Here is a 72,089-nt window from a genome sequence, read left to right as displayed (position 1 = left end):
CTGACTAGGTATACCACCAACTTCTGCTGAAAGAGAATTGCAGGTACATGACTACTTTTTTGACTCATGTTGGTTTGATCAGATATTAAAGTTTGAGTTTTGGAGTGTTGTCAGCTGCAGATTCAGGATGTTATTCATTGAATAATTCAACCTGTCAGGCATGCTTTTAACTGCAGTGATGACACCCTGGTGCTTGGAGCAACACAAGAGGAGCATGACGCAGTGTGCCAATTGCTCACTGATGCCTGCAAAGTATGAGTTTCACATATTCTCTGATGCAGGAATGACTCCAGACCCAGATAAAGTTAAAGCATTGTCAGCCACGTAGCCCTCAGAAGATGTCACCATGCTGCGATCCTTCTTGGGCAAGACCATTTATTGCTCAAGGTATATTTGAACTTGTTGCAGTGAGTGCCCCACTGAAGGAGTTGATGAAAAGCAATTTTCCTTTTCAGTGATCTTCTGAATGTGATCAAATTATAAAAGAATAAAACATGAGATTGAAAATGTGACTGAGAAAGCCTCTTTTGACCCCAAATTACATACTGAGATTACCTTGGATGTGAGCCAGGTGGGGCTGGAGGCAATCCATGCTCAACATAATGAACATCCAAATGCTCCGAGACGTGTCATGACCTATGCTAGTTGAAGCCTGTCTGAAACAGAACATGCCTATTCTCAACCAGGGAAGGAGAGTCTGGCTGTAGTGTGGGCCTGCAAACATTTTCATGTGTTTCTTTATGGAAAATGGTTCACTGTCATCACTCACCACCAACTGATACCCACTAGTTTTGGGAACCCGAAAGCCAAGATGCCCCCTTGTATTGAGAGGTGAGGGTTGTGACTATATGATTGAGTAAAGGTCAGAACCTCTACACAAACAGTTAGACAATCAAAGCAGCTTAAGAGTACATTAATTTCATAGTGAGGTTTGGCACGTCAGCAGCCTTATCCATCAAACAAATGTTGCTGCCTCAAATGCCTATAGAGCATTTTTGAAGACATCATTTCAAATCAATTGTGAAAGAGGACTGTTCGACCTCTTACTGATGACATTGAGTTTCAGAAATTCAGAAATTGAAAAACATACCAGACAAACTATCTGTGACCAAGGACAGTATTGTATTAAGCGGTTCAAGAGCCATGGTACCTGATAGACTAAGACAGCAAGTCATTGAATTAGCCCATGAAGGACATCGTGCTATTGTAGCTACCAAGACAGCCCTTAGAGACCGAGTGTGCTTCCCGCGCCCAGACGAGCGAGTTGAGAAGGAACTATTTGAAACTGCCTTTCCCCTAAGGCAATGCAAAACCCAGTGACGATGTCTGACCTTCTTCCACAGGCCTGAGAAAGGGTTGCAGTTGATTCCTTTGGGCAATTAGGAAATGGACAGCATCTCATGGTAGCCATTGATGAGTATTCACATTTTCCTTTAGAGAAGGAATTGCCATCACCTACCTATGCCATGGTCATTGAGCAGCTGGATGACATCTTTGCAGTGGGGATATCCCCACCATTCTCAAATCTGACAATAGCCTGCTGTTTAATAGCAGAGAATGTAAGGAGTTGTTAGTCAAACTGAAAGGCAAGCATCAAAAGAGTACACCTCTGTGATCTCAGCAAATGGTGCTGTTGAATGATTCATGGGCACTTTCAAGACGGTAATTCAATGAACATCTATAGAAGGAATCAAGCTGAGTCAAGTCCTGTGTCAAGCCCTCCAAGCTTATCTCTTAACTCCTCAGCCCACAACCAGCGAGAGCCCTGCCACCTTGCTGTATGAGAGAGCCATCAGAATAAAATTGCCACAATGGTGCACTGATTCTTAAATGCAGTGAAGGTCTGTGTCCTGGACACTTCTTGAAAGTGAAAAATAAAAACATATGCCAATCAGCATCAACACATTCAGGAAATAGCTTACATGAAGGAGTCAGGCAGAAACAAAAGCAGAAAACATACACTCCATCAATCTTCTGAGGGTAGTGGCAGGCAAAGGACACAAGGAGACCACACATCATCCCAGAAGTCCACCACACGGGATGCATCACATTTGATCACCGTTAGACTTGGCATCCTTGGCGTGGTCTCCCCTAACCTTTTGCCTCTGCTTCCCAGGTTGTTGATGTGTGTTGGACTCTGTCTTTGCTGTTTTTGATACTCTGGGCACTTTACCACTGTTAACCAGTTCTAAAGTGGAAGTGCTCCTGTGTAAAATATATGTGTACATTGGCTTATCCATGATTGGAATATTTGATTTACTAGTAAGTCCATAGTAAAGTACACAAGAGGTGCCCAGGGTCTGTAAATAAAATGTTACTAGTGGGTCTGTATCACTGGTTGTGCCACCCACATGATTAGCCCTCTACACATGGCTCAGACCTGCCACTGAAGTGTCTGTGTGTACAGTTTTAAACTACCAATTCAACTTGGCAAGTGTACCCACTTCTCAGGCCTAAACCTTCCCTTTTTATACATCTAAGGCACCCCTAACGTAGGTCCTAGGTGGCCCCATGGGCAGGGTGTAGTGTATGTTAAAAGTGGAACATGTACTGATGTGTGTTATATGTCCTAACAGTGAAATACTGCTAAATTCAGTCTTCACTGTTGCAAGGCCTATCTCTCTCATAGTTTAACATGGGGGCTTCCTATAAATAACTTTAAAGTTCAGATTCCCTTTGAGACCATTTACAAATATTGAGTTTAGGGTCTCTGAACTCACAATTTAAAAATACTTTTTTAGTGAAGTTGGTTTGTAGATTGTTAGGCCCTGATTTATACTTTTTTGCGCTGCATTAGAGTCATTTTTTGACAATTGTATTCTGTAATAAATGACTAATGTGGCCCAGAAAAAGTATAAATCAGGGCCTTAGTTTGAAAATGCCACTTTTAGAAAGTAGGCATTTTGTTGCTTAAGCCATTCTGTGACTCTGCCTGTTTGTGGATTGTCTGTCTGGGTCATTTTGACAGTTGGGCTGTTTGTGAATCCTCTCTAGACAGTGAGACAAAGGGAGCAGGATCCTGCATATCTTGATGAGCTATCTGTGCTCGAGTAGAAGGAGGAGTGGTCACTTACACCTGAATGGGCTGTGCCTGTCCTCTCACAATGCAGTCTCCTACCCCTTGGTGTGTGTCTGGGGCCTGGCCTGGGCAAGGCAGGATCTTGTGACAAACAGAGACTTTCCTTTGAAGTAGGTCTACTTCAAAGGCAGAAAGGGTTATAAGTATTGGACCCAAAACCCCAGAAAATTAGATCACTTCTGGAACCAAGACCAACCTCTGCCAGGGGGAAGAACTGAAGAGCTGAGGAGTAGTGCTGCCCCTGCCTGTGACTGTTCTGTGTTGGGCCATCCTGCAGTTGCTGCTTCTGTCTGTAAAAGGGGACAAAGACTGGACTTTGTGGTATATTTCTGCTTGTGAAGAATCTCCAAGGGCTTGAACTGAGCTTGACTCTTCTTTTGAAGTCCCAGGGCCATCAAAGACTTTATTTCCTAACATCTGGACTCTCTGCTGAGACTCCTGCCCTGCCAAGTGCCCTATGCAGTCCCTGGCCCCTTGAAAGGTGAGGTTGGCAGACAAGAGCTGAAAATCCATGCACAGAACACCATGCGGGGAAATTTTCTATGCACCCTCTGCAGCGTGGCTGATAAATGACGTGCTGCTGACTTCACGGCTAAAATTGATGTTTCACCTGCCATGCGGCTGGGAGTTCGACGCATTGCAGCTGGAGAAACAACGCGCAACACCCACTTGTGGCTGCTGATAATGAGGCAAACTGCACACAGTGTGGTTTTCTAACACTGTGCCGCAGGATTTTCCACGCATCGTCCTCTATGCGGATCCAAGGTGCCCTGTTCAGAAATCAACACATCGCTCTCTTGTGAGGGAGAAAAACAACGCATCGCTGAATTGACCCAAGAAGAAATGAAGCACGGCCTCCCTTGCAAGTAAGAAATCGATGCATCGCTGCCATTTCCGATGCACGCTAGCCCGTGAGGCTTTAATTTTGATGCTAACCAGGTACTTCATGCAAAATCATTGTTTCCATTTTTTTCTATGGAGTAAGGCTCTTAGGCCCTCATTCTGACCTTGGCGGGCGGCGGAGGCCGCCCGCCAAAGTCCCGCCGTCAGATTACCGTTCCGCGGTCGAAAGACCGCGGCGGTAATTCTGACTTTCCCGCTGGGCTGGCGGGCGGTCGCCTTCAGACCGCCCGCCAGCCCAGCGGGAAAGAGGCTTCCACGATGAAGCCGGCTCGGAATCGAGCCGGCGGAGTGGAAGCTGTGCGACGGGTGCAGTTGCACCCGTCGCGTATTTCACTGTCTGCGCAGCAGACAGTGAAATACATGTAGGGGCCCTCTTATGGGGGCCCCTGCAATGCCCATGCCAGTGGCATGGGCACTGCAGGGGCCCCCAGGGGCCCCGCGACCCCCCCTACCGCCATACGGATCCCGGCGGTCGGACCGCCGGGATCTGGATGGCGGTAGGGGGGGTCGGAATCCCCGCGGCGGTGCAGCAAGCTGCGCCGCCGTGGAGGATTCAATGGGGCGGCGGTACACTGGCGGGAGCCCGCCAGTGGTGCCGGTCCGACCGCGGCTTTACCGCCGCGGTCGGAATCCCCATTGGAGCACCGCCGGCCTGTCGCCGGTGCTCCCGCGGTCCTCCGCCCTGGCGGTCAAAGACCGCCAGGGTCAGAATGACCGCCTTATTCTTTTGAAAATTCATAGTCTAACTTGTGTATGTTGAATTTTTGTCATTCTGGTCTTGTTTGATTTAGATAAATATTACCTATTTTTCAAAACTGGTGTGGTGTTCATTTTGCAGTGTTTTCACTATATTACTGTGTGTGTTGGTACAAATAATCTACACATTGCTTCTGAAGTTAAGCCTACCTGCTTGTGCCAAGCTACCAAGGGGTGAGCAGGGGTTATCTTGAGTGTGTTTCTCCATTGCCCTGACCAGAGTGAGGATCCCTGCTTGGACAGAGTGCAAACTGACTGCCAAACTGGCCTTCAGCGGGCCGAAGTACCTCTCAATGACCCATCTGGTACGACCGTGGCACTCATTGTAACGGTCCTCTGCATCTGCAGTTGGATGCCTCAGGGGTGTCAGGAGCCAGGGCGGATTGGGATAGCCAGAGTCACCTGTGTGCACAGAGGTAAGAGGCATGTCAAGACTGGAGGGCGATAGAGCAGGGACACAAGAGTGCAGAGAGCTGAGGGGCACACATATGCAGGAGTACATTCCGATGAGCCAGGCCTGGTCCCTTGTAGTTGGTGCCATAATGTGTGGGACACTGCTGTTCGGCAGGATGAAGGAATCATGCACAGAGCCTGGGAACCTGGCCATCACCTGGGAGATGTATTGGTCCATGAGACTCACCACCTGCACGTTAACCAAATGAAAGTCAGTCAGACCATCAGCAGTTGGCATGTGCATTGTTGAGGTTTTCCCCATGATGTTCCCTAGTTGTGGGATGTGCAGAAATGGGCATAGTGTATCATGGCATGGCATAAAATGCTGATGTTCAACCCTGTGTTACTGTAGTGCTGGCATTGACCGATTGCACCCTGTCTCTCTCTCTGTCCCTCCCTCCCTGTCCTCCTCTGTCTTTGTGTGCATCAGCATCATCTGGTGAAGGAGGAGGAGCACCAGCGTGTGGGGAAGCTGCAGTCCACGGGACCCAGGAGGCTGATACCAGCGGAGCAGAGGGGAACTGTAGAATGGAGGGCAAGGGAAGATAGGATCAACCACATCATCTGCTGATTGCTCCTCCAATGGCGGCTCACTGGTGGTGGTGGACCCATCTAGGACCACCCCAGCACCTTCTTTGTCTGCTCCCCCTCTTACCAGCACACTCGCTCTGTAGCTCCCCACGCAGTTGCCCATGCCTGCTCACCCAAGAGGGTGGACTTCTCCTTCGCCGGAGGCACCTCTGCCCCTGCCCCAGTCAGCCCTGCTGCCCTCAATGAGAAGGCTTTTGACATCCTGAGGTCCATCTCTGTGGGGCAGACAACTATGGTGAATGCCATTCAGGGACTGACATCCCAGATGCAACAGACCAATGCGTTCCTGGAAGGCATTCACAATGCCTTGTCTGGCCTACAGAGATCGTTTCAGGCTCTGGCCTTTTCCTTGACAGCAGCCAGTGTCCCTTCTTCCTCCGTCCCCCTCTAGCTACCTGTTCCCATACCCAAAGAAAATTGAGAGCACATAGGAAGCAAGTCATAGGATATGGGCGCTCACAGTGAGTCAATATAATAGCATTAACATTCCAATTTTAACATGGTGCTCCTGGCAAGAGGATCTTCCTAACTCCTCTAATGTTTCCAGGGAAACTCACAATGACAAAACACAGCTGTCAGGGCACCCATGAATCTATAATTCCAAGTAAGTAATATATCAATATGTAATGTATAATGGCATTAATACCATGGAGAGTTTCAAGCTCAATTTATTGTTCAACAAAAAAGTTCATCATAGTAACCACAGAATTGTCCTTTGACATCCATGTTCATGTAGTAAACACAGTATTGAAGTCAGTATCCATGTAGCACATACAGCCACAGCCAACACGTGTTTCGTCCTATGAGAACAGTACTCTCACGGACTTCATCAGGGCTTAACTCAAATTATATCTACATGTATAACCAGTATCATTAAGAACCGTCCAGAGTCTGAGTAAAATATATATAATATCCAACATTAGGATGCAAATGAAGTATTCAAGAACCGTTTCCTTTATGAATGCACTACTCTAAAGTTCCCAGGCCAACGCATGAGCAATTGTTCCCATACCCACATCCCTCACCCATCCAAGGCACACCTACTGACCCACATGCATCCACATCAACAGACATGGTACACAAGGACAGACATAAGCAATACAAACGCCACCACCGCCATGCACACACAGAACAAACACATGCAGACATGACAACATCCACACCCTCCACCGACTTCCCCACCACCCCCCCTGACAGTCAGTACACCACCCAACCTGCAGACACCACCCAAACATACACTCACATGTCCTCCCTGCCACCTCCCTGCATCTCCTCCCCACCTCCTCCGGGTATATCTAAATGCCCGCACTCACCCACCCAACAGTCCCCCAGCACACACTTTTCATCCACCCCTGCTTCCAAGGCACCTCCATGTACACACCTCACAACCATACCCACTACCTCCACTCCCAAACGTCCTTACCTTGACCACTGTCCCTGCTCCCCCCAGGGCCCTTCACCCCTGTCCAAGGCCCCTGCCTTCCGCTTCCCAGTCCAACACTGCCCCTTGCCATGCCACCCACCACCTGCCACATCCGCCCCTGTCACATCAACTGCCCCTCCTCCCAAACCCAAGCCCATTCCCGCTCCCTCCACTTCCAAGGCCAAGCCCACTCCTTCCAGTTTCAAGGCCAAGCCCACTCCCTCCAGTTCCAAGGCCAAGCCCAGCCCCCCCCGGCAAAAGCTCCCTCCAAGGGCAAGCCTAAGTATCCCCCTCCAAGCCTAGACCAAAGGACCCCCCAAGCCCAAATCCAAGCTCCTACAAGAGCTTGAAAAAACACCTTTCACCTGAAGAATGTCAATTCGAAAAGGTGTCCTCACTGAAAATTGATTTGTTGTGGACTATCTGCCACAGTTGCCAATGGTCAAGATTTCAGCTATGCAAATCTTTGGAGAGGTTCAGGCTGCTCTATAGATGTTAAATTCTGTATGCACCTTGCAAGATTTACACTTTGTCCTTAACAGTTATCTTGAACTACCTGGCAAAGTATGTGAGAGAATCAGACACATATCTATAAGCGTAACAATTGACCTTGCCTGCAGCAAAAATTAAACACCTATACCTGTGCAACTTGATAAATTCTGCTCATTAACATCGAACAAGATGAACTTGGATATGTTAAGTCACCAAGACATTGCTGATGCCTCAATGAACACTGAATTTCCAACTATTGCAAGTTGAATGATTGCCATTGAGGAGTTGGTGCTAGCAGTGATATATTCAAAAGGTAAAAAACAAATTGTTCAAGAACATATCAGCACATTGGAGGAAGCTGAGCTTTCTGTTGTGCCACATGATGAGTGCGCTGTTTGAAATTATTCTAATTGAGTCATTGTACTGTTAATGACATAGATTTTATGATTGTGCTACTTAAAATTGTTGCAATGTTCATAAGTCAAAGATTGTCAGAGTTATGGAAATGTTATGGAAATGGCAAGAAAAGACACTTAGGCCCTCATTACAACCCTGTAGGTAAATCCCGCTTACCGGCGTGCTGAAGGCCACCAACATACCGTGGCCGCGGCGGAAATCCGCTACAGTTATTATGACCCATATCTAGTAATCTGCCACAATACAGACACCCATACAAGTCCGCCACACCAAAGGTCAGTGATAAACTGGTGATACCAAAACCCACACCGTCACGCCAACAAGAATACGCCCACACTATCACGACACACGAAATAACGCGGCGGTCTTTCAACCACAGTAAACCATTGGCGGTACACACTGCCGCGCTCAAAATACACACACATTTACAAAACACAACTACATTGGACAATTCGAAATACACACACCTGATACACATACACACACCACACCCACACACCCACACCACTATAAAACACTCACCTGCGTTACCCACAAACCCTTACAACAACATTTTGATGAAGAAGCACAGAGAGAGAATAGCCAACACTACACCAGCATTCACAAGCACACCACACCATCACTCATACAACATCCACGCACCTCAAACAACACAAACTGACACAACATTTTACACATCACAACAAAAATCACTTCACACATCACCCACACCACATCATGGCACCTTAAAGACACACCAGGTTTTCTGAGAAGGAGCTCTGGGTCATGATGGAGGAAATCATCTGGGTACAGCCACAGCTTTTCGGTTCACAGTTGCAGCACACCTCCATTGCTAGGAAGATGGAGCTATGGTGGAAAATCGTTGACAGGGTCAACGCAGTGGGACAGCATCCACGAACACGGGATGACATCAGGAAGATGTGGAACGACCTACGGGGGAAGGTGCGTTCAGTGGTATCCAGACACCAGATTGCGGTACAGAGGACTGGCGGGGAACCCCCACCTCCTCCCCTACAACTAACAACATGGGAGGAGCAAGTCTTGGTAATATTGCATCCTGAGGGCCTCACAGGAGTAGCAGGAGGACTGGACTCTGGTAAGACAAATCTTAATTACCATATTCCCCCACCCCACCTGCAAGCCATCACGTACTCCCACACACCCCCTTACCCCTGTCACTCCAACACCTAACATATGCCCCACTATCACAACCCACGCATCCCAATACCAAGGCCTGCATGCAACACTAAAGCATGGACACCCATTGCCAAAGCATGTCCAGTACAGACACGCACACAGACACCAAAACACTAATCACACAATGGCAAACACAACTAGGAAAGCACAGTAGTAGAGGGTAACTCACCCAATGCCGAAGATGGCACACACAGATACTAAAACTATGCATTTACACCCCAACAGGACCCATACCCAATGTCACCGGACAGGAGGTTCCAGACATATCCAGTCCCCCCACAGAAGAGGCCCACAGTGATGACAGCAGCTCTGCACACCTGGATCAAGATGACCAGCCCGGCCCATCAGGGACCTCGGGACAGTCGGTTCCCCTGCCACAGTCACAAGCCACCACAGACCCTCCCCCCTCATGAAACACCACCACAGCACCCACCCTGCGGGCCCATGCCACTGTCCCCAGGACACGTCAATCAGCAGTGTGTCCACCACTACAGGGACCCCAGGCAAACCCACCAGCCCAAGACAATCAGGGACCTGGGGTCCATGGCAGTGGGCACACAGCTCAGGGGACAGAGGCACAGGATAACAGGGAAGCTGGGAGGACTGCTGTGCTACAGGGGGAGGACAGGCCCAGGGAACCCAGTCTTCACAAGGCACTCTGCAACATCATGAGAGCATACCACCATTCCCAGGAGACCATGGGCACAGGACTGGCCAAGTTTCAGGAGACCTAGCGGCTGCAGGAGGATCACTACCTGGGGATCAGGGAGGACTTGAAGTCCATTAACACCACCCTGGTCACCATTGCAGGGGTGCTGGCAGACCTGGCCAGCACCATGAGGGACACAGTGGCACACAAACAGGCCCCTGACACTAGCCTGGACGATGAACAGCCCTCCACCTCCGCTGGCGCTAGTGGACAAGAACAACAGGCCACCAGCACCCCACCCCCTGCAGAAGGAGAACCAGCCCGCAAACGGTCCCTGAGATCCAGGAACAAGACAGAGAACATTACCAAAGACCCCCACCAGGAAATAAGACCTTCCTGATTGTCACCCTTCTGTCCCACTTTGTTACCCTGTCCACATTAAACTGCCATTGCTCCCCTTCCTATGTCCCCATGGACAATGCGCCTGTGAGACCAAGAAACTGAACTCTACCATGGACATTCCTCCACCATCACCCCAGCACATTGCACACCCCCTCCACTTATTAGCACAGAAATAAACACCCTTGAATCACAATTCAATCTGGGGTCAGTCTGTACTTTTACAAATGTGTAATTGCAACCTATCGGAAATCTAGCAATGTCAATGTTCATGTTCACATACCATGGTTGCACATTTATTGGGCAGCAGTAAACATAGCAGAGGGCACAAAGTGGGACCCAGATCTGTGAAATGGAAAGCCAAAGTGACATGTCAGGGTCCATACACAGAGGTAAAAAGGCAGATTTATGCTATGTCCTACAGTAGTATGAGATGTGAGAAGCAGTGCCATCCTCGTACCTGTGTCTCACTGGAAGTATTGCATGATGATGTTGTTTCGGTTGTCTATATCTTCTTCTTCTGCCTCCTCTTCTTCACTGTCCACATGCTCCACAGCTGCCACAAGACCAGCATCAGGCCCATCCTCCTGCAGAAAAGGCACCTGGCGTCGCAAAGCCAGGTTGTGCAACATACAGCATGCAACGATTATCTGGCACACCTTCTTCGGTGAGTAGTATAGGGAGCCACCTGTCAGATTGAGGCACCGGAATCTGGCCTTCAGGAGGCGAAGGTGTGCTCTATTATCCTCCTAGTTCGCCCATGTGCCTCATTGTAGCGTTCCTCTGCCCTTGTCCTGGGATTCCTCACTGGGGTCAGTAGCCATGACAGGTTGGGGTAACCAGAGTCATCTGCAAATATCGAGGGACAACTATTAGACATCCTCCAACCATTAGGGACTCTTCCATACCCACACACCTATTTAAACTGTGTGGGGACCTTGGGCTCACCTATTAGCCACACGGTGCCGCTGGAGTTGCCCCATCACATAAGGGATGCTGCTATTCCTCAAAATGTAAGCGTCCTGCGCTGAGCCAGAATACTTGACATTCACATGGGAGATGTACTGGTCTGCCAAACACACCATCTTCACATTCATAGAATGGTAGCTTTTCCGGTTTCTGTACGCCTGTTCATTCCTGCGGGGGGGACAAATGCCACCTGTGTACCATCAATGGCACCAACGATGTTGGGGATATGTCCCAAGGCATAGAAGTCACCTTTCATTGTGGGCAAATCCTCCACCTGAGGGAAAACGATGTAGCTGCGTATATGTTTCAGCAGGGCAGATAACACTCTGGGCAACACGTTACATTGGCTGTGACATCCCTGATGCCATGGCCACTGTTTTTTGAAAGGAGCCACATGCCAGGAAATGGAGCACTGACAGGACCTGCACTAAAGGGGGTATTCCCGTGGGATGATGGATAGTTGACATCAGGTCTGGCTCCAATTGGGCACACAGTTCCTGGATTGTGGCACGATCAAGTCTGTAAGTGATAATGATGTGTCTGTCTTCCATTGTCGACAGGTCCACCAGGGGTCTGTACACCGGAGGATGCCGCGATCTCATCACCTGCCCCAGCGGACGTGCCCTATGGAGGAGAAAGGTGAGCAGAGAGTCATACACCACATAGGTTTCACAAGGCTGTTTAGCACAATTGTGAAATAATCTCTGTGTGCCTTCGTCTGTCCGTATTTCTGGCCAAATTGCTGTGACGCAGTTAGTTGGCCTGCCGTGTGGCCCCCTGAAATGGCGGCTGCCTGACCTGTAAGGAGGGACAGGGGTAAATGAGGTAACTGCGCTGGCATTGTGCAGCGTCGCGGCAGGCAGTCGAAGACCCCTGCGCAATTCAGCATTGGTTATCATTGGGCCCTATGGGTTCCAGGAGCCAATGACGATGTATGCCGGTGTTGACGGCATGCACCACCGTGGACGTGACCACCATTTTCTATCAGTTTCCTCACTTGATACCTGACCTTCAACAGTAGAGGACCTACACTGCAAGTGCTGCTGTAACCTGCGTCTGGAAGCGACAATGTCTATAGAGTCTGGGAAAAGGGCCCCTGCCTTTACTGCGGAGGAGTTGGACAAACTGGTGGATGGGGTCCTACCCCAGTTCATGCTACTATACGGTCCTCCAGACAAACAGGTGAGTAAACTGTGTACATGGTGGATGGCACATGATTGTATGGAGTGTCGTTGATGGAAGAGATGGGGGGGACAGGCCAGCATGTGAGGATTGTGAGTGTATGTTTTTCTGGGCCAGGGTGGGAGGTTTGTGGCCAATGTGTGAGAATAACTGTACTGGGGAGTAACATCCTTTTTTAATTCACTAATCCTCTAGGTCAGCGCCCACCAGAAAGAAGGGTATTTGGCGTGCCATCACCAAGGAAGTGCGGACCTTGGGGGTCTACTGTAGACAGAGCACCCACTGTGGTAAAAGATGGGAGGACCTGGGCCGTTAGAGCAAGAAGATGGCGGAGGCCCAGCTGGGGATAGCCTCCCAATGTGGAAGTGGTGGCCGTCGCATCCTGACCCCACTGATGTACCGGATCCTGGCGGTGGCATTTCCTGAGTTGGATGGGCACTGGAGGGCATTACAGCAGCCACAAGGGGATGCGTACAGTCTCATTCAGCTGACTCAGCGTGCTTGACGAGGTGTCTGGGTGTGTGAGGTGGGCTATGGGTTCCCCTAGGCCAGAGCAGACCCACCAGGGTAGATCCATTGTTTTGCAGGCTCAGTGCCACTCCAACCCCAAGGGTGGTAGTTGCCCTCTACACCTAGTTAGGCTCCTATGGGTTCCAGCTGTGCATGAAATGGGTCTAGACAGAGTCCCCCATGGGCATGTGCTTTTCCCCTGCACAGTTAGTGCATGCGCTAGTGCATAGGGCTGCTCCCTGTGTGCTGTGTCCGCCAACGGTAGTGGTGTTGTAGGCATTGACCATGTGTCTCTTGTGTCTTCCCCCCCTTTTTGTTTTGTCACCCTGCCCTTGTGTGCATTAGCATCATCTGGCGGATGAGCATTGGCACCAGAGCAGGAGGGAGCTGAAACCCACATGGGCCCTGGAGGGTGAATTTACAGAGCCTGAAGGCACCAGTGGGACGGAGGGCAAGGGGAGCTCCACGACGGGGACAGGAGCAGACACCAGCGACTCCTCATCTGATGGATACCTGGAGGGCATTCATTCTGGCGTGGCGGCCCAACAGAGAGCATTTCAGGCTCTGGCCTCAGCACTGATGGCAGCCATTGTCCCTGTGTCCAGCCTCCCCCTCCCCCTTCCTCTACCCAGACCCAATCCCCTGTACCTCAGCCTATCCCAAGCACACCATCAGACCAGCATGCACACTCATCAACACACAAGAGTGGACATGGCAAACATAAGCACCACGCATGCCACAGGCACTCATACAAGCACCATCCCCATGTAGACACACCAACATCCACTGCCTCCACTGTGCCCCCCTCCTCCACGTCCTCCTCCTCCCTCCCTGTCTCATCACCACTCACACCTGCGTGCACTACATCTTCATCCACTACCTCCATCACCAGCACGCCCATCACCACACACCGCTCATGTGCAATCACTACCCCCACTACCATTCACACATCCCCTGTGTCCTCTCCTAGTGTGTCTGTGAGCCCTCCTCCCAAAATACACAAGCGCAGGCACACACCCACACAACAGCCATCCACCTCACAACAGACTCCGGCCCATGCACCTTCACTCAAAATCAGCAGACGTACACCTCCTACAACCACTACCTCTTCCTCCACTCCCAAACCCCCTCCATCTTCTCATCCCAGTGTGTCAAAGAAACTCTTCCTGGCTAACATTGACCTCTTCCCTGTACCTCCCCCACCGTCCTTCCCCTGGGGGGCCATGATGTCCAGGTTCCAGCCCAGTACCTCAGCCACCAAATCCTCCAGCACTGTGGTCTCAGCAAGTCTGGTCTCATCGCGGGCGGCACCCATCCGGGCTGCCAGTGTGCCACTTAGCGAGGCCAAGGATCAGCCCATTTCGCCACCTGCCAAGGTGAAGAAGGTGCCCACATGCCGTAGGGAAAAGCCGCACCAACCACCCAGCAAGGGCTCCTCCAAACCAAAAGGGGACAGTGCCAAGAAACCAGCAGCGACATCCAAGGTGTGGAAGGAACACAAGGCGAAGGGGAATTCTGGACAGGGCATGGAGCCTCCGGCTGAGGGACCAGAGTCATCCCTTCTGGCAACCAGAACAGCAACCTGTACGGTGGTGGACACCGCCACCTGCACTGCCACCTGCACCGCCACCAGCACTGCCACCTGCACATCTGCTGCCTCAGCAACAGTCCCAGCAACATCCCCAGTGTCCAGTCATCTGAGGCTGCAGGAGACGTCCTGCTGTCTTCCTCCACAGGTGCTGACACATTCACCACCGGCAGCATCTCCGCCACAGACACTGCCGCAACCACAGCCACCAGCACCACGATGTGCTCAGACAGTGCCACCACAGCTGACATGGCTAACATCACCAGTGGGCAGCCGTCTGAGGCTGCAGGAGACGTCCTGGACCCCGCACAGCATACATGAGGCACGGCACCCAGCATTGTTTGTACCTGCAGGTGGCAGGCAAAGTTGCAGCAGGGTGGAGTGTGTCTCTGCCTCCGTGGAGTAACATGCTACCTGTTCCCAGGCAATCTCGTGGCCCACACATCCAGGTGAGGGACTGGGACCTGCCACACTGCATGTGAAGCACTCTGGGCACAAAGCCCCCTCCAGAACCGGTGGAGAAAAGCATCCACTCACACAGTCCTTGGCAGGATGAAGCACTCTGGGCACAATGCCCCCTCCACAACCAGTGGAGAAAAGCATCCACTCACACAGTCCTTGGCAGGATGAAGCACTCTGGGTATAATGCCCCCTCCACAACCAGTGGAGAAAAGCATCCACGCACACCGTCCTTGGCAGGATGAAGCACTCTCGGCACAATGCCCCCTCCAGAACCAGTGGAGAAAAGCTTTGACTCACACAGTCCTTGGCAGGATGATGCACTCTGGGCACAATGCCCACTCCAGAACCAGTGGAAAAAAGCATCAACTCAGACAGTCCTTGGAAGGATGAACCACTCTGGACAAAATGCTCCCTCCAGAACCAGTGGAGAAAAGCATCCACTCCCCCAGTCCTTGGCAGGATGAAGCACTCTGGGCACAATGCCCCCCCCGAACCAGTGTAGTAAAACATCCACTTGAGAGACCGTGGCTTTGCACTCCCCAGGATAAAGCAGTGGGCAAACCACCTATTAGAAATGGGGTCTTTGGTTGACAGTCAGGTTACCCCCTGTTCAAGCAATGACCCTCACTCTAGTCAGGGTAAAAGAGAATCACCCTCAGCTAACCCCTGCTTACCACCTTGGTAGCTTGGCAGAGCAGTAGGCTTAACTTCAGAGTGCTAGGTGTAAAGTATTTGTACCAACACACACAGTAACTTAATGACAACACTCCAAAATGACACAACACAGGTTTAGAAAAATAGGAAATATTTATCTAAACAAAACAAGACCGAAACTACAGAAATCCACAATACACAAGTCAAGTTATCAATAAAAATGCAAAAAGAGTCTTTAAGTAGTTTTAAACACACACTAGTGCTGCTAGCATGAAAATGTACCTGGTGTGCGTCAAAAATAACCCCGCGCGGACGTAAGTCAGAAATCCAGCCACACGATGATCCAAAAGCGCAGGTTGTGATCTCCCAGCCTCCATCAGCAAAGCTGTGCGTCGTTTCTCCTGCTCCGTGTGTCGATTCTTCGGTCGCGTTTCCTGCGAGCGTCGTTTTCTCAGCTGTGGAGCCGGCGGGGCGTCATTTTTTCAGCTGCAGATCGGAGTTGCGTCAATCTTTTCCACGGACGGTGCTCTGTGCGTGGATTTCCTTGTCTTTAGGCTGCCAGCTTCTCCTTTCAGGGTCCCAGGAACTGGATGGGCACCACAGGGCAGAGTAGGAGTCTCTCCAGAGACTCCAGGTGCTGGCAGAGAAAAGTATTTGCTGTCCCTGAGACTTCAAACAACAGGAGGCAAGCTCTAGATCAGGCCCTTGGAGATTTCTTCTCCAGATGGAAGGCACACAAATTCCAGTCTTTGCCCTCTTACACTGGCAGAAGCAGCAACTGCAAGATAGCTCCACAAAGCACAGTCACAGGCAGGGCAGCTCTTCTTCCTCAACTATTCAGCTCTTCTCCAGGCAGAGGTTCCTCTTGGTTCCAGAAGTGTTTCTCTAGTCTGTGGTTTTGGGTGCCCTTTTTATACCCAATTTCTCCTTTGAAGTATGCCTGCTTCAAAGTAAAGTCTCTTTGGAATGTGAAATCCTGCCTTGCCCAAGCCAGGCCCCAGACACTCACCAGGGGGTTGGAGACTGCATTCTGTGTGAGGGCAGGCACAGCCCTTTCAGGTGTGAGTGACGACTGCTCCCCTCCCTCCTAGCAAAGATGGTTCATGGGGATATGCAGGCTACACCCCAGCTCCCTTTGTGTCACTGTCTAGTGTGAGGTGCAACCAGCCCAACTGTCAAACTGACCCAGACAGGGAATCCGCAAACAGGCAGAGTCACAGAAATGGTGTAGGCAAGAAAATGCCCACTTTCTAATAGTGACATTTTCAAACACACAATCTTAAAATCAACTTTTCTAAAAGATGTATTTTTAAATTGTGAGCTCAGAGACCCCATACTCCACATGTCCATCCGCTCCCAAAAGGAATCTTCACTTTAATCCGATTTAGAGGTTGCCCCCATGTTAACCTATGACAGGGACAGGCCTTGCAACAGTGAAAAATTAATTTAACAATATTTCACTGTCAGGACATATAAACCACATTACTATATGTCCTACCTTAACCATACACTGCACCCTGCCCTTGGGGCTACCTAGGGTCTACCTTAGGGGTGTCTTACATGTAAGAAAAGGGAAGGTTTAGGCCTGGCAAGTGGGTACACTTGCCAAGTCGAATTTACAGTTAAAACTGCACAAACAGACACTGCAGTCGCAGGTCTATGACATGATTACAGAGCTTCTTATGTGGGTGGCACAACCAGTGCTGCAGGCCCACTAGTAGCATTTGATTTAAAGGCCCTGGGCACCTCTAGTTCACTTTACTAGGGACTTACTAGTAAATCAAATATGCCAATCATGGATAAACCAATTACATCCAATTTACACAGAGAGCATATGCACTTTAGCACTGGTTAGCAGTGGTAAAGTGCTCAGAGTTCAAAAGCCAACAGCAACAGGTCAGACAAAATAGGAGGCAGGAGGCAAAAAGATTGGGGATGACCCTGCATAAGCAAAAAAGCCCAACACCACTGACTTGTGAGACTTGAGAGACTGTGGCTTTGCACTCCCCAGGATAAAGCAGTGGGCAACCCACCCACTTGAAAGACTGTGGCTTTGCACTCCCCAGGATAAAGCAGTGGGCAGTGAACCCACTTGAGAGACTTGAGAGACTGTGGCTTTGCACTTCCCAGGACCAAACTGTGGGCATGGAGCCCCCTCGTGGAGCAGTGGCGTCGTCCGTTCATCCGGCTGAGGTGCCTCCCCTCTCCCTCCCCCTGAGGTGCATTTTTATTTTTGATCTGATGACCCAGCAGTGTTCTTTCCATTTTGAGTCAGGTATCATGTGTGGGCTTCACCCATGCATTTTGGGATCACTGGTCCACGGACAATGATTGCAATACTATCCGGACTTGTGTAGTTGCTGTACATATTTGTATATCCTGATGATTTAAATTTTGGACAATCTGATTTTTCGATGATTACACTTGTTACAATCATTTCATTTTGTCCTTGCGTTCATCCAGAGGGTGACGGGGTGTAAATTTCAAGTTGCTGCATGTGTTTGTGTGTATGTTGTTGTGGGTGAGGGTGGGGTGGGGGTGTTGCGTGTGTGTGTGTCACTCTCTTTCCACCCCCCTCCCCTGTGTGCTAGGTGCAGTACTCACCGTGGTCGTCGCCGGCGTCTTTGCTGCTCCTGGTAGAAGAGGAGGTAAACCAACATGGGCAGGACCTGTAACTCGGGCTCCATGGCATCCTGGTTCCTCGTTGGGTGTCGAGAGGTGAGTGGTTTCCGCTCCAAGTCCTGTTTCTGCTGTGCTTTTGATGGCGTTGGTATCGCCCCGGAAAAGCTGGCGGATTGGTGCCTTGTAATACAGTGGGTGGTACATTGTGTTCCGCCTGTCTGTTGGCAGATGCTGGCGGATTTGTGCCTTGTAATACAGTGGGCGGTACATTGTGTTCCGCCTGTCTGTTGGCGGTTACCGCCACGGTGTTTGTTTCTACCGCCGTGGCGGTAAGAGTGTTAAAGTGGCTGTCTATGTTGGCGGTTTCCGCCAGGGTCGTGATTCCATTTTTTTAACCGCCAGCCTGTTGGCGGCATTCCCTCCGTTTTAACACTGACTGGCAGGGTTGTAATGAGGGCCCTAATCTCACTTCTGTACAAGAAACTTGATCCACAGATGCCCAGTGTTCTTATCAAGGCACATATTTTTATGGATAATGACACTATGAGCACAATTAGTAGAAAGCTTGGAGCTTTAACTGCTGAACCTGTGAAGTTTCTAAAAGGATTTGCTGAGTCAGAAGAAGAATGTGACTTGAAAGACAGTAAAATATCTTGTGCATGTGTGGAAAACAAGTTTTGACTGCCACACATTTGACGATCTTTTGAACAGTGAGTTCAAGAGATCAGTCCTTCTAGGTGACTTTCCACCGACATCATATTCTGTGCGTGGACACATTAAGAGCATTCTACTTGATCTGAAGATGTATGACTATTTTGGATCATCCACAGGTAGAGAAAGATCCATGTGAATTAGGTTGGGAAGATATTGATGGGGTGCTAAAACGTATGAAATTTCTAAAGCCTCTGCCCAAATAACATAGAGATACTGTGCTACAAAAGATGTCCCTGCCCATGTGCTCTTCTGAAATGTTCAACATTCTGCAAATATAACACAAGCTATTGCCGAAACAAATAAATAAAGTGAACCATGAAAATGTGTCTAAAACAAGAGTGATTAACATTATTTTTTTCATATTCACATTCAAATCATAAACATTGTGTGCTGTATATATAAAAGGATTAAAAACCATTAATCATTATTTGTTTCATTTCTATATATTAGTCTATTATAACCACCATTTTGGAAAATGGTGGAAGGGTTGCTCTGAGGAGTTATTTTCTGTCTCTATAAGACAACTCGACCCCTAACACTTATGTTTTGACACCAAAATGATCTATATAGGTCTCAGGGTACCTGAAATATTACATCATCACTGCAACACATCTGCCATTTTTACAAATGTTGTAAAGAGAAATTTGACCTAGATCAGCAATGTCTACCCAAGCTGTCTAATAATCCAAAAACACAAATCAAAAGTGAAAATCTCTGGACAACATTTTTTTACTGAGGTATATCATGGTGTCAGGGATTATAAGGAGCTCAACTTGCATGTAGCTTCTGACTACCTCCTTCTGTCTACCCCAGATCTGGCATTTGTGGTAAAAAAAAAAACAGGCTTTGGAACTGAGGGTAGCGTCCACCCCAGATCAGGAGTTTGTAACAAAATAAGACACACATGGAGCTCTAGATTAAAGATTCCTCAGCATGTGATCGCAAATTATTCACTGATTATGTCATAACCGTTAATAAACACACCGTAACACCTTTACTTCTCTAAGGATACAAGAAAACAAATAAAAAATGAAAATATCTGGACAACATTTTTTTTTTTAATGGAGGTATAACAAGGGGCCAGGAGTAATATGAGCTTGATGTTCCAACAGGATTTCGAGCAAAGCCAGAGCCAGGCTTTCAAAGGCTCCCTCACCACTACTTGGCTCCTAATAGTTCTTTACATGGCTTAAACTTCAGATAGGGCCACTGCAATTATGCATCAAAGAAGGACAATTTTTTGTGGCATAGTTGATGAAATTATGGGGCTAGAAAAGCAAATTAGGAGGCATAATGTGACAAAATACGTGACAATATTGTTTCACTGTTTATCGTTTATCATACATTACTACTGCACTGGCAAGAGATATGCCTGAATCAGCAATCAGCACCTAAAATGTGGCAAGTTAAGCTTTGCTAAGTTATTTTCCAGTGTCTGGCACTGCATGTGCTGCTTTTTCATGAAGTTTTCATAAGTTTTTCATGAAGTTTTCATATGCCTCAAAGCAAACAAAACTACGAACTACGAAGTGCAAATAGTGTTTAACAGCATTGCGAAAGTATGGAACTAAGGGTCACATGTACGAAATTCAGGTTTTGCAACTCGCAATTTGCGAGTCGCAAAACCTGATGTACAACAGTGTCAATGACACTGTTTGCGATTCCCAATGGGATCGCAAATGACCTACCTCATGATATTCATGAGGTAGGTCACAATTTGCGACCCCCATTGGGAATGGGTGCCCTCACAGGGATGGTGGCCTGCTGGAGACAGCAGACCACCATGTCTATGACTGCTTTTAAATAAAGCAGTTTTTTTTAAATACAGCCAGTTTTCCTTAAAGGAAAACGAGATGCATTTCAAAAACAAAAAATGAAAAGTTTATTTTTCATTTTTTCAGAACAGGCAGTGGTCCGTAGGACCACTGCCTGCTCTGATTTTTTTTTTTTGCCACCATTCACAAAGGGGAAGGGGTCCCCCTTCCTGTTTGCGAATGGGTTAGCACCAGTTTGAAACTGGTGCTAACTGTGATTGTTTTGCGACCTCATTCGCGGTCACAAAACGATCATGCATGGGACTGCGACTCGCAATTTGGAAGGGAACACCCCTTCCTAATTGCGACTAGCAAACTCTTTCTGTGATTCGGTAAATAGATTACCGAATCGCAAAAATGAGTCTGTACATCCCAAATTGCATTTTTAAAGTCACAAACGTACCGATTTGCCGTTTGCGACTTGAAAAATGCGTCGTACACCTGGCCCTAAGTCATTTAATTGAATTAGTACGATGACCAGTCAATAAAGTTTCCTAATTATGTGACTACCTTGTTGGATTCTCAGAAAAAATAAATGATTTGCAGAAAAAATATGTTGGTGTTCTGCTGTAAAGCTTTCTAGAGAACATTTAGGGGCATATTTATACTCTGTTTGCGCCGGATTTGCGCAAATCCGATGCAAAACTAACTCCATATTTATACTTTGGCGTTAGACCCGTCTAGCGCCAAAGATCTTGGAGTTTGCGTAATTTTTTTGCGTGGACACCTTCCTTGCGTTAATGAAATGCAAGGTAGGCGTTCCCTTCTAAAAAATGACTCCGAGGCATGTGCGCCGTATTTATACTCCCGGGCAAAAATGACGCCCGGGAGTGGGCGGGTCAAAGAAAATGACGTCCAGCTGCTTTTGCGTCATTTCTTAACGCCTGGTCAGGGCAGGCGTTAAGGGACCTGTGGGCTCGGAAGGAGCCCAGAGGTGCCCTCCCATGCCCCCAGGGACACCCCCTGCCACCCTTGCCCACCCCAGGAGGACGCCCAAGGATGGATGGACCCATCCCAGGGAACTTAAGGTAAGTTTAGGTAAGTATTTATTTATTTATTTTTTGTGGCATAGGGGGGCCTGATTTGTGCCCCCCTACATGCCACTATGCCCAATGACCATACCCAGGGGACAGAAGTCCCCTGGGCATGGCCATTGGGCAAGGGGGCATGACTCCTGTCTTTGCTAAGACAGGAGTCCTGTCAATGGAGGGTGGGAGTAAAAAAAAATGGCGCAAATCGGGTTGAGGCAGATTTTTTGCCTCAGACCGACTTGCCCCATTCTTTGACGCCCAAGCTCCATTTTCCCTTACGCCGGCGCTACCTGGTGTGGGTCAATTTTTTTTTACGCACACCAGTCAGCTCCGTCGGCTAACGTCATTCCATAAATAAGGCGCCCACATGGTGCTTTGGAATGGCGTTAGCCGGCGTTAAATTTTTTGACGCACAACTGCGTTGGCGCAGTTGTGCACCAAAAAGTATAAATACGGCCCTTAGCTTCTGCATCAGCCATTGTGGGGGTGGCACAATGGTGGTTTCAAAACATTGAAAATATTTCTGCCTGTTTGCATTGTTTATGAAATGAAATGAGATAAAATCAAAGGAGATGTGAACTTGGCTTCTCCGTGAGACATCGGTAAAAAAGATGCATATTACATTTTAAACGTACATGATGAGGCTTTCGATTGCCCAGTGATTGCTGTCTGAGTGTAGAGAAGACAAATACCACGTTATTGTTGTTCTCTGTTGATGAAAATGACACATCACTCAGCTTCTATTTCTCTTTTTCTTTTCTCTCAATTATTTCCCATTAGCCTTGGCCAATTTTAAATGCTGTATTCACCGCTATGAAAGAAAGGTTGTGTAATATTGTTTTCCACAGGCAGAGCCGGCTTTAGGACTGGTGGCGCCCTGTGGGACAGTATATTGTGGCGCCCCCATCCCATGAAGCCAAGGGCTGTAGGGCCAAAGTACGCATCATAGAAAACAATGGTCACCCCTGCCTCATACTCCTCATTAGCATGAATGGGTCTAATGAAACCTTATTTACTTTATTCATTTATATTTTGGACCAAAACACATTTCTGTTAAAACAGTTATCATACATGGCCGTTGAAACAAGCTGAAGGCTCTGGCCAGGTCCAGAGATAAGATTTATAATAACAATGTTTGCCGGGTGCCAGACAAATATTGCAAATATTGTCTAAAAGTATAAGCTAGATAGGGCAACTGTTGTTGTGACAGCTTGAGTAGGGCCTTTTCATCTTATTGCCTTAAATACAAGAGGTAGAATCACTGCTGGTTCAAAGACACTCTCCGTGTAGGCCAAACAATCCTATAGGCACATAAGGGTCACTTTCTATTCCTCCTGGGTATGATTCCTTATTGGTCCTGATGTACAAGGGTTTCTGTGACCCTACCTAGTAGAACAGCTAAGATTTTAGAAAGTTGCAAAGTGCCAGATATACAAAGCTCTAGTTGTGAAAAATTTATGTGACCTGTATTTCTGTGACAGTGTGATAATTTGTGAACCGACCTGTGTATTAATAGGTTGGTCAAACAAACTACTGATATATATAGTGGGTCACAATTGGACCTACTTCATAAATATTAAAGAGGTAAGTCAAAATTGTGAATCACTAAGAATTACAGCTGTGAGTAATTGGAGTGTTGGTTGAGTCTGGTATTAACTCTGCTCAAGATACAGCCATAATCCCTGTAAGAGTAAACCACCAAAAGGAACTAAATTAACGTGTGCTTACCACTCTTGTAGCTTGGCACAAACGCAGTCAGGCTTAATTTAAAAGCAATGTGCAAATTATTTATGCAGCACCCAAACAGTGCTAAAGTGAAAACACAACACAAGAAAAATCCCGCACCAATTTTGAAAAATAGAGTAAATCTTAATACATTACTTGACACAAAAACAACAAAAAAGTAGAAGTGGAGTTATGAATTTGAAAGTTTACAGTAAAACCTAGTGCCTAAAATATCAAAGCGCCTACCATGGAAATTAGTTGCACAAGACCGAGTCAAAGTAAAAAAATATGTCAAGCACCGAGCACGACTTGGACACTAAAAGTGGATTGGGCCAGGCCAGCGCTTACCTTCGCACTTAGAAGAAATTTCAACAAAAGTTGCTTGAGAAGGTAAAGTTCAGTGGGAAAAAGCTGCATGCAGTGTCCGCGAATGAGGCATCATCATAGGGGAGCTGCTGGGCGAAGTCACTGTGAAAATTTCTATGTTGGACTTAGGGACATATCTACTTGAGCTGCACTGTGTCAAAGGGAAAGAGCCAGAATGCACTGTACTGATCCCAAACAGTCTATTTAGTTAGAAGTAGTGCTATGTTGAGTTCCGTTCCCCTCCCATCCTGACAGTGATGGAAGACCCAGGCATACCTAATTCCTCTACTGCATGGCTGTCTGGGAGAAATGCCTATTCCATCCAGTCATGTGACCCAGGAACAGCATGCTGGCACCAAATAGTTAGTGCTTTTAATTAAAGAGGGTTTTAAATTACAGTTTCTCATAGGCCAAATATGAATTGTTTACCTGTTCACAATTAAAGGCCAGCACTTATTAAATGTATTAAAGCAACCCAATGTTATCCTACGGGAGAGGCGTGCCTCTCAGTAGTGAACACAAAATGTTGGCGTTTTTCACTACCAGGACATATACAACTTAAAAGTACATGTCCATCCTTTTAATTACAATGCACCCTGCTGTATAGACAGCCTACAGCCTACATTAGGGCTGATGTGTATGCAATAAAAGAGGAGCACAAGGCTTGGCAAAGGGGTTGATTTGCCACGCTGTATTGGCATTTTCAAACTGCATTTTGGCTGCAGTGGCAGGCCTGGGACTTGTTTTAGAGGGCTACCCAAGAGGGTGGGACAATAGGTAATGGAGGCCCACTAGTAGCAATTAAGTTACAGACCCTTGGTATATTGTGTATCTCTTTAGTAGTGACTAAAAAGTAAACTAAATATGTCAGCAGTGGTAAAGTGGGCATAGTACTAAGGCCAACAAAAAAAATCATCAAAATGGGAGAGGTGAAGGCAAAACATTTGAAGTTGACCCTGCAAAGACAGCCAACTCCAAGAGCAGCCATCACAGGGATGGTGGCATGCTGAGATCAGCAGACCACTATCCGTGTGATTTTTTTGAAAGACAGCATTTTTCTAAATGCAACACATTTTCCAAAAAGGAAAACGGGTTGCGTTAAAAAAAAACATAACAGTTTAAGTTATATTTTTTAGGAATAGGCAGTGGGACCACTGCCTACTCTTAAAAATGCTTTTGTCATCATTCACAAAGAATAAGGCATCCTTTGGGGACCCGTTCCACTTTGCAAATGGCTGACCATCTCCTTTGAGAAGATGGTAAAAGGTTAAGGGGGTCATTCTGACCCCCGCGGGCGGCGGAAGCCGCCCGCCTGGTGGGAACAGCCAGAAGACCGTACCGCGGTCAAATGACCGCGGCGGTCATTCTGACTTTCCCGCTGGGCCGGCGGGCGACCGCCAGAAGGCCGCCCGCCGGCCCAGCGGGAAAGCCCCTTCAATAAGGAAGCAGGCTCCGAATGGAGCCGGCGGAGTTGAAGGGGTGCGACGGGTGCAGTGGCACCCGTCACGATTTTCAGTGTCTGCTTTGCAGACACTGAAAATCCTTATGGGGCCCTGTTAGGGGGCCCCTGCACTGCCCATGCCAGTGGCATGGGCAGTGCAGGGGCCCCCATGGGCCCCACGATACCCGTTCCCGCCATCCTGTTCCTGGCGGTAAGAACCGCCAGGAACAGGATGGCGGGAAGGGGGTCGGAATCCCCATGGCGGCGCTGCAAGCAGAGCCGCCATGGAGGATTCCCTTGGGCCGGGGTAAACCGGCGGGAACCCGCCGGTTGCCCTTTTCTGACTGGGGCTTTACCGGCGCGGTCAGAATTGCCCATGAAGCACCGCCAGCCTGTTGGCAGTGCTTCCGCGGCCCTCTGACCTGGCGGTTTCAAACCGCCAGGGTCAGAATGAGGGCCTAAATATTTTGTACCCCAAATTCAGTTGCAAAACATTAATACATACCAATATGAATAAGTATTTGGAAGGAACTCCCTAAATTTGCTCCTTCCAAATACTGATGTGGGATTTGGTCCAAACCCAAATTGGGATTCAGTAACATGTTGCAGAATCGCAGTTTGTGGTTTGCTCATACAGAAAAGCGTTTTGGTGGCCACAAATGCAAGGTAATGCAGGACTTTTGTGCACTCTGAAGGATTTGCTTGAAATCCTTTCATCCCAAGATGTTGAGATCAAGTAATACTATTTTAAAGGCATCAGTGTAGAATTTACCTTTGCTCACTCTCTTGGCAGAGGGCAGAGACTTGCTAGAACCAGAGATTTCCTGTGAGGAAGTCACAGATGCTCTGACCCAAATGCAGAGAGTGAAGTCCCCTGGGCCTAATAGGCTACTTCAGGAGCTTTTTTAAAGACTAGCAAGCAAATGAACCAACCACCTTTGGGTGCTCTGCAACAGAGGGAAGAGGAGGCCACATACTACATGCTCTATATGGGGTCATGGTGGTAGCTGTGGTAGGTATTTATAAATATGGGAAGTCTAAGGACGTGTTTATCATATAGGCCCATCTCTATCCTGAATGTTGGAACTAAGGGCCTAATATCCTAGACTTTTTTTAGTCTTCGAAGGTCCAATTCACAGAATCATCTCATTTGCGACTGTAAATAGGCTTCTCTATATGTCCAAACCTAAATTTGGATTTGGTAATATATACAAAGCTCCACAGGCAGCTTCTTGGCATAGAAGGATTTTAAGCAGTCCTTCAGAGTGAGCGTGAGCATCCGCATTATCTTGCATAGAGCTGCATCAGTGATGTTCAGTGCCACTTTTCATCTACTATGCCTATCCTGTTTCTCTAGTCATGCCTACTTTGAGTAATCAGAAAGTGGCTATGGGCATCATTGGCAGTCATTGCTTGCTAATCCTGGCATTTTAGGGTTAAGCAGTGACCCAACCCTAGTCTGTGGTCTATGAGTATTTGTCTTCTAGTTCAAGAAGTTCAGCTTCCATCTCGGTAGCTTTGGATAGTCACAAACATTTTTGTTCTGGAGCACAAGAGATTGTGTACCACTTTATTAATGCATTGTTCACCTCACATACAATTATTTCTGCCCTCAATGATATCTCATTAGGGGCAGAATTGAAAATACTGACAATACTGTTTAGTGGTCTTTTGAAGTGTTTCCACCACAGACTTGTGGGAATCATTTATCTAGTCTCCATTTAAAAAACGGGATAGCTCATCTCTCCACCACACATAGAGATTCAATCCAACATTCCCTTAGCTAGAAAATGTATGTTTGTAAACATTTGCACATGAACAACAACAAAGGGCAGTCTTGCATGTGACCTATCCACCCCTTTAGCCTTCACAGTATTTAGGTCTTCACCCAGCACCACAATCCCATCTGACATTTTGCATTAAAAGGAGTCCTATTTTTTCTGCATGTTCAAGAGGAGTCTTGGGGAAAATAATCAAAGCATAGAATAACTTTCACTCCAGACAACATGCTAACTGCTGAAGCAAAGGTTCCCTGAGAATCCGTACATAAGACCTCTGTCGCAAAGGTACTGACTTCCTAATTCATACCACTACAATTCTGGAGCCTGTTAAAGAGACAGAGTAGACAAAAACACTATATTTGCCCCCACAGAACGTTTGACATTCTGTTCCCTGAGATGTGTTTCCTTGAGGAAGACTAAGGGCCAGCTGTAGGTAGAAAACATTTTGCGAGGTGCAAATTGCGAGTCCCAGCGACTCGCAATTTGCACCTCGCAAAATGTTATGCAGAAAGGTGTCTCAGACACCTTCTGCGACTCGCTATGGGGTCGCAAAGACCCACCTCATAAATATTTATGAGTTGGGTCGCAGTTTGCGACCCCATAGCGAGTCTAGGCACTCACGGGGATGGTGGCCTGCTGGAGACAGCAGACCTCCATGTCCGTGACTGCTTTTCAATAAAGCAGTTTTTTTTTTCTCTTTGCAGCCCGTTTTCCTTAAAGGAAAACGAGCTGCAAATAGAAAAAATACCGAAACCTTTTTTTTTTTTTTTTTTTCAGAGTAGGCAGTGGTCCATAGGACCACTGCCTACTCTGAAAAAATATTATTGTGAGCATTCACAAAGGGGAAGGGGTCCCATGGGGACCCCTTCCCGTTTGCGAATGAGTTACCATCCACTTCAAGTGGATGGTAACTGCGAGTTGATTTGCGACCGCTTTCGCGGTCACAAATCAGCTCTACATCGCGGTCCGACTGGCAAATAGGTAGGGAACTATTTGCGAGTCTGAAACACATTTTGAAAGTCGGTACCGACTCGCAAAATGTGTTTCAGCATCGCGTAAGGGCTTTTGCGCCTCGCAAACGGCATTTTTCGCCATTTGTGAGGCGTAAATGCCTTCTTACATCTGGCCCTAAGCATGGACGGCATCTCTTTCCAATTTGCACCACCACTCCTCTTTTAATCTTACCCTCAAAGCTATTAACATTCCATGAGAGGATCTTGCAACTGCCTCATTGTATGCCAGTATTGTTTGCCATCATAGAAAATCTAAATTGCCCATATATCCATTACTATCTCCCCATTGTTATTCCACAGAAGATGATCACCCTGCAATAGTAGTTTCATCCAACATTAAGCACCAAAAACATGAAACTGATCGTCTCATAAACTATCCCCCCCCCATCTTGTGCTGCAGGTTCTGAAATGCCCACCAGCCTAATTCAAAGGGAGCATTTCACGCCTCTCACCTCGGAGGCATCAACTGGGATGCATTACCAAACTTGTTTTGTTGCAGTCACCATCACCCTCTATGAATTAGTAGCAGTTCTAGGAAAGGGGGCACTATCGGAATCCACATTTATCCAACTCCATTTACCCCTTAGTGACAACACCATTATATTTGCTATAATTAAGTATAGTCTGAAGACTGCCACACTGACTTGGCAAGTCAAGGCCTAAACTCCCTTTTATTACACCAATGTCACCTCTAACGTGGGCCCTAGATAGCCCTATGGGCATGGTGCTGTGTATGTAAAAGGTAGGACATGTACTTTTATGTTTTTGCACGCCCTAGTAGTGACACACAGCCTGTTTATTTTTTCATGAATGTGAGGGCTGCTTCCCTCATAGGTTAGCATTAGAAATTCCCTTATATATGTTTAAGTGGTAATTTCTGATCTTTGAGGAGTAGCATGGGAATGTTTGGTATGTTTGGAATAGTAATAAGAAATCCTGCTTACTGGTGTAGTTGGAGTTTACATTGCTATTTCAGAATGCTATTTAGAAAGTGGGCATTGCTCTGTCGCTTGTAACTCTAGTGTTTTGCAATTTGACTCCAATCTACATCTAGGGCAGAGCGACACCTACACTTGGTGCATACTTTCCAGATAGTCATTACTCAGGAGGGGCTGGGTGTGACAGAAAAGGCATCTGCATCCATCTGCATACTGAGAGTCATCCTGGGCTGGGGAGAGGCTGGGTCATTCACATTTTACATGTCTGTAGCCGGTTGTCTTCCAACGCGGCTCTCGACTCCTCCGACTGGCGCTGTTCGCGCGCTACGGAGGAGAGCGTTCTCCGTTGCCGTGGTGACAAGGAGGACGGCGCCTGCCCAATGACCCCGGATTTCCAGATTCCGGGGGTAGTAAAGAGTGTGAACGGACTACAGCGGGGCGTGGAGGAGGAAGACACGGAGGAACCTGAGGAGACGGCGGACGGTGGATCGGAACAACCCGAGAGAAGATCTGGGAACCTCGACGTTCTCAGGGAGACAACGGACCCCGTGGAGGAAGGAAGACGCGAGGAGACGCGCAGAAACCGCCACGTCCCAGGAGGGGCGTGGCTGAGCAAGGTACGGTTCTTTTTTTAAAGGACAGCTTACTGAAAAACAGAAGAGCTGGGACAGAGGGGATGAGGGTAGGGACAGTGCAGAGAGGGCTGAGAGGGGAGCAGCTGGGAGGGGGCAGGGAAGTGACGGGAGAACCAGGGAAAAGGACATTAGAGGCAATAATAGCAGTGAATCTAGTAGTAACCTTCTGAGCCCTTAAATACAAGTCATTCTGCTTGGTGAGACACAAAAAAGGGTGATTGTATATACACCATCTTGTTCTTGCCTTACCACACACGCACTCAGGTTTCTTTCTCTCTCTCTCTCTCTCTCTCTCTCGCTCTCTCTCTCCCTTCTAGTCTAACGCTCTTACGCTCTATGGGGCATATTTATACTCTGTTTGCGCCGGAATTGCGTCGTTTTTTTTTACGCAATTCCGACGCAAAACTAACTCCATATTTATACTTTGGCGTTAGACGCGTCTAGCGCCAAAGTCCATGGAGTTTGCGTCATTTTTTTGCGTGGACACCTACTTTGCGTTAATGATATGCAAGGTAGGTGTTCCCGTCTAAAAAATCGACTCCGAGGCATGTGTGCCGTATTTACACTCCCGGGCAAAATTCACGCCCGGGAGTGGGCGGGTAAAAAAAAATGACGTCCTGCCGCTTTTGCGCCATTTTTAGCACCTGGTCAGGGCAGCCGTTAAGGGACCTGTGGGCTCGGAAGGAGCCCAGAGGTGCCCTCCCATGCCCCCAGGGACACCCCCTGCCACCCTTGCCCACCCCAGGAGGACACCCAAGGCTGGAGGGACCCATCACAGGGACATTAAGGTAAGTTCAGGTAAGTATTTTTTTTTTTTTTGTGGCATAGGGGGGCCTGCTTTGTGCCCCCCTACATGCCACTATGCCCAATGACCATGCCCAGGGGACAGAAGTCCCCTGGGCATGGCCATTGGGCAAGGGGGCATGACTCCTGTCTTTGCTAAGACAGGAGTCATTTCAATGGGGGTTGGGAGTCGAAAAAAATGGCGCAAATCGGGTTGAGGCGAAAAATTTGCCTCAGTCTGACTTGCCCCATTTTTTGGCACCCAAGCTCCATATTCCCCTACGCCGGCGCTGCCTGGTGTACGTCATTTTTTTTCACGCACACCAGGCAGCGCCAGCGGCTAACGCCGGCTAACGCCGGCTAACGTCATTGAATAAATACGGAGCCCGCATGGTGCTTCAGAATGGCGTTAGCCGGCGCTAATTTTTTTGACGCAAAACTGCGTTAGCGCAGTTTTGCGTCAAAAAGTATAAATATGGCCCTATGTAACTCCATCCCCTGACTTACCTTCCCTTTCGTTCCTTTGCCGGTACATTTGGGAGTCTGACAGAGGATCGTCGCCGGTCAAGAGGGGAGCTGGGAAGAAAAGACAAGAGAGACACTTTACGGGACAAGGACACACCAACTCACAAATTGGACATTATTCAGAAATTATAAATAAAGTACCACTTTCACCCACTCGCGCCTCAGAGTCCTTCTTATCACCTGGCTCACTGTAACAATGTCAATAGACTGTGTGTGCCCTCAGACAATAGGCTGATTATCCCCTAATGATGTCTGGAGCCATAGCTGGGTTGAAAGGGAGTTGTGTTTCACTTGAAAGGGTTCCTTTGAAGTCACCCATTTCTTCAAAGATAATTTGTAACATAAGTACAGGGGCTCTGAGAGAGCACTTTTGAAACTGAGACTGAACCTCTGTCAGAAGGACATCTGTGCTGCTTCAAAGGACTCATCTGAGCTATTCTTCTGTAGTTGCCCTGCTACCTGGTGCTGCTGAGTGGCATAAAGGACCCACTGGATTGCATTTCTGTTTGGTGCCCTGCTGCCAGCTGCTTCCTCACTTTGGTTTCCCAAAGGCACTACTGGTGCTGCCAGGAGGAACTGTCATTGGGGCTACTTTTAGTGCTGTGGAAACCTGCTGGAGAAACTGCCACTCCTCTCAAGGAACTCTGCATGCTTGCCTGCTACCTGCCCTGCTTTATGTCCAAGTATACTCCCTGGGGCCTCAGAGCAGTGTGGGTGCTGCTTTCTGCCCCTTGACTGCCTCACATTAGCACTGTTGAGCGCTGTATAGTCGCCTGGCCCCTTCATAGCTAGCACATGGCAAGTACTTCTGCACTGTTAATTTCTTCTCAAAAGTGAGCATGTGGTGAGCACTGGGGATGTCTTCACATAGAATGGGATGGGCACTCTATCTTGAAGTGGTGTGCCATGAGCCCCAAAGACTTTCCTTTCACTTGGAACATTGTGTGTCTCAGCATGCTTGTGTCTCTTGGTCTAATTGACTGCCACACTGAGAGAACCCCCTTCAGATGAGCCCCCTTAGGCGGTTATACATGCCTGTTGCAGCACCGCACCTCAAGGATCCCTTCTCTGTGAGCTAACTCATTGAAGAATGCTGGTGGAGCCAAAACCAACTCCCTGCCCCTGACCAACAGGCATGGACACAGAATCTAGGCAGGAAGACAGCTTGATATAACTCCAGCACCTAACTCTAACTGAGGACGGAGCATGGTGGGGAGTGAGAAGCGCTCCTGCTGTGTCAGCCAAGGTACGAGGGGGGGCAGTAACCAAGGCATCGCCGCATCATGCCCCTTCCAGGGTGGTCCAGTATACAAGGAAAGAAGCAGCCATAGAATGTCAACAACCGCATCGTGCATTTGTTGGTACCATTTGCACAGTGCTTATGAACTGTGTTGTTGTTGACCTAACGATATATACATATAAAAACCTATTCCTTTTTTATATAACCCTGTGTGCAGTCTCTTATTGTAGTGTATTGATTGTGTCACCACTGTGAGTGTGTTGTGCAAACGCTTTACACATCAACTTTGAAGATAAGCCTGACTGCTCTGTGCCAAGCTACCAGGGGATGAGCACAGGTCATCTTTGATGTGTAACTTACTTGCCCTGACTAGAGCGGAAGGCCCTGCCTGGCCTAGGTGTATATCCTAGCCAACTAGAAACCCCATTTCCATCATAAACGATCTATGTAAAAAAACAACAGAGATAACACATTTGCACGTTTTAAATATTAACGCATTTACACTGAAACAACCATGCCAAACACAATTTTATAATGGCAATCTATGAAATAGTAAATACAATTCGTTATGAATACTCCATTTAATAATTTAGATGAAATGCTTTCTCAGTAATGGTATTCCATTACACCTTTTTTTTTAAACAAAAAATCACATACAACAATCCACCTCAGGTGTAAAGTTAATTCCTTGTACATTATGACACTGTCTGACCACCAAATATTTGAAGAAAGCAATTGTGCTTTTTATAGTTTTAAAACTGATAAACTGTTTTTTTTTTTGTGTTTTTTTTTTCAGTGGGGTGGCAACATACGTGCATTTACTGCAATATTCATTTTACAGTAACGGCATACCTGGAAGCGAAATGCATTTCTCATGACACATCAGGTTGCCTTCATCATACACAAAGCAAACCCATTGAACCAATTGGAGCAACATGAAATAAGTATCTAAAAGAGTTCTAAATCGTTAAAACCTTAAAATTGGGGCTCTCTTTGGAAAAGGGAAAATTCATTTGGGTGAGAAAGAAAACGCCCTAGAGTGAATATAGGACACATTCTGTTATTGTAGAGGTGATTTTAATAGTGTCCTTATTTTTTTCTTCAGCACTACTCAGCTCACATCTGTTAGCTCACTTCCTAGCTAACAGATGTTACTTCCTCTGAAAAAGATAAAAATAGGATAATTCCTTCTGTCCTGCTAGAAAGAGCTGGACAGCAGCATTAAGATAAAACATTCGTTCAGCAGAAAATACAGGACAATCCATCATAACATGTTGAAGTATAGCCAGCTTATTTCCTTGGCATATGCATTATTTATCTTGTTTTTCACGTCCAGCATTTCTTAACATGTATATGATATCCTATCCGAATAAAATAAGGAGGAGAGCCAAGAGTCCAGCACTGAGTTAAATAGCTTAAAAATCATACATTTGATTTTTTTGTGCATAACTAGGATGTCACAATTAAACCGCTTTCACGGGTTTTTCGGCTCCCAGATAATATTAACAAGTCATTTAAGTCGCTCAATTTCCAAGTGACCTTGATATCCGGATATTTACATAACACTTTTATACACCAGCAGTAAAGAATATGAGCCTTAGGCGTCTAACTGCAAGTTATCCTATACTCTAAACGATCAACCCGACCATGTCAACTGTGCTTCCAGGGAATACTGTATAGCAAACGTAGTAACCATTGTGTCAGCACTGATACAGCTAACCTTTTCAAATAGGAAATGGATGGATTTGGCTTAGACACGGTGTTGATCTAGGTGCTGTGCAAATGATTATTCACTTCTTTGGAAATCTTTGCCAACTCCTTGGTGCATTATACGTGTTTAAAGTTGAATCCTAGAACAAAATATGCAGCCTGCGATTGTGATTTAAGTGGGACAACCCAAAGCGTATTAGAATACACTTTGCAACATTCTGGTTGTTTGACTTGCGTACATTTGGGGAAACTATCAGTAGAGGGCAAATTAAATCACTTTTGTACAACTTTTCTACAACACTTATCCGTTTGTACTCAATTTGGAGCTTTACTAAAGTGCCAGAAATACCAAATATAAAGCTTTTTTTCTGAGCAGTTTGATCAAGTAGTGGTACCTTGAATTATATTCACAGAACAGAAAAAGGAAAGTACTGATTTACCTGTTTAATTACTAAATATGGGTTGACATTATAGAGAGTTGTTTCAGTTTTGAAAGTGAACATTTTCAATTCAGAAAAAAACCTTACATGTCTGCAGAAAATACAATGACACCAGGGCCCAGATTGAAGTTAGCACTGCGTTTGCTCTTTTTTTTTTTTTTTTTTACCCAAAGCAGTGCTAACTTAGCACCATTAGCTCCCCCTACACCCAACATGTGTGTGCCACAGTCAATATATGGTGCACCATGGTGCATAGTAGGTGCAATAGTGTCAGCATGATGGACGCCATTGATGGACTGTGTAGGATAAATGCCAAATGTATGGTGCAAACCCTGCACAGTATATAGGCCCACATGCAAAGCAATGGTGTGCTCCATTTTCATTCTTGTTCTGTACAGTCGTCGAAAGTTCCAGATAAAATATATTGATTTGAGCCTCTTCTATACCTCTGCACCCAACATTTTAGCTTAAGCCCAATGGGGTACCACACCCCATGCATACAGTTTAGGGTCAGCACCCCTGTGTGTGGTCCTTTAACCATACAGTGGGATGTCCAAAGTTAGTACGTTAACCCTAAGGATAGTATCCTGGAATTGCAATTGCCTACGTGACAATGTCAAACAGGAGTGGTGCCCTAGTAATCATATCAGACTCCTCTAAGATGGTTCTCCTACAAGAGACTAACCTCCTAGGCCATAGGTGTGATTCCCTTCACCATTGGGAAAATATTAAGGCTGCTAATGTGAGCCATACCACCTCCTCTAGAGGAGAAGTAATGTTTGTGAGGAGAATGCTGCCCCTGTTCATTTGGCAAATATGACTCGATCTGCTGTGTCCCTATGTGATGCTCTCTGGGACCTGGTAGGGGCATCTTAATCATACCTTCAGTAGATACAACAACATGACTTCACAACTCCGTACTACCAGCCCTGACCACTCTACTACACAGCCATCCAGATGGGGAAGTGATCATGTGAAGGGACCTCAGCGCAATGCCGAGTGATAGCATTCACCGACATTCTCCCCGGCCCCTGGACTCATTCAGATGACCATTACCAGACTTCCTCACTGCCCAGGGACTGGCACATATATGGTGTACCCTTAACCCAGCAAGCCAGCACTTCATCCTTTTACTTGGGGGTGCATGTTAGTCTTTCCTGAATTGATTACTTTCTCATGCCAACTCACCAGCTGTTAAAAGTCAGTGAGGCCACTAATTTAACCAGGGATATTTCTGACTATTCTCCCCTGTGGCTGGTGCAGGGTGGGGCCGAGAGGACAAACACTACTGCATGATATAGAGGCCTTGGTACCTGAAAGAGCCAAAAAGTTGAGAATGGGTGTTAGACACAAAAGACCATCATTTACAGTGAAACAGCACATCAGTCTCCACTCACGTTGTGGGTGGCCTATGTGACAGCAGTCAAGGGGGTGGGTCTCACCACAATGGCGCAAGGGAAACAACTCAAAAGTGACAAATTGAAAGCTCCTGAATGTTAGCTGTTGTCCTTTGAGGCCGGCATAACTGATGAGGAGGGGTCAGAGGGAGCCCACATCCTAGCCCTGAAGCAAACCCAATACTAAGACGTGGCCCAGGAAGATGCAAATATGGACAATAGGGCAACACAGCACAACAATAATGTAATGGGGGACACAACAGGAACAAGATTGGCCTGGCTGGACAGGTAAGAGCTAGTGGATAGGTGGGTACCTGGTATCCTGAATGAGTCAGGGGAACTTACTAGTGGTGGACAAACCAGAGCCCAAATGTCTGGCCACTACTGTGGAAAAATCAATTATGCAAGATATTATGTCACCAAAAACAAAGCAGGTGAGCTCCTGAGTGACATGCCCACCCAAGCTTCACTACAGAGGATAGGGAAGCCTTAGAAGATGTAATTTCCCTGGAAGAAATTGTAAGAGGCGTCAGGGATGTGAATCCCATCAAAGCATCAGGGCCCAACCGGGTAACAATGGAAGCAGATCTATGAGAAGAGCCAGAAGGGATGAGTGCTCCCGTTAGACCAGTGCCAGGCTTCCATAGTGGTCATCCACAAAGAAGGGAAGCCCAGGGAGGACAGTCTCTGTACCCTGGGTCAACAGACAAGAGACAGTGCAAAAAACATATCAATGTCCTAACCAATCATCCAAGGAATAACCATACAGATTCTTGGCAAATCATGTGAAACAATGGGAACTGATGAGACATGTCCTACATACAGGAGCTGGCATTCCCCAGTATAAGATATGGCAAGCCTGACATCAAGTCCCTCAAAAGCAACTACACATACTTGGACATGGGAACACAAATGTGCAGGTATATGTCTGCAGGGGACTGTGCATCGCAGTGCAGATGATCTATCATGAGGATGTGAGATCACCAACCAATGCCCCTTCAAAATCCTGAGTAGGCTACATTGATCCATGACACAGTCAGGGGCCTTCTGATTGTGCACAGTGAACTGAGCTCAGGTGACCACAGTCAACCGGTGTCCATACATGCAACAATGGCCCTGTATTGCCATTCAAATTACACATTGATGACTAGAATGCCATCACTGGACTGTACTGAGAGCACCCCTTCCGTACAGATTGTATTCAATTTCATAAATCTGCCAATAACATATATGTTTGAGTAACTGAACTTAGAAATTGTATGTTGTTAACACAACATACCTAAATTTATCCACACATATCCCTGCTGAGTGGACCAGGCTTGTTGCTGTCAATTTGCGGATGGACAAATGTGTACAACTGAAATCATTAAATGTGTGCATGTCACATGATTACTTACAACTATTCCCCCAATGTGAAGTATGTGTTACACAGATTTGAGTACACAGCTTAGCAACAAGGGTCCAAAAAAAAGATAGCTGTATTTGAGATTTGCTATGTGTCCAATCCCTAAACACACCACTGTATCATACAGCACTTATCCAAGACGATTCATATGTTATCACTCGTAATAAATGTCATATATATATATATATATATATATATATATATATATAGCTACAATCACATGTCAGCACACCATCTCCAACATGTTGCATGCATGGGGAACCGTAAGTTACTTGTGTTGCTCTGCATCATTAACTTTTCTCCTTACAACACACCTGAGTGTGCACACATGTGTACTCACATTGAAATGGCTGACAGGATCTGATGGCGGCCTTAGTCAACAGCATCCTTTGTGAAAGCTTTGTGAAGTGTATGATGTTGCAGAACATATATTTCACATGGGCCTTTCCACCTTATGTTGGGTATCATAACGTACAGTCGGAATTCTAACATGACAATGTGGTAGACCCACAACATGAGTAGCATCCCAGATGAAGACTCAGTACACATGTGTAAACATGTATGTGGCTAAGAGTCTTCATAAACAGGCACATTTGCAAACTGTATCAGTCCTCAATTGCATCACACACACATACATACACATGGTAACACATTCCTATGTTACCAGTACACAATAAAATGCACACACCTGTAGCCATGCCATACAAACTACATAGTTGCATACCCCCTGTAACAAGAAATGTGAATGTGGGTGCACTGTCAGACTTTCCACCTAAATCCACGCATGGATATTATGCGTAGACAAATTTGACACCTACAGTACATCTCCATACAGCGCAAGTAACTAAAATGACGCCTGGCATCATGCGTGTCTGAACTGTTTTCCTGTCTTAGCCTTCCCTCAAAAATCCAGGCATGCCTGTTATCCATCAAAAAAATTGACGCATGCCTTTGTCGTTCAAACATCGCAAATTCAGAAAATTATGCCTGCCATCTGTGCCTCAAATGCAAGTTGACAGGCTTTGTCAGTCTTCAAGGTAAAAATCCACGCATGGCCATCATGTGTAAAAAAATAAAAGACACATATCAGGAAAAAGGACTCATATGCCCAGGAAGTGATGCAACAGGACTTCATTGCTGCACACATGGTAAAGTGAATTTACTTTCACTTTTACTTTATAGTCTTTTCTGTCTGTGGTTGAGAGAGGTTGTGGGGAGCTGGTGCTGGTTTAGGGGTGGTGGTTTGTGAGAGTTGTGTGCTGTGTCCTGTTGGTGTTCAGTATTTTTTGTTGTATTTGTGAGTTTTGTGTAGTGTAATTGTCCTGTCATTGTATTAGTATTGTTGGGTGTTCATCTTGGAGTAGTGTAGTTTGTTAGGGTATTTGGGGTTAGGTGGGATTATTTTATATTTAATTTTGGGTCATTGGTTGCTGTGGAGGGAGACAGCGGGAAGTCTAGCAAGGGAAGGGACCAGCGTATGAGTCCAGATGAACTGTGAGGGTTCATTTGGTTCATGTGCCACTACCTCCCCAACCTGTTGAGAATGGGTGGCCATGTGATCATGGGCTTCCCTACCGAGGCCAGGAAGCTGTGCTGGGGGAAGGTCCTGTTCCAGCTGCGCAGGATCTTCAAGGTGGACCGCAGAGACCACCAGATCAAGCACAGGTGGGCAGACCTCATTTCCAGGTAAGACGTTCTCCTGGATCACCTGGTGGTTCGGGTTGGCAGACCTGTTGGTAAGTAAACCTGTAACATTGCTACATCCTCCCTTCCAGGTGCATGCCTTTAGGGCATAAGGAAAATAATAGTATTTCATGAGAAAGGTGAGGATATCAAGGGTCAGATGTAAGAAAAGTGTTGCTGCACCCAGTGCAGTGCCACTTTCCTTGCACCCCTTAGCACCCCACTACCGCCACCATCTGTGCGTTGTATCTAAGATATGATGCACACGTGGTGGCAGTAGGGAGATCCTAAGGGGCACAAGGAGAGTGGTGCTGCACTTGGTGCAGCTACACTTCTCTATTATCTGCCCCTAAGATTTGCACAACTAACAGTGTTATGTCCCCAAGTATGTGTGACCTGTGAATCAGAGACGTGTATGTATGGGTGAGTCACATTCCTATATATGTTTTTGGGAACTACTTATGCCTGTGTGACTGACATGCTGTAGATGACAGTGTGTCATTTCAAACAGAAGTTGACTAGGTCACTCAGCTAAACAACAGCAATGTGTAACAGTTGTCCATGCTAAACTCTGTCCACAAATCGTTAAGCTATGTTTTCTTGTCATGTCTTGCAGATGGACCTCCAAACTATACCATAGGAGAGGTTTCCACTTTTGAAGACCCTGATGCAACCTGTAAGTGCCTCCTAGTATGTCAAATATGTACATACAGGCCCTCAACTTAGCCTGCCAACTGCTGGTACTGCCAGTGCTGGTTGTGGTGACTCATGTAGTGTGTGCAGGGTCCAGGATGTCTCCTGCAGCCTCGGATGACTGCCCACTGGGGATGATGCTGATGTCGGCTGTGTGGCACTGACTGGGCACATCGCGGGCAGGTGGCCTCCGATGGCTGGCCACTGGGGATAGTGCTGGGGATTGTAGCGGAGACAGCAGACGTGCAGGTGGCAGTGCAGGTGGCGGTGCAGGTGGTGGTGCAGGTGGCAGTGTAGGTGGCAGTGGCCACCGCCGTACAAGTTGCTGTTCTGTCTTGCAGAATGGGTGACACCAGTCCCTCACCTGGAGGCTCCGTGCCCTGAGCTGACTTCCCTTTGGCCTTGTGTCCCTTCCCCACCTTGGAAGTCGCTGCTGGGACATTGGCTCTGTCCTCTTTTGTCTTGGAGGAGGCCTTGCTGGGTGGTTGGTGCAGCTTTTCCCTACTGCATGTGGGCCCCTTCTTCACCTTGGTAGGTGGCGGAATAGGGTGATCCTTGGCCTCACTAGGTGGCACACTGGCAGCCCTGATGGGTGCCGCCCGCGATGTTGCTGGACTTGCAGGGACCACAGAGCTTGAGGATTTTGTGGCTGAGGTGCGGGCTGAGATCTGGACATCCTGGCTCTAGATGAAGGACGGGGGGAGGTGTAGGGAAGAGGTCAATGTTAGCCAGGAAAAGTTTATTTGACACACTGGGACAGTAAGATGGAGGGGGTTTGGGAGTGGAGGAAGAGGTAGTGGTTGTGGGAGGTGTACATCTGCTGAGTTTGGGTGAGGGAGCACGGGCTGGAGGCTGTTGTGAGGTGGATGGCTGTTGAGTGGGTGTGTGCCTGCATTTGTGTACTTTGGGAGGAGGGCTCACTGACACACTGGGAGAGGACACAGGGGACGTGTGCATGGTAGTGGGGGTGGTGATTGCACGTGAGCGGTGTGTGGTGATGGGTGTGCTGGTGATGGAGGTAGTGGCTGAGGATGTAGTGCATGCAGGTGTGAGTGGAGATGAGACAGGGAGGGAGGTGGAGGACGTGGAGGAGGGCGACACAGTGGAGGCTGTGGATGTTGGTGTGTCTGCATGGGTACAGTGCTTGTGTGAGTGCCTGTGGGATGTGTGGTGCTTATGTTTGCCTGAGCCACTTCTGTGTGTTGATGAGTGTGCATGCTGGTCTGATGGTGTGCTTGGAATAGGCTGAGGTAGAAGGGATTGGGTCTGGGTAGTGGAAGTTGGAGGGGGGAGGCTGGACACAGGGACAATGGCTCCCATCGGTGCTGAGGCCAGAGCCTGAAATGCTCTCTGTTGGGCTGCCACGCCAGAATGAATGCCCTCCAGCTATGCATTTGTTTTTTGCAAATGACTCTCGACACCCAAGATGGCATTCAAAATGGTTGACTGCCCAACAGTGAGTGATCTCAGGAGGTCAATAGCCTCCTCACTGAGGGCAGCAGGGCTGCCTGGGGCAGGGCCTGAGGTGCTTGGGGCGAAGGAGATGCCCAGCCTCCTGGGTGAACGGGCACGGGAAACGCGCTGAGGGGCTGCTGGGAGGGAGGTGCTGGTAGAGGGTGGCGGCTGTACCTGTTGTTGAGGTGGGCACAGAGGTGACCGCCATCGCAAGGAAGCTCCCATCAGAGGAAGAGTCGCTGTCGCTGGTGTCTCCTCCTGTCCCCGTCGTGGAGCTCCCCTCGCCCTCCGTCCAACTGGTGCCTTCAGACTCCGTACATTCACCCTCCTGGGCCATGTGGGTTGCAGCTCTCTCCTGCTCCGATGCCAGTGCTCCTCTGCCAGATGATGCTAATGCACACAAGGGTAGGGTGACAAAACAAAAAGTGGGGGAAAGACAGAGGAGACGCATGGTCAATGCCAGCAACAACACTACCGTTGACGGACACAAAACACAGGGAGCCCTATGCACTAGGCCATGCACCAACTGTACTTGTGAAAATCACCTGCCCATGGGGGACTGTGCCTAAGCCCACCCGGAACCCACAGGAGGCTGACTAGGTGTAGATGGCCACTACCACTTTAGGGGTTGGAGTGCCACAGAGCCTGCCTAACAATGGACCTACCCTAGCAAGGTTGCCCTGGCCTAGGGGAGCCCACAGCCCACTTCCCCCACCCAGACACCTCATACAGCGTGCAGAGTCAGCTGAATGTGACTGTACTCACCCCCTTGTGGCTGCTGTTATGCCCTCAAGCGGCGCCCATACAACTCAGGATATGCAACCACCAGGATCCGGTACAACAGGGGGGTCATGGTGCGATGGGCACCCCTTCCACGTTGAGAGGCCATCCCCAGCTGAGCCTCCGCCGTCTTCTTGGTCCAGCAGCGCAGGCCCACCCATCTTTTGCGGCAGTGGGTGTAACGTTTATGGTAGACCCCCAGGGTCCGCACTTCCTTGGCGATGGCACGCCAAATACCCTTCTACTGGTGGGCGCTGACCTAGAGGAAAAGTGAAGTAAGAATGGATCTTCTTACTCATTGCGCACAACTTCCCACCATGGCCCAGAAACACATACACTGACCATCCTCACATGCTGGCCTCAGCTGACCCCCCCATGTATCTTCCATCCGCCCGACTCCATTCATTCATGTCCCAACCATCATGCTCACAGTGTACTCACCTGTTTCTCTGGAGGACCGTAGAGTAGCGTGTACTGGGGGAGGACCCCAGCCACCAGGTTATCCAACTCATCCGCAGCAGGGGCCCTTTCCCAAGACACTGTAGCCATTGTCGCTTCCAGACGCAGGTCACAGCAGCACTTGCAGTGTAGGTCCTCTCCTGTTGAAGGTCAGGTATCAAGTGAATGAAGAGATAGAAAATGGCGGTTACGTCCACGCTGGTGCCGGCGTATATCGTCATTGGTTCCTGGAACCCATAGAGCCAAATGATAACCAATGCAGAATTGAGCTGCGGTCTTCGTCCGCCTAACGCGACGCTGCACAACGCCAGCACAGTTACCTCATTTCCCCTTGTCCCTCCTTGTAGGCCAGGCAGCCGCCATTTCAGGGGGCCACATGGCAGGGCAACTAACTGCGTCACAGCACTTTTGGGCAGGAATACGGACAGACAGCACCACACACCGATTACATCACAATTGTTCTAAACACCCTTGTGCAAGCTATGTGGTGTCTGACCCTCTGCTCACCCTTCTCCTCCACAGGGCACATCTGCTGGGGCAGCTGCTGAGATGGCATCATCCTTCGGTATACAAACCCCTGGTGGACCTGTTGATGATGGAAGACAGACACATCATTATCACCTACAGACTTGATCTTGCCACAATCCATGAACTGTGTGCCTAGTTGGAGCCAGACCTGATGTCAGATATCCGCCATCCCACAGGAATCCCCCCTCTTGTGCAGGTCCTGTCAGTACTCCATTACGCGGCCAGTGGGTCCTTTCAAACAACAGTGGCCATGGCATCAGAGATGTCACAGCCAATGTTCTCTCACATGTTGTCCAGAGTGTCGTCTGCCCTGCTGAAACACATGCGCAGCTACATCGTTTTCCCTCACGTGGAGGATTTGCCCACAGTGAAAGGTGACTTCTATGCCCTGGGACATATCCCCAGCATCATTGGTGCCATTAATGGTGCACATGTGGCATTTGTCCCACCCCGCAGGAATGAACAGGTGTACAGAAACCAAAAAAGCTACCATTCCATGAATGTGCAGATTGTGTGTTTAGCAGACTAGTACATCTCCCATGTGAATGCCAAGTAACCTGGCTCAGTGCATGACGCTTACATTTTGAGGAATAGCAGCATCCCTTATGTGATGGGGCAACTCCAGAGGCACAGTGTGTGGCTAATAGGTAAGCCCAAGGTCCCAACAAAGTTTGAATAGGTGTCTGGGTATGGGAGAGTCCCAAAGGGTTGGTGTGTGTCTAACAGTTGTCCCTCGATATTTGCAGGTGACTCTGGTTACCCCCACCTGTCATGGCTACTGACCCCAGTGAGAAATCCCAAGACAGAGGAATGCTACAATGAGGCACATGGGTGAACTAGGAGGATAATAGAGCGGACTTTCGGCCTCCTGAAGGCCAGGTTCCGGCGCCTCCATCTGACAGGTGGCTCCCTATATTACTCACCGAAAAGGTGTGCCAGATAATCGTGGCATGCTGTATGTTGCACAACCTGGCTTTGCGACACCAGGTGCCTTTTCTGCAGGAGGATGGGCCTGATGTTGGTCTTGTGGCAGCTGTGGAGCCTGTGGACAGCGAGGAAGAAGAAGCAGAAGAAGAAGATATAGACAATCGAAACAACATCATCATGCAATACTTCCAGTGAGACACAGGTAAGAGACTGGCACTCCTCCTCTCATATCATACTACTGTAGGACATTGCATGAGTCTGCCTTTTTACCTCTGTGTATGAACCCTGACACTTCACTTTGGCTTTCCATTTCACAGATCTGGGTACCACTTTCTGCCTTCTGCTATGTTTACTGCTGCCCAACAACTGTTGTTGCAATAACATACTTGTGAATGTAAAGACTGACTCCAGATCGTTTTGTGATTCAAGGGTGTTTATTTAAGTGCCATTCAGTGGAGGGGTATGTGCAATGGCCTGGGGTGATGGTGGAGGAATGTCCATGGTGTAGTCCAATCTATTGGTTTCACAGGTGCATAGTCCAATGGGGCATAGGAGGTGGAGTAATGTCAGTTCAAGGTGGACAGGGTGACACAGTGGGACAGAAGGGTGATAATCAGGAGAGTCTTTTTTCCTGGCGGGGGTCTTGGCAATGTTCTCTGTCTTGTGCCTGAATCTCAGGGATCATTTGCGGGGTGGTTCTCCTTCTGCAGGGGGTGGTGTGCTGGTGGCCTGTTGGTCCTGTGACTTCCTGTCCACTAGCGCCAGCAGACGTGGAGGGCTGTTCATCATTCAGGCTAGTGTCAGGGGCCTGAGGGTGTGCCACTGCCTCTCTCATGGTGTTGACCATGTCTGCCAGCACCCCTGCAATGGTGACCAGGGTGGTGTTAATGGTCTTCAAGTCCTCCCTGATCCTCAGGTATTGTCCCTCCTGGAGCCGCTGGGTCTCCTGCAACTTGGCCAATCACAAATAAATGACATTATACCATAAACAATTCTAGACACCATAGCAATTTAGGCATTAAATAAACTCCAAACCGAATAAAGTTTCAAATCTTTATTACAATCCCAAAAACAATGTCACATAAATGGTGAACAAAACTAAGTTATAAACATACATGAAAACCATAGGCTGACCGAAGCGTCTACTAAACATCAATACTGTTAAACATATAATAATATAGATTAGCAAAGGCACTATATGAACATTATTATCAGAATTCAAAGCAGATGATGGTGACATCAGTAAATCATCAAAACTGAATTTTTACAATCAATATTCAGTGCTGGGCCATTCTTATCACTAACCAAAATTGGGACAAGTATGTGTGGGAACAGGCTAACACATACAGGCAAAAGCTAAATAAAAAAAGACAAAAATAATTTGGAAAATGTTCTAACTAGGGCAACTCACTATAGAAATATGCCGTTGTTATTGAATAAGCTAAAAGGGAAACAAGAAACCACATTTAGGTATACCTATCCTCATGGTACAGCATACAGGATCATTTCACAGGAACAGTCATCTTCTTCTCTCGTCATTTGATGCCAGTATCAGGATGATGCAAAACACGGATGCGCATAGAACAGATTAACAGTTCAGAATTAGTTGGCCTGATTAGTACTGAACCACATACCATAATAGGGAAGTTAAGACTAAGATGAGGAAACTCATCAGGGATTCAGAGAGGAGAATGTGACAACATACTTAAAACAAATAGTAGACAGCTGTCAGGCAGGAGGAGAGCTAACTCTGAGAGGGTATCCTGATGAACTGAACTCAGTTTCAAAGTTATTCACTAATTAAAATATGCACAATTCATTCATTGGTCCTTTAGGTGGGCACACTTTGGGAGATAATTTTAGCATCCAATGGTAAGCAATTGCACCACTAAGTTCTGATACTTTTAGGAATCTTCTCAGCAATAGTGAGTTGTCTGCTTCAAGAGATTATACATTTCTGCCAAAATATTACATTTTCTAATAATTTGTTACTTACAATTCCTTTCTCATGACACACAATAAACTAAACTAATATTCACTCACACTGAACATTCCAGTCCAATTCAACAGCTGGAACAAATACCGTTACATTTACTAAATGTGAAACATGCTCTTCTGCAATACAATAGAACATTCAACATTACATTAATTGCCTAGGTAAAGAATTCAGGTCAAAGGGGACAGAACAAACAAGTGATTTTCCAATGCTGCTTGCAAAATGAATCTTCAGGCCTAATCAAATTATGAAACCTAAATACACATAGGTACAAATAATACATCAATAAACCTAATGCACACCTTACAATTCAAATCATATGTACAAAGCAAATTATTTAATTTAAAATAGTATTCATGTTATGTCAAAGCAATTTTGAACATAAATGTATTTTTCTTCCCATGTTACTAAAATTCATTTAACTGTTTCTGTGCCGCGGACGTAATGGTTACGTCCAGCAGCACAGTGCTTCTGTGCCGAGGATGTAATCATTATGTCCCAGCACCGGAGCTCGGAGACCTCATCAGAGGTCAACTGCCGTTGTGCTGGAAGCCATGCTTCCAGTGCAACCAAAAAGAAACAGATTAGTTTCTCCTCAGTACGGGGAGCAGGGGAGGCAGAAAGGCATGAAAAGGAAGGAAAGGCTTCCCCGGGGCAACTTTTCTGCCCCCCGATAGAAATGTCTGGGTTTGGTAGGTTTCCCTGTATGGCTGCTGAGCCCAGGACCAAAAGAGCAGGTTCCCTCTCCCCACAAAAACAGGGAGTTTTGTATTTGATAATTTTGATGTGTCCACTTTGTGTTTTGGGGCATTTCCTGTCGCGAACACTAGGTCTACCCACACAAGTGAGGTACCATTTTTATCAGGAGACTTGGGAGAGTGCTGGGAAGAAGGACATTTGTGGCTCCTCTCATATTCCAGAACTTTCTGTCACCGAAATGTGAGGAAAAAGTATTTTTTGGCCAAAGTTTGAGTTTTGCAAAGGATTCTGGGTAACAAAACCTGGTGAGAGCCCCACAAGTCACCCCATCTTGGATTCCCCTAGGTGTGTAGTTTTTAAAAATGCACAGGTTTGGTAGGTTTCCTTAGGTGCCGGCTGAGCTAGAGGCCAAAATCCGCAGCCAGGCAATTTCCAAAAAACAGCTCTGTTTACTTTGGGAAAATGTGATGTGTCCACATTGGGGGTCATTTCGACCTCGGCGGTCTTTTGACAAGACCGCCGAGGGACCGCCGTGCTGAAGACCGCCAGTGGTGGCGGTTTTCCGCTCGGCGTATTATGACTGCTGGCAGCCCTCCATCCTTTTTCGGACGGAGAGCTGCCAGCAGCCATACTGGCGGGCGGCGGGGAAGTGGAGGTTGCTCCACCTCCAACCTCCACGTCAACAGAACACCGCCCACCGAATCACATCCTGTGATTCGGCGTGGCGGTGTTCTGTTGACGGTGTGGTGGCGGCGGAGCAGCCCCCATGGATCCCGTCCCCTCCCGGAGGATCAATGGACCAGGTAAGTTGATCGTCCGTTAGGGGAGGGGGGTGGGGGGTGTTGTGTGTTGTGTGCGTGCATGGGGGTGTGCATGTGTGTATGTAGAGGGGGTGTGTGAGTGCGTGTATGCATGCAGGAGTGTTGTGTGTTTGGAAATGAGTGCGTGTCTGTCTGTATGTATGTCTGTATGGATGTGTGCGTGTATGTCTGATTGTGGGTGTGTGTGTATGACTGTGTGTGTGGCTGTTGGCATGTATGTTGGTATGTGTGTGGTAATGTGTGTTGTGGTGCCTGCGTGCGTGTCAGGTGTGTATGTGTAAAGTAATGTCGGGGGTAGGGGTGGGGAGGGGAGTCCTGCCACCTTTGGGGGTGGCAGGTGTGGTGGGGCGTGTAGGGGAAGGACTCGGGGTGGGGTTGGGGGGTGGGGGAGACCCCTATCAGTGCCAGGAAAGGAATTCCCTGGCACTGATAGTGCTCACCACCATGGATTTCATGGCGGTTCCAAACCCCATGAAATCCATGGCGGTCAGCCGGCTCATGATACCACCGGCGGTATTGTGACGACCGCCGGGCTGGAGATCCAGGTCTCCAGCCCAGCGGTCGTCTCCGCCCTGGCGGTCAGATCGGAGAAGTGGCGGATGACCATGGCGGTAACCGCCATGGTCATAATTCCAAAATGTTTACCGCCGGCCTATTGGCGGTAAGACCGCCGCTTCTCCGCCAACCGCCAAGGTTGTAATGAGGGCCATTGTGTCTTGGGGCATTTCCTATTGTGGGCCCTAGGCTTACCCACACAAGTGACATACCATTTTTATCGGGACACTTGGGGGAACACTGGGTGGAAGGAAATTTGTGGCTCCTCTCAGACTGTAGGTTTGCAAAATATTCTGGGTAACAAAACTTGGTGAGAGCCCCACAAGTCACCCCATCTTAGATTCCCCTAGGTGTCTAGTTTTCAAAACTGTGCAGGTTTGCTAGGTTTCCCTATGTGCCGGCTGAGCTAGAGGCCAAAATCTACAGCTAGGCACTTTGCAAAAAACACATCAGATTTCAAAGTAAAAATGTGATGTGTCCATGTTGCGTTTCCTGTCGCGAGCATTAGGCCTACCCACGCAGGTGAGTTACCATTTTTATCGGGAGACTTGGGGAAACACAGAATAGCAAAACCAGTGTTACTGACCCTTGTCTTTCTCTACATTTTTTCCTTCCAAATGTAAGACAGCGTGTAAAAAATACATCTATTTGAGAAATGCCCTGTAATTCACATGCTAGTAATGCACTCCGGAATTCAGAGATGTGCAAATAACCAATGCTTCTCAATACCTTATCTTGTGCCCATTTTGGAAATACAAAGATTTTCTTGATACCTATTTTTTACTCTTTATATTTCAGCAAATAAATTGCTGGATACCCGGTATAGAATGAAAACCCAATGCAAGGTGCAGCTCATTTATATTTATTGGCTCTGGGTACCTAGGGTTCTTTGTGAACCTACAAACCCTTTATATCCCCGCAACCAGAAGAGTCTAGAAGACGTAACAAAATATTGCTTTCAAAAATCTGACATCGCAGGAAAAAGTTGCAGAGTAAAAAGTGGAAAAAATGGATGATTTTTTCACCTCAATTTCAATATTTTTTCAGTTCAGCTGTTATTTTCTGGGCCACACCACCACATAAAGAACACATTGAGGGCCGCCATCAGCAGCCCTCACTCACCACCAGGCTGCCTCCATCAGGCGGCTTGGCGGTGGTCGGAATCATTATCCGACAGGGTAGCGGTGCTGCCCCTCGGATAATGATCCCTAATCCTCCAGCCTTTCCCTGGTGGGGAAAACCTCCAGGAAAAGGCTGGCAGAGGGGGTGCCCCTGCACTGCCCATGCGCTTGGCAAGGGCATTGCAGGGGCCCCTGTGCAGTGCCCCGTTGCGCAGGTCACTCTCCGATTTTCAGGCAGTGATCTGCGTGAGGGGTGTAGCTGCACCCGCCGAACAGAGGCATTGGCAGCTCCATGTGGAGCCGCCGTCAATGTCTCGGCCAGGCATTCCTCTGGGCCGGCAGCGGAAACAATGTTTCCACCCCCCGGCCCAGAGGAATGTTCCTAATATGGCCGGCGGGGATCCGGGGATGCTGGCGGTCAGTGTTTTGACCGCCAGCATGAACGCAGCGGTTTTGACCGCTGTGTTCATTATGAGGGCCTTTGTCTACCTTTCAGAAATGTTTAGCTTTCTGGGACCCAGCATTCAGTTCTCACCCATTTCTGTCACTAACTGGAAGGAGGCAGAAAGCACAAAAAATAGTAAAAATGGAGTATGTCCCAGTAAAATGTCAAAATTATGTTGAAAAAATGTTTTTTTTGATTCAAGTCTGACTGTTCCTGAAAACTGATAAGATGGTGATTTTAGCACTGCAAACCCTTTGTTGATGCCTTTAAAGCTATGGATTTATGTCCTGCCATATGCTAATTCTATGCCACTAATTTGTTAATAAAATTTGCTCTCTCTCAGTCCCTCCTCTGATGTCAATCTATGCTGTGAATGAATATGAATGGTAGGCACAAATGTCCACCACCATTTAAAGATGTACATTTTTATTTCTATGTTATTTTTTCTGTTAGACCTTTAAAACTATAGATTTATGAGCGGCCATATGCTAATTCTATGCCACTAATTTATTAATAAAATTTGCTCTCTCTCAGTCCCTCCTCTGATGGCAATCTATGCTGTCACAAAATAACTATTCCCATTACAATGTGACAAAGTCATAAACTTGTAGCTGCATAACACATTGGTTTATGTTTGAAATAATTGTCAATTTTCTTCATTGTTTGATAATACCTGTCTCTCATATTTTCTATTTCCATTTCTTCCCTCCTCTGTTTATTCTTTGCTCTTTGTTTTCTTCAAAAATTGTAAGCTTTGTAAAATCCAAGTGCACAAATTATGTACACTGTTGCAATCAATAAAGTTTTGAGGATCATCTTCACAACACCATAACCTAAGTTACCAAACCAAGATCTTACCTTTGAGAATCCTTCATCTATTGTTTCCCAAACATTTACCTGTTTTAGGTCGCTTAAGTCATTATTTCAGACTTGTTGGCAAGATAAGTATTTCCTTAAATGTCTGCTGTTATTAGGTATTTAAGTAAAACAGTGTTGTGATTTCAAAACTCTGCAGACTCAGCCCTCTTTTGCTAAAAAAATTTCTAATGCATGGTGATTCTGATGAATCATAGACTTTGCTGCAACCATTTTAGTGTCCATTAGTAGCATTGCACCTGAAAGATCAGTTGACATTTTTTTTACAATCGTTGATAGCTTTCTTATCTTTATGTCATTCAAGAATGCTCCCACTGATGAAATAATAGCCCCAAAAACATCTCCTATAGTTTCTGAACCATTTGTTCCTCATGTGAATCTTATTTTAAACGTCTCAATCCCTGCGGGATTGTCACTATTGTCCACTTGAAGAATTTTCAGAAAAATCACTCCCAAATAGCATGTGTCATACCAGCCCTTTGGCCGTTTGTAATAAGTGTTCTTACCACAAATGTAATAGACACCAGGTACAACAGGGTCTTGTTCATTTTACATAAAGTCCCATTTATTCTTGAACAGGAACACATGTCTGCATTCCCTCTTTCCTACAAATTTAGGCCCTGATTTATACTGTTTGACGCAAACGTGCGCTAATGCAGGTTTGCGTAAAAAAGATTAGCGCCGGCTTGAGCCATTCCAGGACACCAGACGGGTGTCATATTAATGGAATGGTGCAATCCGGTGCAAAGGGTCGGCTAGCGTAAAAAAAAAAAAATGACGTTAGCCGGGTGTGGGTGCCGGTATGGGAGATGGGTGTGAGAGAGCATAGCTTATATAATCTATATTAACATGAGATGCTTATGAACTAGTGTCTGGTAATGCCGTTTAAGTAATTGTATTGATGTATTTGTTTAAACATGCACCTGAAATGTGACCACGGGGAGTGGCCGCCAATGTATACGTGGACTAATAATGATGACTAAAATGTTTATAAAATGTTATATTGAATAGGTTCTATACTAATTATTAATCATTGTGTTCTTGAATTTGTGCTGAAATCCTTGTAGGCCTTAAGTTAGCATGAGCCGAAGCTTAGCTGCTTGGCTCTCATATTAAATGTATTTTTCCTATCTTGCAGTGTGCTGACTCGCAAAACGACATGACCTCTTGTTTTCTTCAAACTAGAAGCCGAATGTAACCATGCTATATCCATTCTCATGCATTCTTCATTGCTTGTAGGGTGATATTAAAACAAAATGCAACAGTGTAGATTAATGTAATGTGCAAGGTAATTCGAATCGTTGAAGACAATGGAGCTACTAACCAAAAGATTTGCAAAGAATTACAGAAAGATGAAATCATACCGGACGTGCCACCTATAAAGACATCGAACAGGAGAACCAACGAAAGACGTGTAAAATAAAATGGGGTGAAAGATAAATGACCTAATGTAATTTCTGATAGGTTAAAGATAGTGGGGTATAACAAATGTCCAATAGAATTTTGGGGGAATGTACAACGAAAAAGGGATTAAAACCCAGGACACGGGGAGAGATTTAGGTTGGTTAGGGAATGCTATTGATTTCTTCCAGAAACTTTGTGACTCTGTTTGGTGACTTATTGGTTCGCTTAGAACCATCCTCATCCTTAGATTGCCCATTTTACACTTTACCTCCTTATGAGGGAAGTGCCCCATTTTGCCCTGGAGCTGAGTTCTGACTGATGGCGATTTGACTGATGTCCTGAAGACGAAGACTGAACCTGTGCGCTGACTTAAACTTTGGAGGGTAATTATGACAATGCATTTGTGATTTGTCTGTTTGCTTTTCCTTTCTAGGTACCAACTGCTTACTTTTGACAGAGACCATAGTTAGATGTTTTCCAAATTGGTGTTCTAAATTGTTTTGCATGAAGCACAACATGCTAATGCTAATCAGTGGTTAGGACAGGTGTTCACTAAACTGACGCAAATAGACAAACGACCGAAACTATGCTTTGTTGACCTGACGCATTATTGACACTCTGCTAAATTGATCTATGTTTATGCCGTGTTATGTTTTGATGTTTGTGATGCCTTAACGAAATCTTATCAAAGTTGTCAAAGTTGTCATATGGTGACTATGCTATTATGTTTCTTGGTTTTGAGATTAACGCATCTGCTCTTAGAATTGTAACTAATAGGGAATAAATCTCATAAAATGCTAATAAACTGGTGTGGTTATTCATGGCTGCGATGGTCATGGTAGTAGCTTTGAATTGATTGTTGACTTTGACTAAAGTGAAATGTATTGTTGTGATAAATATTGATAACATTATAGACGTATTGATTGACATATTGATTAGTTATCTCACCCTAAGGTGTCTCTCAACTGGATCAAAAGATTCATTGGCCTGAAACGAGTCCTGATGTGTAATAAATTATCATAAAGGGACGCGTTAGCAGCTCTGGTAGCAGAGCGACGGTTTGGCCTTTGGGGCCCTAGGACGGAGAATAATTGTTTAAATTGTTTTTCTGAGATAATGCAAATTGGAGGTATGATGTGTTTCTAAATTCACCATGACTTTCCTGGGATCTCAGAGCCTGCCTAAGTGAGTCGGGGATGTGCTCGGCGTTTTAGCATGTGTGGTGTAGGCTTTGCACTTGCTCAGCCTATGCATTTTGCAGGTGATTTGTGAAGTTTGTGTGTATTTAGGCCAGGTAATGTAGTTTTAGTAGGAGTGGGCGTACTCCGCAGTATGAGAGTAGGGAAGTCGGCGTACTTCATATGAGTATGGCGCTTTGTGCTAAAAAATTATCCACGTGGTTGGTTGTTAATGTACGGACCCGTCGTGGTCTAAGACTCCGGAGTATATTGATAAGTGTAAGAGACACTTGGGTTTATGTTGTAAATTGTGCGGTTTAATTAGGTCAATCGGGCGTGGTTGACGAGTCAAGTTTGAGTCAAATTGTATGTGTGAAACCTTCGATGGAGGTTTGGTAAGTTCTATGGTGCACTAGGACAAACCATTGACAAGTCGAGAGTAGGATTTGCGGGTCGAATTCTGCTTGCGGGTGCGGGAACTGAGAAGGAGAGAGTAGCGGCTGAGGCTTCAAGTGAAATCTCTGTAAAGTTCTGAAGCGAATGTGTTACCCTTCCTGTAGTAAACCGGCAAATTTGTGTTGTTGTTGCTGTTGTTAAAGGTGCTCGCGGTAATTTTGCATTAATTTGGTGTGAATCTAGTGAGGAGCAGACGAGCCGCAAGACTTTGTCAGCTGCAGTGTGTGAGTGTGACATCAGTGGTGCCGCGCTGAGATAGGTCAGTTGCCGAGAGGGGTCGCGCACGGATTGGCTGCCGTCTGTGAGAGGCAATAGGTTGAGAAAGGTGGGTAAAGAGTGTCCTGGGAATTAAAGTCACTTTCTGATTAAATACAGCAAAAGAAAAGACGCAAAAATGAATTTTATCAAAGCTTTTAAGAGCGCTCTGAAAGGAGACACATACATTATGGCGAGTGAAGGGGAGCCTACACCACCTGAAGGTACTCCAGCTTATATAGTTATGGAGGAAAAAGGTGTCATGCCTTGCTTATGGATGAAACAATGGCACAAGTTGACGGAAAAGGAGGGATCTTTGGCGTTTCCGGTACATGGAACGTTCAATACGAGAGTTCTAGAGAATTTGAGGTGGATGTTAAGTGTACAGAAGCCACCTCTGAGGTCAGCTTAGCATGAGGCTTTAGCAATTTGGGATTTAATGGCTATTAAACAGAGACAAGAACAATTCCAAAGGAGAATAAAAAGGGCAGAGAAGACTTTAGCTGAAGCTAGATGGGATAATGAGAGAAAAATGTGGAGACAGGAATAGTTGACGGACTCAAATTGTTCCCAGCAATAGCACAGGGAGATGAGACGCAGGGGAATAAAGCCACCTGTAAGACAGACAAGGACTCTAATAAGTCTAAAGAGACCAAGAGGTCTTGGATAGACGAAGATGATTCAGATGAGGAAGAGTTCCTAAATCGGATATTGCATGATCGCCCGCCACCTTATGCAGTAAGCGACAATGTCCCGAGCACTAGTGCGGGTCCTGGGAACCAGACGCAGGAGAAGGGAGTTACTGATACAGTACAGACTAGTGATACGGGTTTGACACAAAATGGTGTCAGTGTACCTACTGCGCCAGACATCAGATACAGTTGCAATCTCCACCGCAGATACAGAGAATCTATCCAGACATCCCAGTACTAGAGACTACTACAAATCTGATAGTGCCGCCTGACCCGATATATACAAAATCGAGGTTGGTACAGCTTGAGCCAACTCCACAATTGCTGCCGCAGCAACAGCTGATACCAGGGTATAATCCAGCAGCAGGTCCTCCAGTAGTACCTGTCCCGGCTTCAGAGAATCAAACTTTTGGAGTTGCTGCTCCACAGAGTTTTGGACCAGGTCAGACACCTGCTGCCATATCGTTACCAATTACTGTTGGTCCACCGGTGCCATTATATACACAAGATAAGTCTGGTATATGTGATCAGGGAGTTATGACCCAGGATACAATAAGAGGAGGGTCCATAGGAACTCCCCAGTTAATGGCTCCGGGAGAACAAGTGGTCGAAAGAACGAGGTCTTTACGAGGTATTTGCTAGACCTTAGCCCGGTTGAAGCACTGTTGGAGGCAATGAGACAGGCAGGGCTAGGTGTACTAACCCCACAGACAATAAGTACGAATGCTTCACAGTCGCCAATGATGCATGCAGGAAATATTTTACTGCAAGGTTTTACGGTACAACAGTTAAATGAGTGGTTAGAGAAGACCTATGCTTCACAAAAGACTACAGTAACTGCAGTGGAACCGGAAAGGTTGGAGCGAGATGAGTACCTGAACTTTGTGAGACTGGGTGTGGAGGTTGCTGAATTGGTGGAAGGAACAATGGGGGTAAATAGATTAGAGTCATACACAGAAGCAGAATTGAGATATCTGTGCCCTAAAATCACTAAAGAAGTAGGTAAGGTACATCAGAGGTTGGTGAACCTGGCAGACAAATACAATATTGATATTGAGAATACCAAACATTTGAAAAGAAGCTACAGGTTAGACTTTGACTCAAAGGACTTCGAGCATATGAGGTCTGCCGGAATGAAAGCACATCTAAAGGAAATACTGCAAAGTGCGCAGATCTGGGGAGCTTTAGAAAAATGGGAAGGCAGATGGGCAAAGAAAAGAGATAAGGAGAAAATTGACAGTCCGGGATCAAATCAAGCTAAAGCTTCACCGATACGGGATCAGTAAAGATGTTACCCATGAGAGAAACATCTGGTGGGGTTCTGATCCATGTACCGTGGACTAGGGGAGACATACTGTCATTCACGAATGATTATCCCAGGTTGAGGGAGAAGCCGATAGAGTGGTATCAGCAAACAGATAGGTTTATGAAGCTTGCAAAATATCTCTGGGAAGATTTGAATACCTTGTTTGAGATCATTGTTCCACCTGACTTATGGCTTGAGTGCAAGACAGGTGTAGACTGGCCGACACAGGAGCCGGCAAGGGATAAGGTGACCGGAGCACCCTCTGAAGAGGTGATGAAATACTATCATTAAGTGATTGAGTTTTTGAACCAGAAAGTATCGCCGAAAGTGACAGATTGGCAGAAAATCGACCGGACCTCACAGGAGGTTAAAGAATCGATCCATGCTTACTATGACAGGTTGTTGAAAGCGTTCAAACATTACAGTGGTACTGAGACTATTGAGTCGAAAGACATGAACCATCTTGTGTTCAGATTTTTTGAAGGGCTGAGACCAGAGGTTAGCCAGATGATTAAGAATCATTTGATCTGTTGGCAAGCGAAGCCGATTGATGAGGTGTTGTAGTGTGCGAAATACTGTAGTGATGAGATTGAGCTGAAGCAGAGAAAACTGAAGGAGAAAGTGATGGTGATGCAGATAAGGGCAGCACAGGCAGGTATGCAGGGAAATGGAATCCAGCAGATGATACAGCAGCAACCGCAAGGGAATGGTGTGTTTCAGGCGCAACCGAGAGGCCGAGGTCGAGGTTTTGTGAATTGCGGTCCAGATTTGAATACTGTTGTGGTTCAAAATGATGCGCAAGGGATGAAAAAGATGTCACCATGTCACGCGTGCGAGGGCGTGGGGCATTGGAAGTGGGAATGCCCAAATGTGATGCAGGATGGTGTCGTTCAACAAAGCACTAATGTCGGTACATTACAAAATGTAAGAGGTCCAAAATTGAGAAGTCAAAATCCGAACTTCCAAAATAACATGGTTCGGATGCAGGGGTTACAACCCATGCAGCAAATGCAAATGCCGCTTTGGTTTGGTTTGGTTTGGTGTTCAACCAGCCCAAATGCAGCAGGTACAACAGCAGGTTCCCATGGTACCTAGACAGCAAATGCAACTACCATTAGCTCCAATGGGACAGCAACAGGTGATGCTTCCTCTGCAGGTTACAGGTCAAGTGATGAGCCAAAATAATATAGTGCAGCAATTCCCATTGCGTGGTGAAGATGGAATGAATGAGGAATGGTCTGATGACAGTTCAGACAGTGAAGAGTGCAGGCTTGCAGCGTCCCTAGAAGTAGAGCAGAGGGGACCTTATGTAGAGGGAAAGGTAATGGGTCACGAGGTTTCATTCTTGGTTGAAACCGGAGCTACACGCTCTACAGTCAGAAGTGCAGAGGTTCCAAAACTGCCACTTTCAGGACGTACCATAAGAGTGGTAGGAGTAGCAAACTAGTACTTGACAAATCCGATTACAGATCCGCTGCAAGTTGAGATTGGCAACTTCCAGGGACTGCATAAGTTTGTAGTCTGCGATTCAAGTCCCGTGTCCCTACTGGAAAGAGACTTAGGGCCATATGTACGAACACATTTTCCCATAGACACAGAATGGGCAAAACTGCTTGCTACATCTGGCCCTTACTGTGCAAAACGAAATGCTCGATTACTTCTTCCAACGATGGAATTGAGGTACAGACAAACAGTGATGATGAAGGGGATGACGGTCAGTTCTCAGAGTTTACCCTTTGATAACCTTATTCCTGATGCTTACAGTGACTGACTTACCAGCTGAGTTATAAGGAACGGTGATAGAGAAAGTGTGGGATTTGACAGGAAAGGAAGTGGGATTGATAAAAGGAGTGGAACCAGTTAAAGTACAAGTGAAACCAAATGCAGTGTTTCCCCAGGTGCCGCAGTACCACATGGCACAAGATGTCCTTATTCAGGTGTCGCAAATAATTGAGGATTTTGTAAAGCAAGGAGTTTTGAAAGAGGTATTGAGCAGCCCATGTAATTCACCAATAGTGGGTCTGAAAAAGCCTTGTGGGAAGGTTTGAATTGTGCAGGACTTAAGGAAAATAAACAAGATTGTGGTAAAGTGTTGCCCCATAGTGCCGAACCCCGCAGTGATCATGTTTCAGGTTCCGTGTGATGCTGAATGGTTCACCGTTTTAGACTTGTCACAAGCTTTCTTTTCGATGCCTCTTCATGAGGACAGCCAGTTTTTATTCAGTTTCAAATTCCTGGACAAAGTGTGCAGTTGGTGTAGAATTCCTCAAGGGTTTTCTGAGTCACCGTCCATCTTCAATCAGATATTGAAAAAGGACTTAGAATCCTTACTACTGCCTTTCAGTTAGACTCTAGTGCAGTACATTGACGACTTGCTGATTGCGTCCAGGAAAAAAGATGACTGTAGGTATGACACAATTGCCTTACTGAACCATTTGGGAAAGAACGGACATAAAGTGTCGCCAACGAAGCTGCAGTACTGTCAGAAAGAGGAGAAATACCGAGGACACTTGATTGAGAGAGGGTCCAGGAGAATATCAAAGGAAAGGGTGACAGCTATTTTGCAGATGAACCCCCCGACAACAAAGAGGGATGTCAGGATGTTTTTGGGAATGGTGGGCTACTGTCGCCAGTGGATACCCAACTTCTCAATTATCTCAAAACCATTGATAAAACTGACAGGCAAAGAGACTATGGACGAACCGTATGCCATAACTCTGTCTAAAGAAGAGCTTGAGTCATTCATGGAATTAAGAGAGTGCATGTGCAGGGCACCAGCTTTGGGTATGCCTGATTACACGAAGCCTTTTCTACTGTTTTGTCATGAACGTGATGCTTGTTCTTTGTCTGTCTTGACACAGGTCCATGGAGGTGCAAACCGTCCTGTAGCGTATTTTTCAGCTACCTTGGACCCCGTCGCAGCAGCCTTACCGGGTTGTTTGCGCGCAGTTGCAGCAGTTGGTCAAAGCCTCACGCAGTGTGAAGGCATAGTGATGGGACATCCCTTGACAGTAATGGTTCCACATTCAGTTGAAATTCTATTGACTCGAACTAAAACCCAGCACATGACAAATGCCCGACTTACCCGATATGAGACAATTATTTTGGGATCACTTAATGTCTCATTGAAGCGATGTACTGTATTGAACCCGGCAACTTTACTTCCAGTTGAAAGTACTGAAATTAATAATGAAGAGGAAGTGGAGCATGATTGTCTTGAGGTAACAGAACTATGTACCAAGCCCCGACCTGACATTCGAGATACGCAGTTAAAAGAAAATGACTGCATTATGTTTGTTGACGGATCCTGTTTGAGAGACTCAGTCGGAATGCTGAGAGCTGGTTATGCTGTGTGTACCATAGCTGGTATCATTGAAGCTTCCTGGCTCGAGAGAGTGTATTCCGCACAAGTGGCAGAATTAATTGCCCTTACTAAGGCATGCCACGCAGCTGAAAATCTGAGAGTCACTATCTATACTGACAGCAGATATGGATTTGGAATAGTACATGATTTTGACCAACTGTGGTCACAGAGAGGTTTTATGACCTCTTCTGGTTCTCCAGTGAAAAATGTCAAACAGATTAAGGATTTGTTACATGCGATTCAGTTACCTCTTGAAATTGCAGTGGTGAAATGCAATGCTCATGTTAACTCACAAGACATAGAGGGTCATTCTGACCCTGGCGGCCGGTGGCCGCCAGGGCCACCGACCACGGGAGCACCGCCAACAGGCTGGCGGTGCTCCAATGAGCATTCTGACCGCGGCGGTTCAGCCGCGGTCAGAAGCGGAAAGTCAGCGGTCTCCCGCTGACTTTCCGCTGCTCTTTGGAATCCTCCATGGCTGCGGAGCGCGCTCCGCAGCCATGTGGATTCTGACCCCCCCTACCGCCATCCAGATCATGGCGGGAAAGCGGCCATGAACAGGATGGCGGTAGGGGGGGTCGCGGGGCCCCCGTAAGAGGGCCCCGAAAAGTATTTCAGTGTCTGCCTTGCAGACACTGAAATACGCGACGGGTGCCACTGCACCCGTCGCACCTTCCCACTCCGCCGGCTCGATTACGAGCCGGCATCCTCGTGGGAAGGTCGTTTTCCCCTGGGCTGGCGGGCGGTTTTACTGGAACCGCCCGCCAGCCCAGGGGAAAACTCGTAATACCCGCCGCGGTCTTTTGACCGCGGCGCGGTAATTTGGAGGGCGGGATCCTGGCGGGCGGCCTCCGCCACCCGCCAGGGTCATAATGAGGCCCTTTGTGTCCATGGGAAATGGCTATGCAGATCAAGTTGCGAGGTTTTGCGCATTGAACTGTATATCGTTCAAGGATCAGTGGGAATTGTTACCGCAAACTGAAAATGAAACATGCTTGAACTTTGCATTAAGGGTGGTTGATACACTAGATGAGCTCAAAACACTACAGGGTCGTGCTAGAAGAGAGGAGAAACGCTCCTGGCAGAGAATGCAATGTGCACAGAGAGCTGACGACTCATGGATCTCAGAGGAAGGGAAACTGGTTTTGCCAAACAGTCTTTTGTCACAATTTGCAAGGCTTTACCATGGACAGGCACATCTTGGGAGAGATGCAATGATCAGGTCATTCAAGATTGACTGGTTTAACCAGGAAATTCAGACAAGCTGCAGAGGTTACATGTCACAGGTGCATCATCTGTCAACAGATGAATGCCGGGAAAGGGACTGTGGTAACTTTGAGCCACATAGGGAGAGCTGGCGGACCATTTAGCAAGATGCAAATGGATTTCATCGAGATGCCTGTTTGTGGAGGATTGAAGTACGTGTTGGTGATTGTGTGTGTTTTCAGCCACTGGATTAAAGCTTACCCCACACGTAGAAATGACAGTCTCACAGTTGCAAAGCTGCTGCTTAGAGAACTAATACCCAGGTTCGGTTTTCCGGTCTCTTTAGAATCAGATAAGGGCAGACACTTCGACAATGAGGTGATTAAGCTCTTGTGTGCTGCATTAGACATTGAACAGAAGCTGCATTTTAGCTACCGCCCTGAAGCATCAGGACTATTAGAACAAATGAATGGTACCTTGAAGTCGAGAATGGCAAAGATGTGCGCATCTACCAATATGAAATGGCCATATGCATTGCCCTTATTGCTGATGTCAATGAGGAACACCCCTGATAACAAGACAGGACTATCACCCCATGAGATCCGTATGGGCAGAGCTATGAGGCCGCCCACGGTACCTGCAAATGCTCTTGTGAATATCACGGATGATATGGTGTTGGACTACTGCAAAGGTTTGGCTGATGTGGTTCGCTCTTTTTCTCACCAGGTGGAAGCCAACACATTTCCACCGATCAGTGATCCAGGTCACACCCTGCAAACCAGTGACTGGGTGGTTGTCAAGAAGCACGTGAGAAAGTCGTGTTTGGAGCCGCGCTGGAAGGGGCCATATCAAGTAATACTGACAACAACCACTGCTGTGAAATGTGTAGGCGTTCCAAACTGGATACATGCCAGTCACACAAAGAAGGTAACGTGTCCGACTGATGAGGAACTTGAAGTTTCTGACTCGGCAGTTCCAGAGAAGGAAGTCTCAGGGCCAATAAACAGCCAAGGAGGAAATGAGACTGCAGGAGAGCCCACTGAGAACAGCCTAGTCCCTCAAACAGTAAACGAGTTCGAGAGAGGTGACCATGTGCCTATCTCAGTAGAGGCAGCAGGAGAACTAAATCAAGGAGAGGTTCTCCCAGAAGTTGACAAATACGGGTTAGAGCTTGAACCTGTTACAGACCCAGAAGAAGAAGAAGGGGAAATAGTAGAGAGAGATAAAAGCATATCGGTATCCCCTGAGCCAGTTGCAGGTCCGTCAAGAGAAAACACCATAGCACAAGAGGAGGGTGCTGTTCAGCGTTCTGAAAGGACAAGTAGGAAGAAGACGCATAAAGGTGATAACTGGCCAGAAAAGCAGGCTGCGAAAGAAAAGGTCGTACCAGGTGAAACAATAACAGAAGAAACTGATACATCCTGAATAGAGGATCTAAGTGAAGGAGAATTGCAAGGCGAACGCAGGTTGAAAAGAAAAAGAACCGCAAATAGAAGGTACGCAGGTCCTGAATGGGCATATGCAACGACCTCTGAATGGCAACAATAATTTTTAGCGTTCTGTTTTGATCGAGAAGTACCAGGCCAATACTATGGTACCTGAAATCAATCAGGAAAAGGGACTGTGTTAAAACTGAAATTGAAAAAGAAAATTGAAAGCTGAAAAGCTGAGAAAAAAGGACTTATAAATTGCCAGATGTAACACTGATAACCTGAATTGACTTTGAAACCCGATTATGACAAGCTGCTAACCTGATTTGACGAAGGGGTCCTGGAGTGAGTGAAACGCTGTAAATACACGCAGAAAGTTGTTTATTAGGTTTATGGGGAGCATGCAAAATTAATGACAAAATTTGAAGAAATTGAACAAAGAGGAATAAGAAGAATGAAGAAAGCAAAAGGGAGAAAATGTTTAATGAAATTTGGGAAAGTTCACACAAGGGACAAGATCTTGACATGCGCATTATGCGCAAGGTGAAAAATTAAAAGTGAAAGGTCAAAAGGAAAGGTTTGTGTGATAACGAACGTCATCAGAGGAGGGACTGAGAGAGCCTAGCTTATATAATCTATATTAACATGAGATGCTTATGAACTGGTGTGTGGTAATGCCGTTTAAGTAATTGTATTGATGTATTTGTTTAAACATGCACCTGAAATGTGACCACGGGGAGTGGCCGCCAATATATACGTGGACTAATAATGATGACTAAAATGTTTATAAAATGTTATATTGAATAGGTTCTATACTAATTATTAATTATCGTGTTATTGAATTCATGCTGAAATCCTTGTAGGCCTTAAGTTAGCATGAGCCGAAGCTTAGCTGCTTGGCTCTCATATTAAATGTATTTTTCCTATCTTGCAGTGTGCCTACTCGCAAAAGGACATGACCTCTTGTTTTCTTCAAACTAGAAGCCGAATGTAACCATGCTAGATCCTTTCTCATGCATTCTTCATTGCGTGTGGGGTGATTTAAAAACAAAATGCAACAGTGTAGATTAAGGTAATGTACAAGGTAATTCAAACCGCTGAAGACAATGGAGCTACTGACCAAAAGATGTGCAAAGAATTACAGAAAGATGAAATCATACCGGACGTGCCACCTATGAAGACATCGAACAGGAGAACCAACGAAAGACGTGTAAAATAATATGGGGTGAAAGATAAATGACCTAATGTAATTTCTGATAGGTTAAAGATAGTGGGGTATAACAAATGTCCAATAGAATTTTGGGGGAATGTACAACGAAAAAGGGATAAAAACCCATGACACGGGGAGAGATTTAGGTGGGTTAGGGAATGCTATTGATTTCTTCCAGAAACTTTGTGACTCTGTTTGGTGACTTATTGGTTCGCTTAGAACCATCCTCATCCTTAGATTGCCCATTTTACACTTTACCTCCTTATGAGGGAAGTGCCCCATTTTGCCCTGGAGCTGAGTTCTGACTGATGGCGATTTGACTGATGTCCTGAAGACGAAGACTGAACATGTGCACTGACTTAAACTTTGGAGGGTAATTATGACAATGCATTTGTGATTTGTCTGTTTGCTTTTCCTTTCTAGGTACCAACTGCTTACTTTTGACAGAGACCATTGTTAGATGTTTTCCAAATTGGTGTTCTAAATTGTTTTGCATGAAGCCCAACATGCTAATGCTAATCAGTGGTTAGGATAGGTGTTCACTAAACTGATGCAAATAGACAAACGACCAAAACTATGCTTTGTTGAACTGACGCGTTATTGACACTCTGCTAAATTGATCTATGTTTACGCCGTGTTATGTTTTGATGTTTGTGATTCTCGCCTTAATGAAATCTTATCAAAGTTGTCATGTCGTGACTATGCTATTATGTTTCTTGGTTTTGAGATTAACGCATCTGCTCTTAGAATTGTAACTAATAGGGAATAAATCTCATAAAATGCTAATAAACTGGTGTGGTTATTCATGGCTGCGATGGTCATGGTAGTAGCTTTGAATTGATTAATGACTTTGACTAAAGTGAAATGTATTGTTGTGATAAATATTGATAACATTATAGACGTATTGATTGACATATTGATTAGTTATCTCGTCATAAGGTGTCTCTCAACTGGGTCAAAAGATTCATTGGCCTGAAACGAGTCCTGATGTGTAATAAATTATCATAAAGGGACGCGTTAGCAGGTGTTTAGCACCAAAAAATGACGCTAGGCTAGTTAGAGTAAAAAAAGATGACTCTAACCAGATTAGCGTCATTTAATGGTTCTAAACCTACCATGCCACATGACTCCTGCCTTACAAAAGGTAGGGGTCATGCCCACCACCCCAATGTCCAGCACGGGGACAAGGGTCCCCTGGGCATGGCCATTGTACCCTGTGCCATGTATGGGGGCCCATATCTGGCCCCCCTATGGCCTTTAACAAATAAAATGTAAATACTCACATATGCTCACCTGTACTTACCTGGGATGGGGTCCCCCATCCTCCGCTGTCCCTCTGGTGTGGGTGGGGGTGTCCCTGGGGCTTGGGGAGGGCACCTGTGAACTCATTCCATGGGGTTCCACCATGGAAATGAACCCAGAGGTCCCCTAACACCTGCCCTGACCCAGGCATTATATAATGGCACTAAGCAAGCCTAGCACCATTATTTAGGCCCGCCTCCCTCCCTCCCGTGCACAATTTTTGCACAGGACAATAAATAAGGCGCAAGGGCCTTACAGTAATTTTTGACAGGGAACACCTATCTTGCATCTCATTGACGCAGGCAAAAAATGACTTTAACTCCAATATTTTGACACTAGACGGGTCTAGCGTCAAAATATAAATATGGAGTTAAGTTTGGGCTGAAATAGCATCAAAAAAATGATGCTATTTCAGCGCAAACAGAGTATAAATATGCCCCTTATTGTCAGCTTTTGAGTGAGGCCTATTTACACAAAGCTTTCCTACATGTTGCCAATCTGGGGCTAAGCGTATTTTGGTGTCTGGTGTGTTGTGAAATGATTTCTTCTTACTAAGTATACCCTTGTCTATCCTTTCTTTCATTGCTTTTCTTCCATCACTTACCTGATTAATGAACTCCATTTCTACCTGTGCAAGAAGACATGTTAGATTATTCTGGTGTGCAGAAGCTGTGCCAAACATCAGTGGAGGCTCAAAAAATCCTCCTACTATGTCTATTTTCTTAGTCTTTGCGATGCTGTTCAAATGCTATAATGGGAACAAAAGAGAAATATATATCAAAATTTAAATAAAAATATTGAATGTACACTTGATAATATATACGTGTTAATAATAAACTGCAACTAATCCCATAAATTAGTGGTAAGCTATGATAGGTGATTCCTTCCTGCACTGATGAAGGAATTTTTGTACACACACAACAATCACGCACATTCATCATGTCCACATATTCATACAGCAAACTATAATACACATTGGAAAATAAATCTCCCTTTGTGTCATCTAAGTGAAGCAATCCCTCATCTTCATGCTGGAATGTTGTCAGTCTCAGCACTGGAGTTGCTGTACTTTGCACTTCTCCTTTCACTGAAACACTCATCAATAAAATACATGCAATCATACATTCTATTATCAAACCAATGCACACATATTTACACCTACTATGTTTGCCCTGTCCAGGATTCATGGCTTCTGTAGAATTAGAGGAGAAAATAAAAATAAAATATAAAAAGCAAGCAAAATCAAAACAAAAAACAATTCTTTCAAAATCTCTTTGCACTATTTACAATAGTTCTCGATCTTCAAGAAATGTCTTGAGCTCAGCAAAAGTTGTCAAAAATCAGTTCAAATGTCCGTTTTCAATAGAACACAGTCTGTTGATCACTAATGATTACTTCCAGAATGTAATGTCTTTGCTATTCAATTGGCAAGGTTATTTTGAAGCTCATTTCAAATGCAATTTCAAATTCCAGAATGTTCAACCGAATTATCATGGTCAAAACAAGAGGCCATAAACTTGTTCTCCCCTTCAATTGTGGCAAAATAGATCTGTTCAGGTGAAGAATATATGCGACTTGGCATTCTTTTCTTTTAATTCTCCTTACAGCACCATCTTCGTCTTCACTCTGATTTGAATCTTCGACTGCTTCTGTTTCTGATGAGAATTCATTAGCAACAATTCATGTGCAGCTGCATGCCGTTTGTCTCCTTTCATAGTTCTCTTTCCAGATGCAACTGCTTTCACAATGTTTGCTTACTGGCAGGAGTCAGATGATTTTGACTTTGACTTGTTCTCCTGCACTTTTGTCTGTTTGCAGGCTACTTGTACCTTTGTCTGTGCCTTTATCTGTATGCAGACTGCTTGTGCCTTCACCACTTTGCATGTTTTCAGCTTCAGCCACTGGTTCTGTCCTCACAGCTTGGTCAAGTCGAACACTTTCTTCATCAGCATTTGCTCTTGCTGGGTCAGACTCTGTGTTTTCAAGAGGGCACAAAACATTTTGTGTGTTTCTTTCATGTATCCAGTTCGGAAGACCAGCACACTTTTAAGCTGTCGTCGGCACCAACATGACTTGGAACTGGCCTTTCCACCTTGGTTCCAGGCAAGTCTTCCTCACATGTTTCTGAACCAGCACCCACTCCCCAGTCTTCAGGCTGTGGCACTGTTCATGAGCTGGGTGAACTGTTGTAACTTCAACCTGATAAAAACAAAGAGTGAACCACATCAGCCAGACCTTTGCAATGATCCAGCATTAAGTTATCTGTTATGTGCACAAGTGCATTTGCTGGTACTGCTGGTAGTCTCATTGCATGACCCATCACCATGTCATGGGTAGATAGTCCTGTCTTCCTGTCAGGGGTGCTAAGTATGCTCATCAGGGCAAGTGGAAATGCATCAGGCCATTTCAATGCTGTAGAGGCACAAACCTTTGCCAATTGAGCTTTCAGTGTTTAATTCATTTGCTCCACCAATCCAGATGCCTTTGGTCTGCAACTGTAGTGCAATATTTGCTCAATGTTCAGTGCTGCACACATCAATTTTATTATCTCATTATTAAAATGAGTTCCTCGACCTGATTCCAAAGAAGTCCGGAATCCAAACCTAGGTATTAATTCCCAGAGCAGAAGCTTAGCTACAGTGAGGCCATCATTCCTATGTGTTGGATAAGCCTCAATCCACGTAGAAAACACACACAGGATGACCACCATACACTTCAGTCCGTTACAGTCAGGTATTTCAAATCAAGTTGCATCCTGTTAAATGGACCTCCCAACCTACCTATGTGGCTCAAATTACCCACTTTGCATTTCCCTACATTTATTTATTGGCATGTAGCACATCTGTGACAAGCCGCTTCTCCAACCAATCTAAATCTGGGGTTTTACCATGTCTGTTTGAGGTGCAAATCATTGCATCTCTGCTGAGATGAACCTGACTATGATAATATCTAACCATCAAATTCAATAAACAATCTGGCAACACAACTTTCCTTTCATTGGAAATCCAAACATCATCTCCATCTCTTTGAGCACAACCTGCTTTTATCCAACCTCTGTGTTCTTCCTCTTTCGCTTCTTTTTGCAACCTCTTAATTTTATCCCAGGTGTCAACCACTGACATTAAGAAATGTTGATTTCTCTCACTGGTGTCACTTTCATTACTCCACTCTTCAAAGAAGGTGACACAATGGAGTGCACCACATCTGGCAATTTGGTCAGCATATGCATTTCCCAATGTTACATGGTCATTTGACCTCTGGTGGGCCACACACTTGACAACGGCAATCTTTTAAGGTAGCTGTAATGTGTTCAACAAATCATTAATTATTTGACCATTTTGAATGGGTAAACCAGATAAGGTCATGAAACCTCACTTGTGCCATAACTGCCCGAAATTAGGGACAGGAACAAATCCATATTGACTATCAGTGAATATTGTCACTTTGAGCTGCTCTGATACGCATCATGATCAATTACTCCTTGAAGCCTTGAGGGTTTGACAACTCCAGAGAGGGTGCAAACTGCATAACCTGCTCTCAGAGTAGCTTCACTGTCTCTTAAACAGGAGCCACCAACAAAGACAACTTGGTCATTCTTCTCTAAAGGAGTATGCTGAATATCAGGTCTGGGTTTGGTGCACAGTTCCGTCACATTGAGGAAGTTATGTTCCATCTCATTAACATAATTTGAATATTCAATATTTGCACGCATTAATGTGGCGGGGTTTAAGACTTCACACCTTTTGACTGTTACATTTGGAGATCCAAGGATCAATAACTCATAATGAATAAGACGTTATTGGTCAAATATTGGGGCTTGGACCTAGTGAAAAGTACTTCAACTGACTATGGGACATAAACAATTAAAAGTTGTTCCATTACAATGCCTTCGCTTTGACTGATGCTCACACCATCACCGGTCACGGCTTTCAAACAGCAGCAGCGACAGGATCCAATGTGGTGGAAAAATATGCCACTGGCCTGTTTGTTCCTCCATGTGACTGCACCAAAACAGAAAGAACACAATTATCACGTTCATGGCAAAACAGTGCAGAACCTTTTGTATAATCAGGCATGCCCAAAGCTGGAGCTCTGCACAAATTCTCTTTCAACTCAGTGAAGCTGTGACTTCCATGTGTGTTAATTTCTGCAACAGTTTGGAAATTACTGAAAAATTTGGGATCCATTAGTGGGAATAGGTCACCATGCCCAAAAACATTCTGACATCTTTCTGTGTAACTGGGGGATTCATTTGCATAATTGCTGCAACTCTCTCTCTGGGCACTTTCCTTGTACGATTCTCAGTTTGGTGACCCAAATACTTTACTTCTTTCCGACAGTACTGTGATTTAGCAGGAAAACCTTATGTCCGTTTTCACCGAAATGATTCAACAATGCTATGGTATCTTGCCTGCAATCTTCACGTGTATTGGATGCAACAATCAGATCATCAATGTACTGCACTAAAGGAGACTGAAATGGCATGTTCAAAGACTAAATTCTTCTTCAGAATCTGATTTAAAAGGGACAGAGATTCTGAAAACCCGTGTGGAGTACAACACCATGAATACACATGGTTACCGAACTGTAAACAAAAGAGGGACTGACTATCATCATGCAATGACACTGAGAAAATTTTTTGTGACAAATCAATAACTGAAAGCCTCTCCGCTTCACATGGAATCTGAAATAAAATTACTCCTGAATTAGGCACCACGGGACAACAGGATACTACAATTTCATTCACTTTTCTCAAATCATGAACTATGCAATATTCCCCACTTGGCTTTCACAATCCCAGAATTGGTGAATTACATGGGCTGCCCATCACTTCTTTTAACACTCCTTGCTCAACGAAATTAGCAGTTACTGGGGTAATACCTTCAATCACTTCTGGAGTCATGAAATACTCTGGCATTCTGGGGAAAACTGCATTTGGCTTCACTGTGACTGTGACTGGTTCAACACCTGGAATATGTCCAATATCATTTTTAGAAAGATCCCAAACTCTCAGTGTTACTGTCTCTTGTAATTCATCAGGCAAATCTTTAACTGTCATTGTAGGAAACAATGTAATGAGAGAATACATCTCATCAGTTTGACTACAAGTCTCATCATCACTATTGGTTTGGATTTCTATGCCTTCTTGTGTACAAGTGATGGAACATTTTAATTTACATAGTAATTGGTCTCTTCTTAGCAGACTCACAGGACTTAGATCACAAACTACAAATCAGTGCAGACCATCAAAGGTTCCAATTTTAACTGGAATGGGCTCTGCAATGGGATTTACTCAATGCTGATTTGCTACTCTTGCAACCAGAACTGTTGTTCTTGAAAGGGGCACATTAGGACCTTCTGCAGGTCTGACAGTGGAACCATTTGCTCCAGTCTCAACCAGGAATGAAACATCATGACCCATGACATTCGCATTCACATAAGGCCTCTGCTGATCCACTTCCGATGAGGCAGCCAACAAACATTCTTCCTCTTCTGAAATCTCGCTCATGCCTTCTTCACTCATGTCATCATCACTGACATCAATCAATGGGTATTGTGTGATTAACTGATTTGCATTTGCATTTACTCTCTGGTTTCCCTTCTGCTGAGGAACCATCACCTGTTGCTGTGCTATTGGAGCTTTTGGTATCTGTGTCGGCTGTGGGACATTAATTTTGCTGAGGGGGAAATTGTACTTGTTGCTGAAGAACCTGCATTTAGACTGCTCCATTAGGGACATTCATGCTTTGATTTCAGGGCCTTTGGACTCATGAATTTTGAAACTCACTGTTGTCAACCATCTGTGCAACACCACCACCTTGCTCTACATCATTTTTCATTATTAAAGGGACACTGAAGTTTCCAATGTCTGATGTTCCAGCACATATGACAAGGAAGCATTTTCTTCATGTTCTGAACATCAGATACATTCAGATCAACCCGAATCCCATGACCTCTGCCTCTATACTGAGGCACCACTTTGCCCTGCTGTTGCATTCCTTGCATTCCTCCTACCTGAGCAGGCCTAATCTTCATCAGCATTGCCTTTTCTATGAACCTTTTCTTGATCAAATCAATCGCATCACTACAGTATTTTGCGTATTGCAGCACTTCACCAATCGGCTTTCCTTGCTAGCAAATCAAATGATGTTTGATCATATTGCTAAATTCAGGTATCAATCCTTGAATGAACCTAAACACAAAATGAATCCTGTCTCTCTGATCAATACTTTCTGTGCCAATGTATTGTTTGAATGCTTCCAGGAGTCTCTCATCATAAGCATGAACAGACTCATTTGCCTCCTGAAATGTCCTGTCAATTCTTTGCCAATCAATGTCTTTAGGAGAAACTCTGGTTTTCAAAAACTCAATCACTTTGTAATAGTTCTTCATCACCTCTTCAGATGGCGCACCTCCTACTCCATCCCTCGGCGGTTCACGCATTGGTCAATCAACACTTCTCTTACTCTTAAACCACAAATCTGCTGGAACCACAATCTCAAATAAAGTGTTCAGATCTTCCCACAAACACTTCACAAGCTTGACAAACCTCTCTGTTTGCTGGTACTATTCCACTAATTTCTCCCTCAATTTTGGGTAACCATTTGTAAATTACAATATGCCACTTCTACTCCAAAGGACATGAACAAAATTCCCTCCTGGAATTTCTCTCAGCTTCCTCAGCTTGCTGTACATCATTTGAAGATGCAGTTAGCGTTTTATTCTGATCTCTTTTCTTTGCCCATCTGGCTTCCCATTTATCTAATGCTCCTCATGTTTGAATGCTTTGAATCAATTCCTTAATATGAATTTTCTTTCCAAGTGGTGTCATGTTTGCAATGTCTCTCAAATCAAATTCTAATCTGTAACTCTTGTTAATCTTTTTGGATTTATTCATTTTGATTTCCTATTTCTCAGACAAATTAGTTAATTTCTCATAAACCTGACCTGCTCGAAGAGTAAGATCCTTCCAGATGAAGTGCAATTCATTTTAATTGTAAGAATCCAATCTATTCAATTCAAGTTTCCCCAATCATCTCATTTATTTCCAATTTTAATCTAGCCATGTTTAATTTCCTTTTTTCCCTCCGGCATATTTTCTGATACTGATGCTCCAATCAAATTATCTAACCATTCAGTCAATTGTTGGGCTGTCAAACCTTGTCAGCTAATGTTATTACTGTTGTTTTGGGGGGCGAACTGCGTTACATGAGATGGGGCTCTCGTAGCCTGCACTTGAGTCATCATAGATGATCCCATTGAACATGGGGGACATGTAACATAAATTAGTTGACCAACTCCATTATGTGCCTGGTTTGAACCAAAAGAATTCATTGGGGTCATGGCTGGCACTGTAGTACACAGTCTCTCCATTTCTGCATTTGTTCCAAAAGGTGAATCCATTGCTGATACTGGATTTGAAATCTGGGTACAAATTGTTGCACCTGCGCAACATTAGCAACATTAGCAATAGGCACAGTTGGAATTATCTGAACCTGGCTTTGTGTAACTGGAGCTTCAGCAACCTTCGGGACTATGTTCTGATTTACTGATTCAACTGCATTAGACGGTGGGGACAATTCTGCAACAACTGAGTTATAAATTCATCATCTGAATCACTCTTGACATCTGCTACCCATTTATTTTCATCTAAAATCTGTTGTGCATCTTCCTCAGATTTCTTTTTGGCTTTAGGCTTAACACTTCCATCACCTTCTTCTGTAATCACTGGAAATACCCTCACTGTGAGTAATATATCTACTGTCCACATTCTCTGCTCTGCATCCCATCTAGTTTCTGCCAGTATCTCTTCTGCTTTCCTCATTCTCCTTTTGAATTTCTGACCTCTTTTTCTCTTGCAACTAATTCCTAAATGACAAGTGCTTTAAGTTGTGCAGGTCTAGCAAGGGGCCTTGGTCCAGTTTGAAGAGGTCTTAGGTCCTC

This window comes from Pleurodeles waltl, chromosome 2_2 (assembly GCF_031143425.1).
Source record: "Pleurodeles waltl isolate 20211129_DDA chromosome 2_2, aPleWal1.hap1.20221129, whole genome shotgun sequence".
Classification (NCBI taxonomy): Eukaryota; Metazoa; Chordata; class Amphibia; order Caudata; family Salamandridae; genus Pleurodeles; species Pleurodeles waltl.
The sequence above is the reverse complement of the archived record's forward strand: the minus strand, read 5'-3'. Positions refer to the sequence as shown.